We start from the raw sequence: 72,089 nt of genomic DNA, 5'->3' as shown, positions 1-72,089 counted from the left end.
GTACTGTGATCCTCTTGATTAACTTTGCTGTGTTCCTCTTGGTTATCTTTGCTGTGTTCCTCTTGGTTATCTGTGCTGTGTTCCTCTTGGTTATCTGTGTTACATTCCTCTTGGTTATCTGTGCTGTGTTCCTCTTGGTTATCTGTGCTGTGTTCCACTTGCTTATCTGCCCTGTGTTCCTTTTGGTTATTTGTGCTGTTTGTCTTCATTATCTGTGCTGTGTTCCTCTTGGTTATCTGTGCTGTGTTCCTCTTGGTTATCTGTGCTGTGTTTTTCGTGGTTATCTGTGCTGTGTTTCTCGTGGCTATCTGTGCTGTGTTTCTCGTGGTTATCTGTGCTGTGTTTCTCGTGGTTATCTGTGTTGTTTCTCGTTGTTATCTGTGCTGTGTTTCTTATGGTTATCTGTGCTGTGTTTCTCGTGGTTATCTGTGCTGTGTTTCTCGTGGTTATCTGTGCTGTGTTTTTCGTGGTTATCTGTGCTGTGTTTCTCGTGGTTATCTGTGCTGTGTTTCTCGTGGTTATCTGTGCTGTGTTTCTCGTGGTTATCTGTGCTATGTTTCTCGTGGTTATCTGTGCTGTGATTCTCGTGGTTATCTGTGCTATGTTTCTCGTGGTTATCTGTGCGGTGTTTCTCGTGGTTATCTGTGCTGTGTTTCTCGTGGTTATCTGTGCTGTGTTTCTCGTGGTTATCTGTGCTGTGTTTCTCGTGGTTATCTGTTCGGTGTTTCTCGTGGTTATCTGTGCTGTGTTTCTCGTGGTTATCTGTGCTGTGTTTCTCGTGGTTATCTGTGCTGTGCACCCCCTAAATATGCGATGCTGAAACCCCTCTCCAAGATCAAGAGGTGAAAAGGGTGATTCTTGAGTGAATTTCAAGAACTCCGGTGTACACTGCAGGTCGACCGACAGTAGTGGGAGTGTGGCTGCTAAGGTTGGTTGTTTGTTCCAGCAGAGAGTGGTTGGGGGACGTTGTCCGCCTGGACGCAAGTAACAGTCTGGTGCAACAACCAGAGATCTCTTTGGAGGTTTAAGTTCCATATGTCCTACCCCCTCCGGCCAGAACAGATATTGATGGCCTGTCCAGGATCTATTAGGGTAACACTGCTATGAGCACTGTTAGGGGAACACTGCTATAAGATTGTTAGGGGAACACTGCTATAAGCACTGTTAGGGGAACACTGCTATAAGCACTGTTAGGGGTGTCACTGCTATAGGCACTGTTGGGGTAACATTGCTATAAGCAATGTTAGGGTAACACTGCTATGAGCAATGTTAAGGTAACACTGCTATAAGCACTGGTGGGTAACACTGCTATAGACACTGTTGGGGTAACATTGCTATAAGCACTGTTAGGGTAACACTGCTATAAGCACTGTTAGGGTAAGACTGCTATATAAACAAAGTTGGGTAAGCAGTGTGAGGTAATCAATGTTGGGAAAGAGGAACACGTTCAGGAGAGACTCAGCGGTGTTCCAGGAACCCAGAGGTTGCCAGGTCGACCAATGTGTTAAGAAAACGAGTCATATTATGCGTCGTCGTGGACTGGTTAGCTGAGGCTCCGGCTGGACAACACAGTTCCAGTTTTTACACAGCGAGGACCCAGGGAACGGTGAGAGGTGCCAGCGCTCTCCTTGGGGAACATCTCTTAGTACATCCTTAAGCGCCCGGGGAACCCCACACCAGCCACACGTGTCCCGCCAGCAACACCTACTGAACCATTCACCTGCCACAGGTCTTGGTCAGTATCACCTCCTCTCAAGCAGTCGTCAACACCTTCACCTCTCCAGCAGAAGCCACGATGAAGCTGTTGCTGCTCTCAGCTCTGTTGCTGACGGTGAGTGGAGCTTTTTAATACCTTGGTTCCAGTGAGACAAGGTCAGTATTCAATCACAATATAATTTAATAATAATGGTATAATAAGTATTATAATAACTGTAAATATAATGGAATGTGAAAAAATCGCAAAATTCAGAGATAACCCCATCAATGTAGTCCAAGAAATGTGTAAGTACTTCATTCATAATTATGAACTGTCGGGAAGTACAGCGAATTACCCAAAATTTGCTTACTGTAGGTAATGCATGCCTGACTGTAAAGCTGTGGAGCAAGACTAGTGACAAGCTGTGGAGCAAGACTAGTGACAAGCTGTGGGTGGGTGTGGAGCAAGACTAGTGACAAGCTGTGGGTGGGTGTGGAGCAAGACTAGTAACTGTGACTCACCATAGATGAAAAGTGCCTTGTATAGTGACTTTTTTTAGCCTCTTGTTGAATCCCTTGTGATATAAAAACGATAATCGACGTGTACATGTTTTTGGGTAAATGATACTAGCTAAATAAACTAGCTTCAAAAGATTGTCACTTGCTTAGCTAAACGAACTATGGTGTTCAGTTCCTGAACCCATTATGTGCCTCTGTAATCCTTTTCAACTTTCCACATACTTATCCTGAGAGCGGTAGTGAACCCCAAACCCATCCTGCGAGCGATAGTGAACCCCATACCTATCCTGCGAACGGTAGTGAACCTCATACCCATCCTGCGAACGGTAGTGAACCCCAAACCCATCCTCGACTCAAGTCCATTACATCCAGCGGTCAACCCCACAGACGCATTCATAAATTTTAACATGCTGTTCATTCAAAACGGGAATTTTCTCAAGTATAAATTATTATTATTATTAAATTATTATAATATATTAGCATATTGTGTATAAATAGGCATGGGTTAGGTTAGGTCAGGTGTTTAGGTTCTGTTGACGATTATTTGTGTTTGTAGTACGTGGGTGAAGCATTTACAGCGTTGTGGTTCGAACAAAATTCGTCAGTGAAGCACTTGTTCCGGATATGTTCGAACGTCAGCAGTTGTGAGTCGTGTATAAACCGGTTTTCATTCATAAACAGGGGGTTTGGCGGGTGCATGGAATCACTTTTGGATCTTTGGAGGATGGGCTGTCCTGCGAGAGGTAGTGAACTCCATACCCATCCTGCGAGCTGTAGTTAACTCAAATACCATCCTGTGAGCGGCAATGGACCCTGTAACCATCCTTTAGATGGTTCCATACCCATTTCCTTTAAGTGCTTATAGCTCCCCTATTCTTTCCCTATTAATGAATGGGTTACAGAGGAATATAATGGGTTCAGGAACTAAACACCTTAGTTCATTTATCTAAGCTTGTGGCAATCTTTTGACGCTAGTTACACAACTGTTAATGTTATCTATACATGTACATATTAGTATATTTTTGTAGCAGTCTTTCTTGTAAACATATGTTGTTGAATTTGTCTGAAAGGGTAAGATAAATGATTCTATCACGAATCTTTCTTACGTTTTTCTTCACTGTCAAGGGTAATTGAAAAATTAACTCTCCAAAGTTTAATTTCATATATATATATATATATATATATATATATATATATATATATATATATATATATATATATATATATATATATATATATATATATATATAAACTGCCTTAACACCTACATTTCTCATCACGTTAAATATATAAATATATATATATATATATATATATATATATATATATATATATATATATATATATATATATATATATATATATATATTTGATGATGAATCATCAAACGAGGTGGTGCGGCGCACCACCTCGTTTGATGATCGACGAGGTGGTGCGCCGACAGTGAGGGAGGGGGGGTGAGGACAGTGAGAGTAGTGTTCCCGCTGTAGAGACGTCTGTTATTCCATTTATATACTATTCTTGAATGTGGTATCATGATGTTGCAGAAGTATAGAAGTAATGTGATGTAGGATGGAGCAGGCTAAATCTTTCTTGAAAGAGATTACTGTCACAGCTCTCCCCCGAATCCTGCTCTTACGGGTTAAGTTACTTCATTAGACGGTAGCGTGGTAGGAGTAGCTGCCTCTACCTCGTAGACTCTGGAGAGGGCGTCTGCTATGATGTTATCCGAGCCCTTAATGAAGAGTATCTCCAGGTTAAAGTTCTGCAGGTACATAGCCCAGCGTAGAAGACGTTGATTGCTGAATTGGGCTTGTTGCAGAAATTGTAAGGGATTGAGGTCTGAATAGATGGTAATGGACTGATTACCTTGTAGGTAAGGTTCGAAATGTTAAAGGTTCAGGACGATGGAGAGGAGTTCTTTTTCTATGGTGCTATAGTTCCTCTGATGAGGCTTCAATTTGTAGCTGTAGTAGCTGACAGGAAAAACCTCTTCGCCACGCTGTTGCATTAGAACGCCCCCGATGCCGTTGGCACTTGCGTCGACATTGATGATGAAGGGCTTCGTAATATCTGGAGAGGTGAGAATGGAATTAGAACATAGCAGAGACTTTAGTTGTTCAAAGGCAACGGTCTGTTGAATGGTCCAATGATATCATTGCTTGGGGCTGGTCAGATTAATCCGTGGTGTCGCTACCGTACTGAAATTTTTTACAACCTACGATAGTAAGATGCAAGGCCAAGGAAGCGCAGGAGCTGCTTCCTGGTTGTAGGTTGTGGGTAATGCTGAATGGCTTGAGTATGAATGACTAAAGGAGCGAAGCTGCCATTTCCTATCACATGACCAAGATAACGCACTTTGCCTTTAGCAAAGGTGGACTTGCCCAAGTTGATGGTAAGGCCAGCTGTCAGGACTGAACACTTTAAACTTTTCTTCTCTTACCACCCTTATTATTTTTTTGTATGTTTTGTTTTATTTTATTTTATTTTATTGCAATGCTACAGTTTACAGACAATACACACTACAGAATACAGAATAGTACAGAATAAAACTACTTTACTTTACAGTAAATAATACTTTACAGAATAAAATACACAATATATATATATATATATATATATATATATATATATATATATATATATATATATATATATATATATATATATATATATAGAAGGGAAGCTGCCCTTTCCAGATGTAACAGTCATGGAAAAGAGCGGAGGTTTCCACACTGCAGTCTACACTAAGGAAACGAGCATAGGAATGTGCCTAAATGCCAACAGCGACTGCCCAGACAGGTACAAGAGGAGTGTTGTTAACGCATATGTTGACCGTGCTCTAAGCCACAGCTCAGAATGGAAGCAAGTCGACGAAGAACTCTGTAGGGTAAGGCAGGTCCTAGTCAACAACGGCTTCTCCAATGGTTTCGTCGAAGACATCATAAGAAGGAAAGTGAAACGCCATGCAACCTCTGAAGAGACAACTAACACAACACCTATACCCCCTATTAGACTATTTTACAGGAACTTCTTTTCCACAGCTCATAAAACAGAGGAAAGGGTCCAGAGAGATATTGTTAATAGAAACGTTATCCCTACAGACAAAAATCAGAGGATACAACTGACGATTTACTATAAAACCAGAAAAACGGCCAGCCTACTCATGAGAAACTCTCCAGACACAAAGCAGAACGCTTTAAAAGAGACCAACGTCGTCTATGCCTTCAAATGCCCACTTGGGGACTGTAAGCTCCAAAAAAAACAGTATAGAGGCAAGACAACAACATCTCTTTCTAGGCGTTTAACGATGCATAAACAACAGGGCTCCATTAAGGAACATATAATCTCTTCCCACAACCAAACCATCGCCAGAGAAATCCTAGTAAACAACACAGAAATCATCGATAGATACAGCGATAGCAGGCGGCTTGACGTTTGCGAGGCACTACACATTAAGAAGTCAACACCAGCAATCAACAGCCAATTAATGCACAACTATATTCTACCAACCTCAAGACTCCGCTCCAATATAGAAGCATCAAGAAATATGGACCAATAGGCTTTCTACAATCACTTCCATTTCAATACCCATTGTTTCGTGTTCTGTCTTGTGTTGATGAAATTAATACCCTATTAATGCCACCTCTTGTTCTGTCTTGTGTTGATGAAATTAATACCCTATTAATGCCACCTCACCCCATCCACCTCACTCAAATGTAGATATAAACAAAATCGGAGATGCGTAATTTCTATTCAGTTGTGTATTTGTAAACTAAAGTCTTTGAAAATGTAATAAGTTTTACGAAACGCGCTCGTGTCGCGTCAGACTAGAAATAAAAATGAATTTTTGAGAATTGATTTTTGAATTACATCCAACAGTGAAAAGAAATGTACGAAAGATTGAGAAAATTCGTGTTAGAATTATTAATCTTACTTTTTCGGTCATATATATAATATATATATATATATATATATATATATATATATATATATATATATATATATATATATATATATATATATATATATATATATATATATATATATATATATCTAACTGAAAACTCACACCCCAGAAGTGACTCGAACCCATACTGCCAGGAGCACTCTGGAACTGGCGTAAAGGACATCTTAACCACTCGACCAACACGACTGGACAAAAGCTGATATATTATTAAATATGACCGAAAAAGTAAGATTAATAATTCTAACACTTATTTTCTCTATTTTTCTTACATTTCTTTTCACTGTTGATGGTAATTCAAAGATCAATTCTCCAAAATTCATTTTTATTTCTAGTCTGACGCGACACTTGAGCGCGTTTCGTAAAACTTATTACATTTTCAAAGACTTTAGTTTACAAACACACAACTGAAACTGAATAGAGTTTACACATTTTCGAGTTTATATCTACATTTGGGTGAGGTGGATGAGGTGAAAACAAACTTTCAACAATGGGTATTAAATTCAAACACAAGACAGAACACGAAACAATGGGTATTGAATGGAAGTAATTGTAGAAAGCCTATTGGTCAATATTTCTTGATGCTTCTATATTGGAGCGGAGTCTTGAAGTGGGTAGAATATAGTTGTGCATTAATTGACTGTTGATTGCTGGTGTTGACTTCTTGATGTGTAGTGCCTCGCAGACGTCAAGCCGTCTGCTATCGCTGTATCTATCGATGATTTCTGTGTTGTTTGCTAAGATTTCTCTGGTGATGGTTTGTTTGTGGGAAGAGAATATATGTTCCTTAATGGAGCTATGTTGCTTATGCATCGTTAAACGCCTGAAAAGAGATGTTGTTGTCTTGCCTATATACTGGGTTTTTTGAGGCTTACAGTCCCCAAGAGGGCATTTGAAGGAATAGACGACGTTTGTCTCTTTTAAAGCGTTCTCCTTTGTGTCTGAAGAGTTTCTCATGAGTAGGCTGGCCGTTTTTCTGGTTTTATAGTAAATCTTCAGTTGTATCTTCTGATTTTTGTCTATAGGAATAACGTTTCTACTGACAATATCTTTCAGGACCGTTTCCTCCGTTTGATGGGCTGTGGAAAAGAAGTTCCTGTAAAATAGTCTAATAGGGGGTATAGGTGTTGTGTTAGTTGTCTCTTCAGAGGTTGCATTGCGTTTCACTTTCTTTCTTATGATGTCTTCCACGAAACCATTGGAGAAGCCGTTGTTGAATAGGACCTGCCTTACCCTACAGAGTTCTTCGTCGACTTGCTTCCATTCTGAGCTGTGGCTGAGGGCACGGTCGACATAAGCGTTAACAACACTCCTCTTGTACCTGTCCGGGCAGTCACTGTTGGCATTCAGGCACATTCCTATGTTTGTTTCCTTAGTGTAGACTGCAGTGTGGAAAACTCCGCTCCTTTCCATGACTGTTACATCTAGAAAGGGCAGTTTCCCATCCTTCTCCATCTCTTAAGTGAAACGCAACACAGAATTCTGCTCAAATGCCTCCTTCAGCTCCTGCAGATATCTGACATCAGGTACCTGTGTAAAAATGTCGTCAACATACCTGCAATATATGGCCGGTTTCAAGTTCATGTCGACTAAGACTTTTTGCTCGATGGTACCCATGTAGAAATTTGCAAACAGGACACCTAGGGGAGAACCCATGGCGACCCCATCTACTTGCTTATACATGTGTCCATCCGGGCTCAAGAAGGGTGCCTCTTTAGTACAAGCTTGGAGTAGTATCCTTAGACTGTTTTCTGGAATGTCAAGAGGAGTACAGGCCGGATCACGGTACACTCTGTCGGCTATCATCCCGATTGTTTCATCCACAGGTATATTGGTAAACAGAGATTCTACGTCCAACGAGGCTCTTATCCCTGTGGCCTGTGTTCCCCGCAGCAAGTCAACAAATTCCTTTGGAGACTTCAGTCTGAAGGCGCAAGGGACATAAGGAGTCAGCAAGCTGTTGAGTCGTTTCCCCAGTCTGTACGTGGGTGTGGGTATCTGGCTGATGATTCGCCGAAGTGGGTTTCCAGGCTTGTGTCTTGACATTTCCATACGCATATCCAGGTTTATATTCCCCAATAATCTTTGGCAGGTGGAGTCCAGATTGCTTGGCGTTCACAGTTTCGATCAATTTGTTGACCTTTGCTTTCAGTTCGGCTGTAGTGTCCTTCGTTACCCTTTGGAATTTAGTTTGGTCAGAGAGTATGAGGTTCATTTTCGCCAGATATTCGTCTTTTTTAAGAATGACGTATATTGGTAACTTGTCACCTCTCCTGACAACTATCTCCTTGTTCTCACGAAGGCTCTTAGCTGCTGCTTTGAGCTCGGGGGAGAGTATGGTGCTTCTGTAGTTGCCTCGATTCTTTCCTCCTTCCGCAATAAGTTCTGCTTGTAAGGTATCTTTGGTGGTGACCTTCTTCTGTGCTTCGAGGTCGAATATGTCGTCCAACATATGGAGGACCTATGGCAATTCCACGACCAAGAGATGGCTTCCCGAACCTTGCAGGAATCAACCTCACTGAGGACCAAGTCACTCTCCTAAATCTGGGTATAAACTGTCACTTTATGTCCAGACCGAGTGAGATGGCCCGGAAAGTGGAGTTGGAGATTCTGTTGGACGACATATTCGACCTCGAGTACAGTAGTACAGTACAGTAGCGTTTTAGGTATGCGTTTGCATCGGTTTACACAGGAGACTGCAAGACTTCTCACGGGCCAGAGAATGGTGGCAATGAAGATAATAAGGGGGGATCCCTTCATCACTGAAGGTGGCTTGCTGTATGGTACATGCTCATTACCAGGGTCAGGAACGGGCATGCTTTAAGTGTAGAATGCCCGAAGACATGGCTGCTTTGGGCAGAGTTGCTCCAGAAGATCAGGCGAATGTGTTTTCAGAAGATGACTTTACGCTGGTGAAGGAACTGAGACAAAAGATAATAATGGGTAGGCTGGCGAAGCTGTGAAGGAATCAGGTGATGGTCCTGTGGAAGAAGGCAGTGCTGGAAGAGTTATTAGGCCTGCCCAGTCGCCAGTCACTGATATCGTGAAGAATGAAGTTCGTCACTCTGGTGTTGTGTCGGAGTAGATAATTGCTGGTTGTGATGAATATAGATGAAGATGAAGATGTTACCACGATGGTGACTTTGTTTTCTGGAGGTGAATTACAACATCGAAAAAGTGGAAAAATTGCGATAAGAGATGCTCGTAAATATGCCATACAGGAGAAAGTGTGTGGCTGGTGATTCAAGTGCTGAGGGAGATCTTGTTCAGAAGTTCAGAAGTGAGAGTCAATCTCTCTTGGTTCAGGAGAGAGAGACTCGTCCCTTCTGGCTCCTCCGGAAGTAAGGGAGGGTGAGAAGTTAGGTGTGTCCACTAATGTTGTTAATGTTGAGGTACTTGAGGATGATATGGGTCGGGAGGATAGGCAGAAAGAGCGTTCGGGTGGGGATTTGGAGTGTCTATTGGGATTATTCCCGGAAGTCGGTAAGGGTAGAGCTACTTTGTTATTCCGGGTTTTGTGGTGATGGAGTGGTTGTTATGGATGGAACGCAGATTTAAGGTCTGGTTTGGAGTTGTGCGAAGACGTAGGTAAAGGGTGGAGATGGTGATGTTTCTGAAGGTGGCGGTTTAAGCGTCAGCTGCTTGGTTGTTTGAATTATGGTGGCGTAGTTTTCGTGTTCCACAGGGAATGTATACTGTCAGTGTGACGTCCGGAATCAATCTCTCTTGAGTGTGTTCCTCCGGCCCCTCCTTCTTGATGCTCTATTGGTTTAGGAACACGTTAGTGATTTGGAACGTTTACGATAGTTGGAACATTCCTTTCAACCTGTCTTTCAGATGTAGCGCCGTCTGAAGGGAGTGTTGTTTGAGAGTCGAACTTTTTTTTTTTTTAATTTTATTTTTACATGCAGGCATGCAATTAAATACAATAAAATATAGAAACATAACAACAAAGCAAAACAGAAAACCACCAGCCAGAAGGACCGACAGCACAGTACAACAATAAGCATAACTGGTGAAACACAAGAGAAACACAACATACATCAAATAAAGAACATAACACAAAATATAAGACAATGTAAACAAGCAATCATGCAAGCAAATAATGAAAAGAAAACCAAACATAGGAACACATGAAACAAATCAAACATAGGCACTGGCCGGAAGGACCTACAACAAAGCACATCATGAAGTACAACATGAAAGATAACACAAGAAAATCATAACATACATCAAGCCATAAACAAAAAAACAATATAACATGTAAGTCAGAAACATAACACACAGGGCAAATTAACACAAAACATGCACATGAACAAAAACAAGCACAACAAACTACCGGCCTCGCAACAAACAAAGGGAGAGGCACGAGCACATAATACAATAGGGCAAGCAAACAGCCAGAGGAGCATACAGCACTACCTAAAGCACACAAAGAGGAAATCAGCAAACATACTTGCTCGGAAACCTTGCCCACGGGAACCGCACATTGAACTCTTCCTGAGCAACCACCACTGAGGGTCTCGCACATCCACGGGGGAAGTCATAACATCTGGAAACCCGGAAACAAACACCCGCAAACAGGGGACCCAGACGGTATCACTGATGAGGCGAATTTCCCCCACGCGCCTCCACAGGAAGGGAACCTGCCCACCAAGAAAGTTCTCCAGTTCGTCAGACAGCACTAACTCGGCAATCGTTTTCCAGTGACCTGGCGGCATCACAGACGCCGGCAACACGTCCCCCAGGGCCTCAACGTGCATCCTCTCAAGAACGAGCTCGACAGAGGGCACCACCATAGGGGGACCCGCGGCCACGGGCACACCAGACAACAGCAGGGAACCCAGACGGCGCGCATCCCTCCGTAATGTCACCACCAGGCCGCACCCAGCATCTGTATCCACACCATCTCTGTCACCGGAAGCCACTACCCTACACTGCAGAGAGCCCTCTGGTGGAGAAAGAGCAGTAGGCACGTCTTAGACACGGGCACCAGTACCAGCAGGCACATGAACCTCCGCCACCACCAACTGTGTAGACATCGCCGTATCCGGAGCCACACCGTCGACACCCGAAGACCCACAGTCACTGGTCACCAACATCGGCCCAGGCAAAAGACGAACGCCGGGAACGTTTGGGCACCAGCCGGGTATCGTCAGAGTCGGATGCGGGCCCAGAAACACGGGTACCACTAGCCGGACGAACCGATGCCCGACGCAGAACGGCAGCAGCCTCTACCACAGGAGGAACCGGGCCACACACAGCAGGAGGCTCCGCAGCCACCCCAGCACCCAGCACAGCCGGGACCCGAGGCAAGGACACAGGGCCAGGCGCAGCAGCTGAAGACGAGGGAGAAGAAGCCGGCGACGCCACACAGGGAGCACCAGGAAGGCCCACTGGAGCAGCAGGGACAGTGACAGGAGCAGGAAGATCATCCGACGGCACCGCAACACCCGGATGAGGGTCTGCAGCAACAGAAGGAATGTCGAGCGACGCAGGGGGAGCCTCATCAGCTAACGGGACGTTCAACTCCTCACCCCCGGAGTCCTCCACCAGAGGGAGCGGTGGGAAATCCTCTTCCCGGAACAAGTTGATGAGAGCAACTGTTGCCGCAGTGCAACCAGCAGCCTGATGCCCCAACAGACCACACCGGAAACAGGTACGGGGTTGCCAGGCATAGTACACCCGGGCGTAGTACCCCATAAGCCGGACAGAAGATGGAATATCCGACCGCAGGCGCATCCCCAAGGTGTGAATGTTCGTCCGCCTACCTGCATACCTCCCTGAGGAAAGTGTGTTCACCTGCACACTGACGACCGCTCCAAACCTCTGGAAGTAACGTCGGAAGAGGTCCTTGGGAACTCCAGGGGCACCCCATACACACTGACATAAGTCAGGGCACCACTACGGTCCGAGATGGAACAGAGCCGGCACCACCCGGCCAACGGCCAACGAACACCCCCTTGTAACGTTGGAGGAAGTCACAGTAATCCTCCTCTCTCACGAACTTTAGAACAATTTGATGAGCAGTTACAAGCTCAACACTGTAGATGGCCATCACTGGGATATATGAGCGTATCATACATAACCATCTCGATTTCCGTTTATCCAGCACGACCAGTGAACTCCCAGGCCTACGGAGTTCACTCGCACAAAAGGGGGAAGATGGCCTCCCATGTCAAGCTCGCCACATCAACAAGCAGTCAGGGAGCAACAGCAGGGGGGGCAGAGACGCCCACACCCCCTGGCGACGAAAGCGGCAACACCCCAACTACCAGAGGCCAGGCGACATGTCTGCACCTCACGACAGCTAGCGTGCAACTCCTGAGAATCGAACTAGCTCTGGAATTGTTTTTGTTTCCCGGTGCTGAACCTTTCTCTAAAGAGATACGACCTACTGAAATGAGGTCTCTGTGTTAGGATACAATAGTTGAAATGAGCACCAGAGATTAAAACAGTTATGTAACTACCTACGTTTTCTTTATGTCAAAGGTTCTCTTGATTATTCCAAGGGTTTGGTTGGCTTTTTTTCCCTGCTGCTCCCACTTGTTGTGCAACCTTTAGTGGTTAGTTGATTCTGACTCCAAGGTTCATATCTTAATAAATCTGCTGTAAGGTACTGTTGTTGATCTAGTAGATTTTGGAAGGGGTGCATTTTTATGTCCCAAATGCAGGCCCTTGTGCTATTCCATATTAAAAAGCATTTTCCTGTCTTCCGATCATTTGTGGAGTTCACTTAGATCTCTTTGTAAGACCTCAATATCATTTTAAGTTCCTACTTTGCCATAAATCCCACCCATAATCCCTCTTTAAATAGTATTTTTTTTAATTATGTGGGCCATCGTATATATACTGTATTGACATATTGGACAATTACATAAAAGAATTTGGTACAATTCACTTTATTGAGTCCAGAAAAATAAAACCATAATCCAAACTGAAATATTCCTGGGCCTAGTATATCACACTTATACTTTATCAGGTCTCATACAGCGTGTATTAGGCCTAGGATGGTTAGGTTAGGCAAAGTTTTGTTTGCAGCATAAATAGAAAACTTTTTCCGGTGTGTCCCAATTCAATAGTTCCAAATTTTACTTGCTAATTGTCCAGTACGTCAAAATATGTACAATAATCCTCGTCGTTACTCTAAGTACTATCCTAAACAGGAAGATGGGTTACATACATTTTAAGAGTCATATGCAATTATCATAAAGTAGCTTGTAATATTCTCGTCTATATGACTCATGTATATGACAAAAAGGGTCCGCCCCAATAGCATTGTGGCGCCCCACTCACTACATTCCTCCAGTCATTTCCATTTAACTCGAAGGGATGGATAGATACATGAAAATATCGATTGATAGAGAGAGAGGTGGATGGATAGATAGGTGAATAGATTGATGGATAGATGATGTATATAGATTGAAGGATAGAGGGATAGGTATATAGATGGAAAGAAAGAGGGATAGGTATATAGATGGAAGGATAGGTATATAGATGGAGTGGATAGATAGATGTATGGACACCTGGGTTGATAGGTGGTTAGTCAGATGGACTGGTAGATGGATAGGTAGATAGATGAGAGACATCGGCGGGTACCCGTAATATATTGAAAATATTAAAAATATATAAATATGTTCAGACGATGAGTCACAATAACGTGGCTGAAGATATGATGTCCAAACAACACATCAGAAAACAAAGAAACAACGACGTGTCGGTTCGTTTGGACGTTTATCAAGTCTTGTGATCAGCTTGATAATGGTCCTGAACGGACAGAAACGTTGTTGTTTCGTCGTTTTTTTGTTGTGTGCGTATGGTCATAATAGGCTTAGTATCCCTTACTTAGGCCTAGCAGATCTTCGAAATCAAACTGGCTTGGGAATTATTAGGCATACACACAAGTGCTTAAATCTGACATGTTTTTTCACTAAATTCTATAAATTAATTTTTTTTGCCAGAATATCAATGAATAAAAAGCTAGAAGAAAACAAAGAGAATCTTAAATTTAACTTGTTAATTCAGCCACTGTCATTGAGCAATTGGCTTTATTTAATAAAATGGTCTTGGAAAGATACAATCAGAAAAGGACGCGGGTCATGATAACTATATATGCAGAACTTCAACATATTGGTTAACAGGATTGACAATATAGCATCTTATAAATCTATTTATAGTTACTAATCTTTGAGTTTAAATTAAATAGAAATCTATAAATATTACAAGCTAAGATGTTATGATCGAAGCTGAGGTATAACCTAAATTGACAATATATCGTTATGAGAATGTCAAGCCTAACATTGATAAAAGTATAATGCAAGTGATAATACCACTAGGAATATGCCAAGCTCTCTCTTAATACGTATATAATGTAAGTGATAGTACTACTAGGAAAATGTCAAGCTTAATCTTTATACAAAATTAAAGGTTTGGATACACAAACTAAAAACTCCACTAATTACTAAAAGATTTTCTTATAGTGGTGTGCTGTTCTGCCTTTATTGTGTGCTCTTTTTCATTTATTGTGGGCTGTTCTCTATTTATTGTGCGTTGTTTTGCATATCTTGATACGTTCATGTCAGTTGTGCTATCTTGAGGTTGATAGTTGCTGGGAGACAACTGTGGAGTCAAGGTGTCAACTCGTCCAAGTGAGCTGGTGCATTTTATGGTGTTTTTTCCCGGACAGGTTCCAAGTACTCGTGATAGATGAAAATATTCTGAACGTGTACTGCTTGTTTTGTTAAGGAATGTTACACAGCGCCTCCACTGGCTGATCCAACCACATGGGCTGGACGATATTTGCGACGGTCTGGCTTCATGCAGGTCGGCGTTCGATCTCCGACCGTCCGTGTGGTTGGGCACCACTCCTTTCCCTCCCTCCCATCCCAAATCCTTATCTTTACTCCTTCCAAGTGCTATATAGTCGTAATGGCTTGGCGTTTTTACCTGATAACTCCCTAATTCCACTGGCTGAAATCATTTCATAGATAATATGAAAACGCTCCTACAACATGCTCCTATTGCCCCTCCTGCAGCCTACCCTTCTGCCCCTCTTCCGACGTACCCTTTGTTCCTCCTGACCTTAGTTCATGCACGACCTGCCACAACCAGCAACAAGACAACACTTGTTGCCTTTGCCAGTCATCCGACACTCCTGGTCAGAATTACACTGGTCAATGTACGCCTTGCAGACCCTTCCGTACGAATTGGGATCCGGACAGCCTCTCCTGTGGGAAGTTTGTAATTAGAAGATGGAAATGGAAGAAAATGGGTTATGGAAACACTGATAATTTGGTTACATTAAATTGATACTTAAATCGAGCGAGGATGTGACACGAGTATAATTTTGTTTTTCAAACGTTGCCATCTCCTATATAGAACATTCACTGCTGGATGATTTGGCAAGGAAATCAAGTTATTACAAAGACCTGTGAGTGTTGAATTCTTTTAAGTTTATGTTATATATATATATAATATAATATTATATATATATATATATATATATATATATATATATATATATATATATATATATATATGAATGTATTTGGGTGGATATAAATAGGAGATGCCTGGAAATAGTCCTCACTTGGACTTTTACTGTGGTAGACTTTATACCCCTCCTGAGGATGATAAGCTATAAGACCATAACTAAACTCGCTGGTTCATCAGGAAGCTATTGTGGTGGCCTTGCGGGATTATGTGAGGTTAAGTTAATAATTCGATAATTTATCTTACCTTCGGTGGACTGTATAATGGGCTTGTTATGTGTTCCACTCACCTCCACAGGGTTTTAATATATTAGTGTCATATATAATTAATTTAGAATTAGTCCATTCAGTACAGAATTGTTTAATTGAACCTAAACTTAAGTATTTTGTCAGCTATGTTCACCGAAGATAACTCTTAAGTTATTAAACTTTCGAAGGACCAGCATTTTGCCATTGACTCTACATACTGTATATATGATTGTCACTGAAGGGGTTAAATAAAATATTATGTGTTAATTAATAATTACTTAATTATGGTTTAGTTTATCTAAATTCCTAAATATTTAAAACGAGACTATCTGACCTACAGGTGTGTGACGACCCCATGGTGGTGAAGCGAGTCACCCACAATATCTACTGTCAGCTGGTGGGCACTCTGGGACGTGCCAATAACCTCGGACACCACCTGCCGCTGTTTTTTTATTTATAAAATTAACACAATATAGTACAAAAAAGACAGGAAAACAAAGTATAGCAAACATTGAAACAGACAGGAATTCGAAAACCACATAATACAAATGGAAATAAAACAATAAGAACAGAAAGAAGCAATGAATATGGAAACCTCACATTATTTATATATTAAACACAATATGTACAAATGAGGACATGAAGTAGAAAAACACATAGCACTAGGAACCCAGAACCTTGTACAGCATACAGAACAGAAACACAAATGGGAATAACACAATAAGTACAGAACGAACACACAAAACACGTACCAGGACAAGCCATACAGGGCTCAGTGAAAGTACATAATTCCCTTAAACACACACACACACACAGACTGGGTAATACAAACCAGACCTACACACACATATGTAAACACAGTGGGAACGAAACCTGGCACATGCAGGAACCGGGGATGAGAAAACTCAGTCACATACAGAAACACATAAAAACAAACCCGGCACGCACAAACACACACACAACCGGAACGCGCAAGAACCGGAAAGATACAAACATGAACAAGGAGGAACATGAATAAACATAAAACAAGAAAGAAAACGAAAACAATGAAAGCCACACACCATTAAAACAATAGGCTTATAAATACAAAAATAAAAAGAAATACAAAGTAATAACAGAACATAAACAGTAACAGAGCAAGTCATAACATACACGGCAAGTGAGGGCGCCATTGGGAGAAACAATTAAGACCCCTCTAACCCCTCAGGCCCCACCGGAGGTACACACGAACCCACCTCAGGAGCAGTAGCAGCAATACACTGGCCATCGTGCCGGCGCCCTATAGAGGACAGCCCCTCAGGGACGGAAGTTCCATGTGTCTTCCGGAGCAGCACCTGGGCAATTACACCCTCACCATCCAACAATATCCCAGCTGGCATTTGACTGCACGTCCAGGGAGGGAAACCACGTCCTGACTGCTCACCACGCCACCATCAGGTCCCACGACGACAGCAGGGGAAAGGGGGATAGGAGGGCTACCAATCAAACCCACCCCTTGTAGAGCCTCCACCCTATTCCCTGGGAGGACCTCTGCTCCTAGAACGCACCCGCGGCGCCCTCTTCCGGCGGGGAGGTGGGGAAGCCGGCGCCGCCAAGGGGGGGGGGGGGAAGGCCTCCCAGGTCCCTCAGAAGTACGCAACACATCGTGGACAGCAAGAGCCCCACCTGTCGCATCGACATCAGATACGGGACCACCAACACACGTAGTAGGCGAAACCAAACCACTCCCAACCACAGGTCCTTGCACCACTGCAACTGGAGCACCCACCACATCGGCGGAATCACTTGGAGCCGGATGCACTTCTGCAACAATTGTCTCCCCAACACTTGCACCGGGCACCACCGTGTCCGCGGGCGCAACCGGCAGGACAGGCCGATCAGGAACAGGCAAAACAGCGGGCTCAGCCGACTAAGAGACGGCACAGTGCACATCAGCAGGCCGCAGGATCCCAGGCTCGACCCCACTCTCTCACCAATGGGGGAAATCACTCTCCTGAAAGATAGAAGGCCCCTCAGCCGCAGCAGCACGGCACGCAGCCATGATGTGGCTTTCCTCACTGTGAAATTTTTTCTTTGACAGGTTATCAAAAGAATTGAGTCCTATTGATGTTACGTTAATCGCAACTACCTCGCAAGAGAGGCAGACCTTAAACAGCAAGAGCTGCCAGTGGCAGATATTTAATCTTAAAGCCTAAGATCATAGGACCGCGGGAGCAAACCGCCAGGCGAAACCACTCGGGTAACACCTGTCACTTAGGTCGCTGGCTCCTCCTAGTTGACAACTAATAAAGGGTAGCCGACGGATTCTCACCTCTTATTTATAGAAGTGTGGTGCTGTGCAATGGACTCGAGCTTTAGATACAGACTTAATATGAACATAAGCAGGCAAAGCGTTGCAGAACATAAAATGTGGGGCAGTAAAATTGGAAGGTTTGACGTAAACGACCGTTTCTATAACACAACAATTTATTCACAAAATAAGAACTAAAACTACTACACAGTGAATTTACGTTACTTTACTGTCACTCCAGTGGCACATTAAAGAGCAGCTAATCAACAGCCTGATGGACCCACGGTATCCTTATCCCGTCGTCGCTGACTGAACAATGACACTAACTGAACAAAGTGGTGCCCACTGGTGACGCAAGCTTGCAATCAATATTGTCACGGCTTCACGGTGACCAATACTATAATCACAAAAACTTGACTGGCGCTCGCTGCCCACAACGAGGTACCAAGTAACAAGGCAGTTAATCCAAGAATGATAACCCCTTATAAAAAATCTTACGTTAACACTTGTCTCTCAGGACAATCAAAACAAAAGTTACTCTAATTGAATTTAAACACTTACATTAACACACACACGTGTCTCAACGGCACTTAAATGGCATCAATAACTCGTAAATCAATTAATTACATCAACTTGAAAGTCAAGCACTTGGTGAGTAATTCCCAATTAATTACTGAATACAACAGCCTATTAATACAGACGAGTATTGACAAAGCCTACTGTCTCTCAACTGACAGTTCACTTCCGGTCTTACGACAAGATTACCTTAACGAGGGTAGACTACTGTACCACACACAATGTTCCAATACTCCGTGTAAACAACAACATCAACACCTGGTGAATTCACTAAGTGGCGATTACTAATTATCTTTAATTAGCTACGAGTGCTTAATCACTCTGTCCGCAGACAGAGCTGATCAGTCCAACGAATTACAACAGCTTAATTACAGCGCAATTGACTCCGATCATAACAGACCGTCAACCCCTTACGTTAATCACTCAATTAACGACAGCTCGTTAAATCGTTAGCACTACGTTAGTCTTCACTTGACAATTCCTCCACTGCGTGAACTTCACTGTGACTGTTGCCTTTACACGTCCCTACGTTAATCACAACAATGTTCAACGAACAAGTGACCTCGTTAAGTAAATCGTGACCCCCGGTGACGTTAACCGACTTTAATTCTCACGGAATCCTTCAGAGTACACAACGCCTTCCACCAAGGTCAAACTTGTCTACGGTTTACACACGGTACAACACAGTACATCACAGTACAACACAGTACATCCTTGCCACTCACGGCAAAACTTGTAAATGACTTCCCCCAGTAAATTATCCACCAATAATTCAGACTTTACCACAACACAACAGTAAAATATATAACCAAGGGAAATCTCCCTGTTACCACTTTTCACTGCTGAAAAAAGGGAATCAAATTACAGCGAATACATACACGGCACATAGAGAAAAAATAGAAGTAAATAACTCACTTTACTCTACCTCTGAATGTGTCACTAGGTGTCTTCACACACGTCAAAAATTACAGTTGGGCCCAATCCTCAACTTGATGACAAACAGGGTAGACTCACACGTCTCCAATTCCCATTCACCTCCCCAGGTGGTCCCAGGGATAAAGGACAGACGGAATACTGGGGGCGAACCCAGCTTCAGAGTTTTATTACTCAAACAGAAACAGTGTACTTACATCAATGGCCCGCAACCTTCTTTCACTCACACATACACGTCAATCACACTCCCACTGCTGCTGCTGGATGATGACGTAGGCGTCCTCACTTCCTACACGTGGTCAGGTGGAGCACAGGGTCCTAGACCACGGGGTTAGTTCCACACACACTGAGACCAGGATGGCACAGACACACCGGCACAGGCAGCCAAGGTTGCGCACAACAGCAGGAATGCGGTACCACGCCCCTTCCACTTGACACGGTACCCCAGGATACGACGGTACATGGTGTTACACGGTACACGAGACCCGAGACAGAGTCCTTCACTGTTCCTCAGAATTAGAACCTTTAAGGTTTCTCTCATAACACTGAAACCTTTTCTGGCACGTCTCACAGCAGTATCTTCAAGTACAGATACGATTGGACGGCGGATGTCGTTTTTGTAGCCCGATAATTAACGCCTCACTCAGTCCAGTTCCTCTAAGATGGCGTCCCACAATTACGCGGCTAGATGACAAGTTGACACGGCACGATACAAGCCCCTTTTCGATTACCGGATTCTTACGCATGGCACACGGAAAGATAGCAAGATGTAGGCGTGACTTTAGTAACGTTGCAGGCGGTATTTCCCGATGCTTGGCCTAGCACGGGAAACACGTCGTCAGGGCGCAACGTCCTAGGTAAGAATGTCTTTCCCGCCAACATGATGCCTGGGGTACCATGCAGTACCCCTCAGCGTCTTGGCCAATCACGGTTCAGCATTTCTGAGGCCCCAGGCCCTTAGCCAATCCCGCACCTGCCCCATCACGCTACCCCCTCTCACACGAGGTGGACACGTGATAGGGGGGGTGGTCTACGGCCGTTAACCCCCCATACCTCCCTGTCTACACTTGACTTGTACAAAAAATTCCCTGAAATCAACTCCCTCCTGTAATTTCCTTCACAGACCTGATACAGTGATCAGAATGACATCAATGGCTAGCAAATGTCACTGGCTGTCCAACGACACCCAACACGACTGTGGAAAAGTTATATTCAGAAAGTTGAATCACGGTGCACATCACTGTTGTACTATGCAATTTCGTACTTAATTCAGTGCACCAGAGAGCAGGGAAAATATGTCCCCTGACACTGTTACGAATCCGGATCCAGCGTCCGAGCACGGAGCAGTAACGACCACGCCATCTGTGGGTCAGCTCCCGAAACCCCCGCCAAACGGACGACGACACCAGGTGAGGACGGCGAATACCGGCCACAAGGGCCAGTTTCCAGTCCTGTTCAGCACTCTACACCGCCGCTGCTGACCTCTGGTGAGGTGGTGCTCAGACTACAACGCCATCTATGAAGTGGATGTGTCGGGCGTTTGTGTCTGAGCCTGTAAGTGAGGTGTTTTAGTGTCCCCGTTATTGATGACGTGTCTGCTTACAGAGTCGACCTGGGACTGCTGTGATGGGAGTTGAGTCAGTCTACCCGAGGCAGCCAGTCTCCATACCCTGAACTTTGCTGCAGCTGTTGTGACGTCGTCCCCCCGGAAGAACACTGTGGTGTGTTAGCCTGCCTGGGGAGTGGCAGTAAAAGGATTTACCCGGGACTGACTGTTGGAGACGATCATCCACTGGGGTACTGAAGACAGGAGAGTGATTTGTGGTGTCACACGAGGCTCCCGTCTAGGGCGTACCCCTTATATCGTTCGTGGAGTGGCCGGACCAGCCTTGTTGGCTCAGAACCTGCCAGCAGACCAGCTGGACGTGTGGTTGACGGCCTCCATGGCGGTGCCCCCAGTGGACCTGTGTTTTGGCTGACCTGTGGCCAGGGTAGGCTCAACTTCTTTGGAGAATTCGTTGTGTGGCCACGAAGAAAGCACCGAGGACTCAGCACCTAGCTTCTGGATCCAGAGTCTTCAGCAGAAGACTATATTGTGAATAACCCCCTTGTCTAGTGTTAATACCCCTCCCCCTTGTGCACTCTTTTATTTTATATATTTAATCGGTGATGGTGATAATTATAATATTAAGTTCTTAGCTTTCTTTCCCTACTCCCTTTAAGTTACTTGCGTCACGGATCTCATCCCTTGATAGCCACTACTGGCTTGGGAACGGATATATATATCTTCCTCTAACAACATCAGAGCAAGAACCCCGTTGCGTCCCGAGAGGGCCGTAACAGACACTCACCACACCTGAAGCATGTACGTGGTCGGGCTGAATAAGAGACCCTCGTGGTGATGCCGAGGAAGCGAACTCTTGAAGGAGTATCATGGGTTAAATGCATGACAAGAGTCCGAACGCTAAGATGTAAACCTGCCAAACGCCCAGAGCATAAGCAATTAACCCGATGAGAAAAAACAGTACCAAAACGTGCAAAACAGGCACTCAGCACAGATTCAGGAAACTCAAAGGGAACCCAGTGGACATTCACAAACGTTGACAGCACACACCAATCCGAAACTGTAACAGTACCTTCAGAATCAGGCAACTAGAGAAAACGACCATCTAAGCTATGCACGAAATTCTGGTACGAAGCGTTGAAGCAAACTTCATCACCACTTGGCGATCTGACATCTTCTCCAGACCATTAGGATCCCAAACTTCCACTTGAAGGACGTCCAGTAGCACCACCTCCACAACTGTCAAATCCGCAAGTGCAGAAAACTCCAGCTCTGCAGAGTGAATCTGCCGGATTGAGGACCCAAACGACGTCATTACCGCCAGCCGGCGTACCACACCTGCGCAGGGTCCCGGCAAACGTCACCACCAACGACTGCTCACAACACATGGTTGGTAAAGACTCCAGAGCACAGCAGACACGTCCTCCCCCTGTGACGGTCGAAAGACGAATCCACCTGCCACTAGTTGTAACATTATGCTCATAATATCAATGTATGATTGCTCGAGTGTTGTAACACGAATTACATAGTGTTTAATAGTGTGTTGACAAACATTGGTGTGTTGTTTTAATGTACTATAACCAGCCGAACCTTTCCCTTGCACCCATGATGTACTAACTGCCCAGATAATATACAACCAAATGAGCTAGGGGACTTAACGTTTGAGTGAGGGTCGGAGATGAACTGTTTCCGCCCTGGACGTGTAGAATGACTAAACCAACAAACTGAGGTATAGGTATGGTGTAAAATCATCCACAGTTTAAACTTCAGTTAACCCCTTGAACTACGATGAACAATAAACAATGACATCGAGCCATCCACATTTACCCACCTCCAGCGGAGGAGAAAAAATTGCATGTTATTTAGTAATTCGAAGCACAAAACACATTCATCCTTTGGCGAATGTGGATCAACAATGCTGATTCGGTAGGGTTCTTAATAACTGGTTAATTTATACTAACCCTATACTCTTTAAATTATAATTAGAGGTCAATTTAGCCTCTGAATTGTCTACTGTGGCGTGAGCCAGGTTGGCGAAGCCTTGCTTATGGCAGCATTCGTTGATTACGAACGCAGTTATTACTTACGCATTAATATGCTAATTTTTCTTAAACTTTGAGTAACTCCTACAAAGATTTAATGTATAATTTTATAACTAAAGTTAATGTGGAAATTATTTTCCACAGGCCATAAGTACCCCCCAGAAATTGATAAGTAATTATCAAAAGAAGGCACCAAACCGGGAAGGCTATGTAGCACCATCAAATGTGCGGAATAATCAGAGGGCGCTAAATATCACCAAGGATGCCAATACGAGAACAAAAACGCATAAGGCGAACGATATCAAAAGTATCTGAGTCACCAAGAACTCTATTGAGGGACAGGTGACCGCGAGGGGCGGTCGGAAAGCAAGACACACGCTCGTCCTGGAAGACAGGACATTCAAGAAGGACATGCACGACTGTAAGAGGGACAATGCAATTAGGACAATAAGGAGCAGGGCGGCGCTCCATCAAGTGACCATGGGTTAAGCGAGTATGGCCAATACGCAACCTCGCCAGAGCTGTTTCCCATCGCCGTTTCCGATGGTAGGAGGACAGCCACGAGGAAACACAACATTTAAAAGTACATAGTTTGTTACCAGTAACAGACAACTAAGAAGCCTGCCAACGGGTAAGGACGGAGGAATGGATAACCAGGTAAAAGTCGGAATATGAATACCTTTACGAAAGATGGGACAAGAGCGGACAGCTTCCTTGGCGGCAGCATCCGCACGCTCATTTAAAGACACACCAATATGGCTGGGAACCCAACAAAACTCAACCGACTTAAATTTACTGTGAACAAGAAACAGCCAATGCTGGATCTCGACAACTACTGGATGAACCGGATTAAAGGACCCGAGAGCCATGAGGGCCCTACGAGAGTCAACAACAACTACAAAGGAAGACTGACAACGAGAAAGCAGGAGACGAAGAGCATAGAGAATAGCATAAAGCTCCGCTGTAAAGATGGTACTCTCCAGAGGTAAGCGACACATATAAGTGCGATCAGGAAAAACAACAGAGTAGAAAACATCGTCCGCAGACTTAGACCCATCGGTGAAGACAGAAACGAAGCGGGAGTGAGAAGAAAACTGCTCAAGGAAAAATCGTTTTAGAACCGTAGGAGGGGTAAAAAGCTTTAGTGATGCGTGTCAAGGACGTACAAAACTGCGGACGGGGGACTCTCCATGGGGGCAAAGAAGGAACCACACGAGGAGAAACATTAGAAAAACGAGCGGAAAGAGAATCCTGTAAGCGAGATAACCGGACAGAAAGAGGGAGGTGGTGAAGAGGAACAGGAACCGCAGGAGGGGTAAAAGTTAAAGGGCACGACAGAGGCGAGAGGAAGGATGTTGTAAGGACCGTGCAAGATAGCGACGACAGTAGCGATCACGGCGGTCCTGGAGAGACAGGAAGCTAGTGTCAACATACAAGCTAAGGACGGGAGTCGAACGAAAGGCACCAGAACAGACGCGCAACCCAGTATGGTGCAAAGCATCAAGACGGTGAAGAGTAGAAGGAGAAGCAGACGAGTAAGCAGGGCAACCATAATCGAGCTTAGACAGGACGAAAGAGGAATGTAAAGCAAGGAGAGTGCGCCTATCCGCTCCCCAAGAAGTATGGGACAATACTCGAAGGAGTGGAAGGGCCTTAGAGCACTCAACACGGAGGTAAGACATATGGGGAGACCAAGACAAACGAGTGTCAAGGAATAACCCCAAAAGCTTCGCAGAAACTTTGCACTCAAGGGGATGACGATAAAGTGACAAAGAGGGACGAAGAACGACCCGTTTCCGAGTAAAAGACATGGCACAAGTCTTAGAAGTAGAGAACTTGAAGCCATGATCGTAGGCCCAAGACGACACGGCATCAATCGCAAGTTGAAGCCGGCGCTGAAAGAGAGGCGAATCATCAGCCTGACAGCAAAGGGTAAGATCACCGAAATAGAGAGTGGAACATACACCTGTAGGAAGAGAGGAAAGAAGACCATTGAGGGAAACCAGAAAAAGAGTAGTGCTCAGAACACTACCCTGGGGCACACCTTCGTATTGCTGAAAAGAGGCAGAGAGAGCGGTACCAAGGCGCACCCGAAAGGAACGACGAGAGTGGAAGCTACGGAGAAAGAGAGGGAGATGACCACGAAGGCCAAAAGAATGAAGCTGGGATAGAATATGATATCGCCAAGTGGTGTCGTAAGCCTTTTCCAGGTCAAAAAGGACGGCAACAACGGAGGTCCTCGCAGCAAAAGCAGTACGAATATAGACCGCCAAGTTCACCAGGACATCTGCGGTGCTGTGGCACTTGCGGAAACCAAATTGAGAAGGGGAGAGGAGGTATTGGTGTTCCAGGAACCACATCAGACGAACGTTAACCATACGTTCAAAGAGTTTGCAGACACAACTTGTGAGGGCAGTAGGGCTAAAGTCCTTAGGGAAAGTTCCCAGAGACCCCGGTTTGCGAACAGGGAGGACAACGGCATCGAGCCAGTCCTCAGGGACTGACGATGACTCCCAGATCCGATTATACAGACTCAGTAAATACTGAGACGTGCACGGAGGGAGATGGCGAAGCATCTCAAAATGAATACCATCGGAGCCCGCCGCCGTAGAACCGCAGAAGGCCAGGGCAGAACGAAGTTCAGAGAGAGAGAAGGGATCGTTATAGGGAAGTCAAAGACGAGTGCAGAAATCTAAAGGACGAGACGCAAGGACAGGTTTACGAAGAAGGAAACATTGGAGAAGATGAAGACCAGAGCTAACAGAAGAAAAGTGGGAACCCAGTTCGGTAGCGACTTGCAACGGGTCCGCCACAAGAGTACCACGGAGGTGAAGGACCGGTGAAACATCGGGAACGAACTTAACCGCTATCTTGCAGATACGCTTCCAGATCTGTGGCAGGGGAGTTTCGGACGTAATTGTGGAGACATAAGATGCCCAACATTCACGTTTAGCCGTTCGGATGGCCCTATGGGCCACCGCACTCGCTTTCCGAAAGAAAGGAAAAGAATCGGCCGTCTGCCGACGGCGGTGCCTCTTCCAGGCTGCACGCTTAAAGCGGACAGCCCGAGCACAGTCTGCATTCCACCAGGGAACGCACTTCCGTGGACCATGAGAGGAAGAGCAAGGAATAGAGCGGAGGGCAGCGTCGAAGACAGTGTCATGAAAAACGAGGAAAGTGCGATGGAGAGGTTGAAGGGAGAGGTCAGAGAGAGCAGCACTGAGGGTAAATAGGCTCCAGTCCGCATTAGCAAACTGACACCTAGGGAAGGAGAGGGAAGGGCAAAAAGAGAAAAAGAATGCAAGGATGGGGAAATGGTCACTGCCATGGAGGTCATCAAGAACCAGCAACGTGAAATCTAAGTAAAGAGAAGAGGAGCAAAGAGAAAGATTAAGACAGGAAAAGGTGAAAGTCCGAGAGTCCAAATGAATGGGCACACCAGAATTCAGAAGAGACAGGGAAGAAGAGAGGATAAATGGCTCAAGAAGGCGACCTCGGGTATTCGTCAGAACATCACCCCAAAGAGAATGACGACAATTGAAATCACCCAGCAGGAGCACAGGCTCTGGCAAGGAGTCCAGGAGGTGTTTCAGATCAGGAAGAGAAAGCAGGACACTCAGGGGGAGATAAATAGAACAAACTGTGTACCATTTCCCCACAAAGATACGAGCAGCAGAACAATGGAGAGGCGAAGGAAAAAGTAAGGGGACAAAGGGAAAATCAGAGCGAATCAAGAGAGCAGAACAATTAGGAGCCCCAGCAACAGCTGGGGGTGGGGGGGGGGGGAGAAAGGAATAGCCACGAAAACGACCAGGACGAGCACCAAGCATCGGCTCCTGGAGACAGACACAAAGGGGCGAAAACTGCGAAATCAGAAGTTGGAGTTCGAGGAAATTGGCATAATAACCTCGAACGTTCCATTGAAGAATAGACATCGACGAGAAGTGAAAGGACAACAACAGAGAACAAGGAAGAAACAAAGGCGAAAGAGCAACATAGCACGTTAAAGAATATCAGGGTCGGGATCAGGGTCAGCAAAGTCAGGGTTAGGGGGCATGGGTAAACTGAGCAACGACGGAGGGAAGGAAACGGGAGAACAGAGCAGAGGTGGGCGGGCAGGGTCTGGAGGAGGAGGAGGAAGAGGAGGAGACAACGGAGAGGAGCCGTCAAGGACAGCAGCAGGAGGAGGGGGAGTAGAAAGAGGGGAGCGCACCCCAGCAAGAGCAGCAACCGAAAGGGAAGCAGGGGCCAAAGAAACCTCCATATCAGGAACAGGGGGCGCAACCACTGAAATGGGAGGGGAAGGAGCAATAGAGCCAGTAGTAGGGGCCGAGGAAGAAAGCGAAGCCTTCTTACCCGCCGGGAAAGAGGAAGGAGAGGAGCCAGGCTTACTATTCTGACTCAAAGAAACCGGTGTCCTAGCAACAACGTACCGTGCAACGGATTCCAGCATCTCAACAGGAGAAGCTGAACGAGAGCACACACGACGGCCGTTAGGAGAGCGATGGACATCAGCCTGCACCGACAGGCGGCGGGGAGAGTCAACAGACAGAGGAGAAGGATGGGAAGGAGGATCGGAGGGAGACGAGGAAGAAGACAACGGTGACATGACAGACTTGGTAGAAAGAAGGGGAACCCCAGACAGAGGACCAGGAGGGGGACCCTTCGGGACAGAACTCAAAGGAACAGAGGAGGGGGCAGTGGGCGTATCAGTATCAAGGTAACGGTACCTTGCACCGTTTCCGGTGCAAGGCCCGGAAACTGTTGCGAGTCTGAGGAAGGTGGGAAAGACGAGGAGAGGAAGAGCGCAACACTCGAGCATAAGAGACGTTAGCATAAGGCGGGAGCCGGACAACCTGGCGCCTCGCCTCAGGAAAAGATAAAACTCCTGGTGCTTTACTTGAGGACAGCTGCCTCAAGCTTGTAATGGATATAGGCATGGGGAGAAGGTAGGATGGGCCTCACCACAGTTGAGGCAGCGAGCCTGGGGAGAAGTGTACTCCGACTTAGAGTGACCTTCACCCCCACACAAAGGACAAAGAGAGACAGTCCCAGAGCAGCGGAGGGCACCATGCCCAAACCTCCAGTACTTGTTACAGAGCCTAGGAGAAGGAATATACTCCTAGACAGAGCACCTTGCACCAGCAAGAATGATAGAGGGTGGAAGGGTCCTACCATCAAAGGTGATCGACATAACCCGAAGGGGTTGACGGCGACGACCACAAGGGGGACGAGTAAACGAGTCTACCTGGAGGACAGAATGGCCTTTAGCATCAAGGATATGCCGAATGTCATGGCGGCAGTCCTGCAGATTCCGAACACCGGTCTCAACATGGGGCGGGAGAAGAATAGTGCCAACACTGGCATTACACCGAGCGTTCTTTGAGACCCAAACAGGGGTCTTGCAAAGGCAGGATAAGGCAGCCAAGCGGGAGGCCGCATCTTGAGAAGGAGCAGCAACGACACGTGTACTGAGACGAGTGGGGATGATGGTAACAGACGCATCCACGGAATTAACAAAATGCCGATGGAGGGAGAAATCGTCAGGAGGCGCAGAATCAAGAGGAAGGAGATCAAAGTATTTGACCCATGAAGCAAGACCAAACAAGGCCTGATACACTTCAGTACGGGAAGGAATCGAGCGAGTGCGGCCGTGGCATGGACGGCGTTGAGAACCCCCAGAGAATGAGGGGACAAAAGGCGCAGTAGTCACAATGAGAGACTTAGCCGCACCAGGGGACGAAGTGGTCACCACTGGGGGCATGAGGCTTGACCCAACCACAGAGGAGTGAGGGGAGCAGGGGGAAGAAGTCTGGATAGGCAAATGAGGAGCTAGGTTGGGGCCCAACACAGCGGAGGCTACAGAGTCCGGTCTTCCAAGACAGGCCGACTATGGGGCTTGGTCGCCCACCTCACGAGCCCTAGAGGGTACAACAAAAACATTCAATGACATACAAACGAAGAGTGATAAATTCATCCACGAATGTGCCCCCATACCCACCATGGAGCCACAATTAGAGGCAGGACACCCAACAAGAAGCTATCGCCGATCATGCCGGGGCCCCCTAGGGCCCGTATACGCACGACGATATACGCATATATGGTCCTAGGGACCATATATGCGTCGTGCGTATACGCTCCACAAACGCCACCTTAAGAACTGTCTGTCCGTCGAGATCGGGTTCAGCGACGAAAGGGGGATTGACAATAAAAGGTTCCCCTCGCTCGAGACGTTGGGTACTACAGTTCTACGGGTGCAAGAGTATGCCTCCTCATGCACCCAGGCGTCAAAATAGAAGAAGTCCAAAGGAATAATCAAAACAAGCAAAAGGTCGGCAGGAAACGACAAGCAGATAGTAGAAGCAAGTAATTATCAAAAGAAGGCACCAAACCGGGAAGGCTATGTAACACCATCAAATGCGCAAAATAATCAGAGGGCGCTAAATATCACCAAGGATGCCAATACGAGAACAAAAACGCATAAGGCGAACGATATCAAAAGTATCCGAGTCACCAAGAATTCTATTGAGGGACAGGTGACCGCGAGGGGCGGTCGGAAAGCAAGACACGCTCGTCCTGGAAGTCAGGACATTCAAGAAGGACATGCACGACCGTAAGAGGGACAATGCAACTAGGACAATAAGGAGCAGGGCAGTGCTCCATCAAGTGACCATGGGATAAGCGAGTATGGCCAATACGCAACCTCGCCAGAGCTGTTTCCCATCGCCGGTTACGGTGGAAGGAGGACGGCCACGAGGAAACACAACATTTCAGAGTACGTAGTTTGTTACCAGTAACAGACGACCAAGAAGCCTGCCAACGGGTAAGGACGGAGGAATGGATAACCGGGTAAAAGTCTGAATATGGAATACCTTTACGAGAGATGGGACAAGAGCGGACAGCTTCCTTGACGGCAGCATCCGCACGCTCATTTAAAGACACACCAATATGGCTGGGAACCCAACAAAACTCAACCGACTTAAATTTACTGTGAACAAGAAACAGCCAATGCTGGATCTCGACAACTACTGGATGAACCGGATTAAAGGACCCGAGAGCCATGAGGGCCCTACGAGAGTCAACAACAACTACAAAGGAAGACTGACAACGAGAAAGCAAGAGACGAAGAGCATAGAGAATAGCATAAAGCTCTGCTGTAAAGATGCTAGTCTCCGGAGGTAATCGACACATATAAGTGCGATCAGGAAAAACAACAGAGTAGCCAACACCATCCGCAGACTTAGACCCATCAGTGAAGACAGAAACTGAGCGGGAGTGAGAAGAAAAGTGCTCGAGGAAAAGGCGTTTTAGAACCGTAGGAGGGGTAAAAGCTTTAGTGATACGGGTCAAGGATGTACAAAACCGCGGAAGAAGGACTCTCCACGGGGGTAAAGAAGGAACAACACGAGGAGAAACATCATATATACGAACGGAAAGAGAATCCTGTAGGCGAGATAACCGGACAGAAAGAGGGAGGTGGTGAAGAGGAACAGGAACCGCAGGAGGGGTAAAAGTTAAAGCACGACAGAGGCGAGAGGAAGGATGTTGCAAGGACCGCGCAAGATAGCGAAGACAGTAGCGATCACGGCGGACCTGGAGAGACAGGAAGCCAGTGTCAACATACAAGCTAAGGATGGGAGCCGAACGAAAGGCACCAGAACTGAGGCGCAACCCAGTATGGTGCAAAGCATCAAGACGGCCAAGAGTAGGAGGAGAAGGAGACGAGTAAGCAGGGCAACCATAATCGAGCTTAGACAGGACGAGAGAGGAATGTAAAGCAAGGAGAGTGCGCCTATCTGCCCCCCAAGAAGTATGGGACAAGACCCGAAGGAGGGTAAGGGCCTTAGAGCACTCAACACGGAGGTAAGAGATATGGGGAGACCAAGACAAACGAGTGTCAAGGAATAACCCCAAAAGCTTCGCGGAATCTTTGTATTTAAGGGGATGACCATAAAGTGACAAAGAGGGACGAAGAACAACCCGTTTCCGCGTAAAAGTCATGGCACAAGTCTTAGAAGTAGAAAACTTGAAGCCATGACCTGTGGCCCAAGACGACACGGCATCAATTGCAAGTTGAAGCCGGCGTTGAAGGAGAGGCGAATCATCACCCTGACAACAAAGGGTAAGATCATCGACATAGAGAGCGGAGAAGACACCAGAAGGAAGAGAGGAAAGAAGACCATTGAGGGCAACCAGAAAAAGAGTAGTGCTCAGAACACTACCCTGGGGCACACCTTCGTATTGCTGAAAAGAGGGAGAGAGAGCGGTACCAAGGCGCACCCGAAAGGAACGACGAGAGAGGAAGCTGCGGAGAAAGAGAGGGAGATGACCACGAAGGGCAAATGAATGAAGTTGAGATAGGATATGATAACGCCAAGTGGTGTCGTAAGCCTTTTCTAGGTCAAAAAGGACGGCAACAACGGAGGTCTTCGCAGCAAAAGCAGTACGAATATAGACCTCCAAGTTCACCAGGACATCTGTCGTGCTGCGGCACTTGCGGAAACCAAATTGAGAAGGGGAGAGGAGGTGATGGTGATCCAGGAACCACATCAGACGAACGTTAACCATACGTTCAAAGAGTTTGCAGACACAACTTGTGAGAGCAATAGGGCGAAAGTCCTTAGGGGAAGTACCCAGAGACCCCGGTTTGCGAACAGGGAGGACAACGGCATCGAGCCAGTCCTCAGGGACTGACGACGACTCCCAGATCCGATTATACAGACTCATTAAATACTGAGACGTGCTCGGAGGAAGATGGCGAAGCATCTCATAATGAATACCATCGGAGCCCGCCGCCGTAGAACCGCAGAGGGCCAGGGCAGAACGAAGTTCAGAGAGAGAGAAGGGATCATTATAGGGAAGCTGAAGATTGCAGAAATCTAAAGGACGAGACTCAAGGACAGGTTTACGAAGAAGGAAAGATTGGGGAAGAGGAAGACCAGAGCTAACAGAAGAAAAGTGGGAACCCAGTTCGGAAGCGACCTGCAACGGGTCCGCCACAAGAGTATCATGGAGGTGAAGGACTGGTGAAACATCGGGAACGAACTTACCCGCTATCTTGCGGATACGCTTCCAGATCTGGGCCAGAGGGGTTTCGGACGTAATTGTTGAGACATAAGATGCCCAACATTCACGTTTAGCCGTATGGATGGCCCTACGGGCCACCGCACTCGCTTTCCGAAAGAAAAAAAAAGAATCGGTCGTCTGCCTACGGCGGTGCCTCTTCCAGGCTGCACGCTTACAGCGGACAGCCCGAGCACAGTCCGCATTCCACCAGGGAACGCACTTCCGTGGACCCCGAGAGGAAGAGCGAGGAATAGAGCGGAGGGCAGCGTTGAAGACAGTGTCATGAAAAAGGAGGAGAGCGCGAGAGAGAGGCAGAAGGGAGAGGTCAGAGAGAGCAGCACTGAGGGTAAATAGGGTCCAGTCTGCCTTAGCAAACTGCCACCTATTGAAAGAGAGGGAAGGGCGAAAAGAGAAAAAGGAAACAAGGATGGGGAAATGATCACTTCCATGGAGGTCATCAAGAACCTGCCACGTGAAATCTAAGTAAAGAGAAGAAGAGCAGAGAGAAAGATCAAGACAAGAGAGGGTGCGAGTCCGAGAGTCCAAATGAGTGGGCTCACCAGAATTCAGAAGAGACAGGGAAGAAGAGAGGAGAAACGGTTCAAGAAGGCGACCCCGGGTATTCGTCAGAACGTCACCCCAAAGAGAATGACGACAATTGAAATCACCCAGCAGGAGCACAGGCTCCGGCAAGGAGTCTAGGAGGTGTTTCAAATCAGGAAGAGAGAGCGGGACACTCGGGGGGAGATAAATGGAACAAACTGTGTACCATTTCCCCACAAAGATACGAGCAGCAGAACAATGGAGAGGCGAAGGAAAAAGTAAAGGAACAAAGGGAACATCAGCCCGAATCAAGAGAGCAGAAGAATTAGAAGCCCCAGCAAAGGCTGGGGGGGGGGGAGAGAAAGGAATAGCCACGAAAACGACCAGGACGAGCACCAAGCATTGGCTCCTGGAGACAGACACAAAGGGGCGAAAACCGCGAAATCAGAAGTTGGAGTTCGAGGAAATTGGCGTAATAACCTCGAACGTTCCATTGAAGAATGGACAACGACGAGAAGAGAAAGGACAAAAACAGAGAACAAGGAAGAAACAAAGGCGAAAGAGCAACAGAGCACGTTAAAGAATATCAGGGTCGGGATCAGGGTCAGCAAAGTCAGGGTTAGGGGGCATGGGTAAACTGAGCAAAGGCGGAGGGAAGGAAACGGGAGAACAGATCAGAGGTGGGCGGGCAGGGTCCGGAGGAGGAGGAGGAGGAAGAGGAGGAGACAACGGAGAGGAGCAGTCAAGGACAGCAGCAGGAAGAGGGGGAGTAGAAAGAGGGGAGCGCACCCCAGCAAGAGCAGCAACCGAAAGGGAAGCAGGGGCCAAAGAAACCTCCATAGCAGGAACAGGGGGCGCAAGCACTGAAACGGGAGGGGAAGGAGCAACAGAGCCAGAAGGAGGAGCTGAGGAAGAAAGCGAAGCCTTCTTACCCGCCGTGAAAGAGGAAGGAGAGGAGCCAGGCTTACGCTTCTGACTTAAAGAGACCGGTGTCCCAGCAACTACGTACCGGGCAACGGATTCCAGTGTCTCAACAGGAGAAGCCGAACGAGAGCACACACGACGGCCGTTAGGAGAGCGATGGACATCCGCCCGCACCGACAGGCGGTGGGGAGAGCCGATAGATGGAGGAAGAGGATGGGAAGGAGGATCGGAGGGGGACGAGGAAGAAGACACAGAAGACACGACAGACCGGGTAGAAGGAAGGGGAACCCCAGACAGAGGACCAGGAGGAGGATCCTTCGGGAGAGAACCCAAAGGAACAGAGGAGGGGGCAGTGGGCGCATCAGGGTCCAAGGCCCGGAAACGGTTGTGAGTCTGAGGAAGGTGGGAAGGTCGAGGAGAGGAAGAGCGCAACACGCGAGCATAAGAGATATTAGCATAAGGCGGGAGCCGGCGAACCTGGCGCCTCGCCTCAGGAAATGATAAACGCTCCCGGTGCATCAAGTTGAGGACGGCTGTCTCAAGCTTGTAATGGACACACGCACGGGAGAAGGTAGGATGGGCCTCACCGCAGTTAAGGCAACGAGCCTGGGGAGAAGTGCACTCCGACTTAGAGTGACCTTCGCCACCACACAAAGGACAGAGAGAGACAGTCCCGGAGCAGCGGAGGGCACCATGCCCAAACCTCCAGCACTTGTTACAGAGCCTAGGAGAAGGAATATACTCCTGGACAGAGCACCTGGCACCAGCAAGAATGACAGAGGGTGGAAGGGTCCGACCATCAAATTTAATCTTCACAACCCGGAGGGGTTGACGGCGACTACCACGAGGGGGACGAGTAAACGTGTCCACCTGGAGAATAGAATGGCCCTGGGCAGCGAGGATATGTCGAATATCGTCGTGGCAGTCGCGCAGGTCCCGAACACCGGTCGCAACATGGGGCGGGAGCAGAATAGTGCCAACACTGGCATTAAACTGAGCGTTCTTCGAGACCCGAACGGGGGTCTCGCCAAGGCAGGATAAGGCAGCCAAGCGGGAAGCAGCATCCTGAGAAGGAGCAGCAACGACACGTGTGCCGAGACGAGTGGGGTTGAAAGTAATGGAGGCATCCACGGAATCAATGAGATGTCGATGGAGGGAGAAATCGTCAGGAGGCGCAGAATCAAGAGGGAGGAGATCAAAATATTTGGCCCACGAAGCGGGACCAAACAAGGCTTGATAGGTAGCAGAACTGGAAGGAATCGAGCGAGGGCGGCCGTGACGAGGACGGCGGTGAGAACCCCCAGAGAGAGAGGGGTTAAAAGGCGCAGTAGTTACAACTAGAGAAGGAGCCGCGCCAGGGGACGAGGTAGTCACCACTGGGGGCTTGGGGCTCGACCCAACCACAGAAGAGGGAGAGGAGCCAGGGGAAGGAGTCAGAGGCCAAAGGAGGAGCAAGATCGGGGCCCAATGCAGCGGAGGCTACAGAGCCCGGTCTTCCAATACGGACCAACTCGGGGGCTTGGTCGCCCACCCCACAAGCCTGAGAAGGTAAACCAGAAGCCGAAACAGGGGTTATCATCTTGACGAAAAGAAGAATTCATTCACGAATGTGCCCCCACACCCACCATGGAGCCACAATTAGAGGCAGGACACCCAACAAGAAGCTATCGCCGATCTTGTCGGGGCCTCCTAGGGGTGCGTCGTGAGTATACGCCCCACAAACGCCACCTTAAGAAACTGACAGTCCGTCGAGATCGGGTTCTGTGACGAAAGGGAGATTGACAATAAAAGGTTCCCCTCGCTCTCGACGTCGGGTACTACAGTTCTACGGGTGCAAGAGTATGCCTCCTCAAGCACCCGGGCGTCAAAATAGAAGAAGTCCAAGGGAAGAACCAGAACGAGCAAAAGGTCGGCAGGAAACGGCAAGCAGATAGGAGAAGAGAGGGGAGAAAAACGAAACAGAAGGAAAAGGAAAAGATGCCCAGCAGAATTGGAGAGGACGGCAGCAGGAGCACAAGGCTAGAAAAGGACAGAGGACTGTCCCAAGGAGCATCACACTCCGGTAGCCGCCCACTAAGCCCCCACACGGCGACAACGAGCTGAGCGGGGAGGGGGTATTGAAGTGGTAGGCGATTCAGCAGCACGCTGTAGGGGATAGTGCTGTTCATACCCGGGTCCACAGCGTTGCATCTTGGTTTCCATTGACGACGCAACCGCAGGTTTTGAGAGAGCTGATAAGTCGTTGCAATTAGCGTACTTCTTTGTAGACCAGTCGTCTTCCACTTCCTGTTTTCCTGCAGTCTTGACCACGCGGCTGGTGGACTTGGTTGGTGACATTGAGACAGCTTGCCCACGGTGATGTGAGGTTGAATCTGGACTCTGCTCCGTGAAAACAGCGTGCTGGACCAGGACAACCTCGTTAGTGACATGAGGTGTCGGCCGGGTGAATGTACTCCAGTCACCCCTTCCGGATAACCGATTGGCGAGTTACCGGGTACAAGGGGGAGGACTTTATGTAACGTGCCTCAGACCCTGATTTTATCGGACTGGAGGGTCATCCCCAAACCTGAAGATCTCGATTCTTTGTTCACGTGTGACTGGGAGGCTGGAACTGGCGTATAGGAAGTTGGAAACCCCAGAGCAAGGTTGTACGTTGTCCTTGTTAGTGATCCTTGAGTGTCTCGTTGGTACGTTGTCCTTGTAATTGATCCTTGCATATTTGGTTGGCAAGTTATCCTTGTTAGCGTTCCTTGAATGTTTGATTGGTATGTTCTTGTTAGTGTTCCTCGAGTGTCTGGTTGGTACTTTGTCCCCGTGAGTGCGTGGCTAGTACAGATTTATATTGGACTTATTTAGAGACAAGAAATTCTTACTATTTTTTCAAACTGTGGTACCAGTCAACATCGAATGTTATAGAAATATAGTAATATAATTACATTTTATCAAGTTGAATCTAGTAATTTCGAGCATCTAATAATTTAACATATGCTTTTATTTTTATATTTGTGCGCATATTTGTATTCAAATGGTGTTTACAGTGTTTGTTTCACAGTGATAAATGGTAGTCAATTTCGGTTACGTATTTCCATCTGTCCGCGTATTAATTTACGAATTAGAGAAGATAATAAGACGGGAGAATTTCATTCATTGGTGGAGCATAGTCGGCGAGATTCTGCTGCCGACATCTGTCACCGCCTTGTCAACAGGCGAGGTGATTTATGGTTCTCACTGGGGCTCGAGAAATCTATTAAGAAAGGTGGCAATAAATGGGACTTCCGGTCTGGACACATGGAGGACTGAGCTCGGAAAACGTTTTGAGGTTTCACTGTAGTTCATATATGTTACGGTCACGAAATGGCCAATAACCGGGTTCTTGATGGATAAACCTTGTTTCTAGTATCCGACCCCGAGTCGGTAGTGGCTTTCAAATAATTGCCTACATAATGCAATGGATAAATACGGGAGGGATGAACAAAACACTGTTCCCTTCACCAATATATTTACCAACACCATAAATAGATAAAAATGAAAAATGGAATATTACTATACTAATTTACAAGTGTCACTTTCACACAGGACACCCAAAAGCACACAATGCAGTATTCGTCAGTCCCAGAGTTTCCAACACTCGGTACCTCGTCCACATGTACCGAGAAACCCTGGCGAGTTCACCTTGTAAGTGGGCCAATCTACAGACAGTGTCATGAGGTGCCTACCCCACTACCGCTCTCCAGCTACTTGCTGGCAGAGGACTTCAGCCACACGCTGATTGGGGTCATCAATTACCAGATATAGGGGTAGCTAACCCCTTGCAGAAGTCTCTTAACTACAGGGTAGCAGCACTTCCTTACAGGCACCTCACTGTCGTCCGGTATTCTCTCAAGCCAATTCCTGGGTATGCCGACCTCTATCAATACTGCGTAAATCCAGCAGCCAATGCATTGCTTAGATCAGTAGCGACTTACGTGGTCGTCTTCCAGGACCAAGCAGAGAGTTCGTGGCTTGCCCTAGGTAAACTGTCGTCTTCAGTATCACTGCTGCCCCACGTCACCTGTGTGGACACAAACACGTAATCCATTAAATGGACGGTACTGGCGAAACCAGGAAGTAACACTTACTCATTGGGGAGTTAACATTATGCACGTAGCACAACCTAGGTGGTGTTGATCTTGATCCGCCACCTCACCAGAGGTCATCTACTTCGACCTCTCTCGTTAAGCAAGGCAGGAAACTTGAGCCATTTGTCACTATCACACCACCACCAATAGATGGCGTAGTCTACGTAGCATTTCCAGGGGTGGAGGGGGGGGGGGGGTTGGCGTGCAGACTCAAAGATGGCGCTTTTAATTACCAGGCCACACTCAAACGGTGGTGACGAGTCCGTAACAATATATGAATACGAATAGGGCATTAAAATTTCACCCTGGTCCGACGACGGGTCTTGAAGTTAAGTTTTGGAGTGAAAATGTTTCTCCTTCATGTATGGACAAAGCACACACCCAAGCACCCCTCCCTCCCTCCCTACCTCCTCAAAACCCCCGCCTCATCCAAGCACCCCTCCATGCTTATAACCACCAACCTTACAACCCCCCACCCTACAACCCCCCCCCATGTCTACAACCCCCTTCCCTAAAATCCTCAACCTTACAACCCCCCTCCCTACAACCCACAACCTTACAACCCCCCCTCTCTATTACCCGCAACTTTGCAACCCCCTCCCTACAATCTCCAACCTCACAACCCTCCTGGTTACAACCCTCCCCCGGCTTTCCCCTCATCTTCCCCTCTACCCCCCCCAACCCATCCAACCAACCGCTCCGACTTCTATCCACCCCACTTCCACCATTAACCCTACACCTTGCTCCTCACCTCCCCTCTGTCCCCCCTACCCGTAGCCAGCGGGCTTCTGGGGAGACTTAAAATTTTTGATGAAATTTGTTGGAGTTGTCATGGCCGAGGCCATTACAGGTAAATGTGTGCACAAGTGCACGGATCAACGGTGACCCAGGACAGGTCAGTACTCTGGCTGGTAGACCTACATTTGAGATGAAGGTGGAAGGTGTCAGATTGACAGTTTTTGTGGACACCGGAAGTCAAGCAACTCTCATTAAAAAGTCAGCCTTCAGCACATTAAAAGATACACGCCTTAAGCGTTGTGGGAAGCATTTAACAGCAGTTAATGGTCAACATATTAATATCTTGGGCTAGATTACACTCAATTTTGAAGTGAGTAAGGGAGAATCTTACCTGCACTATTGCACGATTGTCGAGAATCTTGCATTCCCTGGCCATTTTTGGGGGAGAATGGACTTTTTGGGAAGGGTTAACTTTTCTCTGCTCACGAGGGAGCAAGGAAGTACACATTGAGGTTGGGTCAGGTAGTTTATCCCATTAGAATGGTAGACCATCCGCCAGTGGTTGCTTCCATTAGTAAGAAACAAAAGTACAACATCCACTACACTCGGTTGTTGTTTAAGTCTCTTCCAGACACAGATAAGAAGTCATGTGGGTTACATGCCTTGATGAAACAGTGTTACTCACCCCGTTCGGCTAAGATTATTAAAATATCAGTGGGACGTCATATTGCGCCAGGTACCACCCTCCTGGTGGCTGGGAGATGTGACAAGTTATTAATCCCTCATCGTTTAATCACAGTGCTTGATAAAGGTGCCCTTATTCCAGTTGTCAATCTCTCGCATAAAACCTATCGTTTCAGGACAGGTGATAGGTTGTCTCAGGCTATGATTGTTGAAAATACGGGAATTTTTAAGTATCAAAGCCAGGAGGAGATGCCAGCCACCACAGCACAATGTAGTGCACTGAATGTTACAGATGGCATTAAACAGAGGAAGTACAAGACCGAGACAGAGAAAAATAGTAATACTCAAGAAGTAGTTAAGTTAATCTCAGCACTGGACTTACAACATGTGCAACAGTCAGATAGAAAACTTTTGAGAGGGATATTACGTAAATTCCCTAGACTGTTTGCAACGGAAGATGACCAGATCGGTCTTCTGGATAGAATTGAACATGTTATACCAACAGGTGATCATCCTCCTATTTACACTCGGCAATGGAGGCTTCCGGAAAGGGCAAAGGAAGTAATTAGGGATGAGTGGCAAAATATGCTGAGACAGAATTTGATAGAGCCTATAACATCACCATAGTTGTCGCCAGTAGTGTTGGTACGTAAACCAGATGGTAGTTCCAGGTTTTGTGTGGACTACCAGAAGGTCAGTGAAATTACTACAGGTGATGTGTACCCTTTACCACGGATTCAGGAAATAATAGATCAGTTTAGGACAGCAAAGTATTTCTCCACTCTGGATGCTAAATTAACGTATTGGGCCATTCCCGTATCTGAGAAGGATAGAGAGAAGACTACTTTCTCTGATGGTGTTCATATTTATCAATTCATGCATATGCCTTTTGGGTTAAAGACACCCCCCTTCGTCATTTCAGAGGGGTAATTAATTATATTCTCAGTCCAGTCCAGGGAAGGCACTCATTAGTGTCCCTGGATGATGTGGTCATCTACTCCAGGACGTTTGATGACCACTTACGAGATTTGACAGACGTTGATATTATTAGATAAGGCGGGGTTCAAACTTAATGTGGGGGAAATGCACTTTGGCATGTCAGAAATTCAAGTTTCTGGGATTCCAGGTGAGCACTGGCGGTTTTCGATTTGAACCCGACTCCTGTCGCGGCATTGCTGACATGCCAACTACAAAGACAGCAAGGGATGTTCACAGGTTTCTGGGAGCATCCGGATATTTCCGTCGCCACATTGAGGGTTTTGCAAGTACATCAGCGCCCTTAACTGAGCTGACTAAGAAAAACATTAAATTAATTTGGAAACCAAAGCATGATAACGCTGATGCAAAATTAAAAAGTCAACTCATTACCACCCCAGTATTGGTAGTACTTGATTTTATTAAGGAGTAGGAAGTGCACACTGATGTCAGTTGCATAGCAATTGGTGGATGTTTAATGCAACGCGATAATGACAATCTTCCTCAACCAATAGCGTATTTTAGCAGGGAAGTTAAGGGGCCGGAGGCCCGCTATTCTGCAACAGATAAGGAGGCTTTGGCTGTATTAGAAAGTGTCAGATACTTTGAACCGTATCTTTTTCAACGTCACTTTGTCATTTATACAGATTACAGGGCTTTAACTCATATTTTTTAGAAAAGAACTAAGTGCCCTCGCATGTCACGTTGGTCTCAAGAACTGGAAGAGAACACAGGGGGAGAGTAAACTTTTGAGTACAGCACATAAGAACCACATATGAAAATGACTTAACAATAATCAAAGGGGAACAGATAACTAAACACAAATACATTAATACACATTATTATTTTAAGACACATATATTGAAAACAAATTGAGATATATCCTAGCTGTAAATGCCCTAGGAGGGAATAATCTGATTCAGTGATGTACATGAACACTCAAGCACACTTTAACTTAATCCTGCAATCTGTCAAAGATGTTGAATGGCTTGCCCTTTAGGTCAGTAGACCTGTACCCCAGTGGAGCCCCAAGACACACTAAACCTAATATTTTCTAAATTTCTCTCAGTGCGAACAAGCTCCTCCCCCTCTAAGTTTTTTAGGTCCAAATAAGGTACTTTGTCCTTGTTAATGATCCTTGACTGTCTGGTTGGTACATTGTCCTTGTAAGTGATCCTTGAGTGTCTGGTTGGTACTTTGTCCTTGTTAGTGATCCTTGAGTGTCTGGTTGGCTTGTTTTTGTTAGTGATCCTTGAGTGTCTGGTTGGTAACCAACAGACTCTTGAGAAACACTAACAAGGACTACATTCCAACCAGACACTCAAGGATCACTAACAAGGACAACGTACCAACAAGACACTCATCGATCACTAACAAGGACAACGTACCAACCAGACACTCAATGATCACTAACAAGGACAACGTACCAACAAGACACTCATCGATCACTAACAAGGACAACGTACCAACCAGACACTCAATGATCACTAACAAGGACAACGTACCAACCAGACACTCAAGGAACACTAACAAGGACAACGTACCAACCAGACACTCAATGATCACTACCAAGGACAACGTACCAACTAGACACTCATCGATCACTAACAAGGACAACGTACAAACAGTGTACTTACCCAGGATAGAGTGTGCGCTTAGAAATTGTTCCCACCACAACAATCTGATGAAACAACAAAACAATTTAATAATAATTAATATGTCTAAGCTAACTGAAAGAAATTTCAGATGATTTGATAATTTTAATATTTGTAAAGGTTTGCAAAGTTCATCTGGTCATACTTACCCAGTCTGTTGCTCAATGTCTTGCCCAACCTCTAGCCCAGTCTCTCACCCAATGTCTTGCCCAACCTCTAGCCCAGTCTCTCACCCAATATCTTGCCCAACCTCTAGCCCAGTCTCTCGCCCAATGTCTTGCCCAACGTCTAGTCCAGTCTCTCGCCCAATGTCTTGCCCAACGTCTAGTCCAGTCTCTCGCCCAATGTCTTGCCCAACGTCTAGTCCAGTCTCTCGCCCAATGTCTTGCCCAACGTCCAGTCCAGTCTCTCGCCCAATGTCTTGCCCAATCTCTAGCCCAATCTCTTACCCATTTCTTGCCCAACCTCTAGTCCAGTCTGTTGCCCAACCTCTAGTCCAGTCTGTTGCCCAATGTCTTGCCCAACCTCTAGTCCAGTCTCTTGCCCAATGTCTTGCCCAACTTCTAGCTCAGTCTCTTGACCAATGTCTTGCCCAACCTCTAGTTCAGTCTCTCCTCCAATGTCTTGCCCAACCTCTAGTCCAGTCTCTCATCCAATGTCTTGTCCAATCACTGGCCTAGTCTCTTGCTGAATCTCTTTACCAATCACTTGCCCAATCTTTTGCACAATCTTTTGTATAACTTTTTGCTTGGTCTTTTACACAATCTTTTCCTTCACTCCCTTGTCCGTTCTCAAACCAAATCTCTTGAATAATCTCTTGACTAGTCTCAGGCTCAACTTATTGCTAATTCTGTTCCAATCTTTTACTCATTCTATTGCTCAGTCTGTTTGCTCAGTCTCTTGCAAATTTTTATACTCAATGTCTTGCTCAATCTCTTGCTAATCAATTTCTTTATCGCTCAACCAATTTCTTGCTCTTTTGTGTAATCTCCTGTCCATTTTCTTGTTCAATCGGGTAATCAATCTCTTGAACTATAATTTCTTGCTCGTCTCTCCTCTTCTCTTGCTCTTTTGAATAATCACTTGACCAATCTCTTGCAAAATCTCTGGCTCAATGTCTTGCAAATTCTTTTGCTTTCTCAGTTTTATAGTGCTGTACCACTGAACTCCCTCACCACAAAGTTATGTTCTGTACAACTGAATCATCACACCACAATGGTTAACTGCTGAACAACTGAACCACCAGTTCATAATGTTGGCTGTTGTACTATTGAACCACCACACCACACAGTTGACTGTTGTACCATTCAACTCTTTCTTTCTGTACTTACAGAAAGAATATGGGCTGTACTACCATCCAGGATGGGTATGCGGTTCATAACCACTCACACGAGGTATATAGGGGTCCATTACCACTGACAGGAGGTATATTGGAGTCCATTACCACTGACAGGAGACATATGGGGGTCCATTACCACTGACAGGAGACATATGGGGGTCCATTACCACTGACAGGAGACATATGGGGGTCCATTACCACTGACAGGAGACATATGGGGGTCCATTACCACTGACAGGAGACATATGGGGGTCCATTACCACTGAGAGGATGTATATGGGGGTCCATTACCTCTCACAGGAGGTATATGGGGGTCCATTACCCCTCACAGGCAGTATATGGGGGTCCATTACCACTCACAGAAAGGTATATGAAGGTCCATTACCACTCACAGGAGGTATATGGGGTCCATTGCCACTCACAGGAGGTATATGGGGTATATAACCACTTAAAGGATAGGGGGAACTATAACCACTTTAAAAAAATGGGTATGGAACGCTCTAAAGGATGTGGTATGGAGTCCACTGCCACTCACAGAATGGGTATGGGGTTCACTACCGCTTGCAGGATCACTAACAGGATGATGATGAAATGCAATGCCACCACAGGATGCCTATTCTGTCCACTACTATTGACAAGTAGGATATAGATCAACTATTACTGAAAAATGGGTTTTGGGTCTCTTATAACTAAAAGGATGAGTATAAAGTTCAAAACCACTCACAGGATGGATATGGGAAGCATAATAAATGATTTATTGGACGCATGAGTATACAAACAATATTAAATAAGATTGTGATTGAATACTCATCTTATTCCTCTGGAACGAAGGTATTAAAAAGCTCGACTCACCGTCAACAACAGAGCTGAGAACAGCAAGAACTTCATCGTGGCTTCTGCAGGAGAGGTGAAGGTGTTGACGACTGCTTGAGAGGAGGTGATACTGACCAAGACCTGTGGCAGGTGAGTGGTTCAGTAGGTGTTGCTGGCGGGACACTTGTGGCTGGTGTGGGGTTCCCCGGGCGCTAAAGGATGTATTGAGAGATGTTCCCCAAGGAGAGCGCTGGCACCTCTCACAGTTCACTGGGTCGGCGCTGTGTAAAAACTGGAGCTGTGTTGTCAAGCCGGAGCCGCAGCTAACCAGTCCAGGACGACGCATAATATGACTCGTTTTCTTAACACATTGGTCGACCTGGCAACCTCTGGGTTCCTGGAACACTGCTGAGTCTCTTCTAAACGTGTTCCTCTTCCACAACACTGATTACCTCACACTGCTTACCTAACTTTGTTTATATAGCAGTGTTATCCTAACAGTCTTATATCAGTGCTTGTATGACAGTGGTTATATAGCAGTGTTTGTATTACAGTGCTTATAGCAGTGCGTATATAGCATTGCTATATAGTGTTAGCCTAACAGTGCTTATATAGCAGTGTTACCCTAATAGTGCTTAGATAGCAATGTTTGTATAACAGTGCTTATAGCAGTGTTAGCTGAACAGTGCTAATATATCAGTGTTAGCCGAACAGTGCTAATATAGCTGTGTTAGCTGAACAGTGCTAATATTTCAGTGTTAGCCGAACAGTGCTAATATAGCTGTGTTAGCCGAACAGTGCTAATATAGTAGTGTTATCCGAACAGTGCTAATATAGCAGTGTTAGCCGAACGGTGCTAATATAGCAGTGTTAGCCGAACAGTGCTAATATAGCAGTGTTAGCCGAACAGTGCTAATATAGCAGTGTTATCCGAACAGTGCTAATATAGCAGTGTTAGCCGAACAGTGCTAATATAGCAGTGTTAGCCGAACAGTGCTAATATAGCAGTGTTATCCGAACAGTGCTAATATAACAGTGTTAGCCGAACAGTGATTATATAGCAGTGCTTACCTAACAGTGTTTATGTAACAATGCTTACCTAACAGTGCTTACCTAACATTTGTTATATAGCAGTGCTTACCTAACAGTGTTTATATAACAATGCTTACCTAACAGTGCTTATATAGCAGTGATTACCTAACAATGTTCATACAGTAGGGCTTACCTATTAGTGCATATAGCAGTGCTTACCTAACATTGTTTATACAGTAGCGCACACCTAACAGTGCTTATATTACGATGCTTAACCAGCATTGTTTAAATAACAATGATTATGTAAGCATGCTTATATAGCAGTGCTTACTTAATAGGGCTTATATAACAGTGCTCACCCAACATTATTTCTATAGCAGTGGTTACCTAGCAGTCCTTAGATAGCAGTGCTTACCTAACTGTGCCTATATAACAGTGCTTGCCGAACAGGGTTTATATAACAGTGCTTACCTAATAGCGCTTATATAGTAGTGCTTACCTAACAATGCTTATATAGCAGCACTTAACAGGGCTTTTATAGCAGTGTTTGTCTAACAATGCTCATAAAAAGTGCTTACCTAATAGTGCTCACATAACATTGCTTACCTAACACCCAGCAAACACAAAACGTTTGTGAGCGTTTTTAAATGGTGGCAGAGAGGTAGCACTATAACTATTGATTTATATACGTCTCTGTGATGTTATTAAAACCATTAGAGATAACTAAAAACATACCTTCTTGAGACGCAATTTTTTAAGATTTATGTAAAAAGTTAAAAATTATAGGGAATATGCAATTATAATGTTTTCATGCTTTATATTTAACAAAAAAATCAAACATTTTGTTTTTTATGATTAATTTATGTGAACTATCCAATTTACGTTATTATAACATAAATATGTCATTTGTATGACGTGAATATAATGTTATATACACGCTATCGTTATGTTATTATGACGTTATATTAACGTTTAATTCATATATTAAAATCAGAAATATTCAACTATATACTTTCTTCAGACATATAGATAGATCTTTAAGCTTAAGTGGCATATATGCAAGTTAATTACTCAATTGATTGCTAGTGTGTAGAGCTTCACACTCCCAGAGCGAGCCATCGAGTAACCATAAAAATGCACAAATCTTCGCTTTCACTTCAGTTATATATATGACAAGGGATTTAAGATGTAGTATATATTTCTGCCTTTCTGATGACATAGATTACTTGCGTTTATTACAATATCTAGATAAAATTAACGTTGATCTTCAAAAAGTCGTAGTTCTCATCGATATGGAGAGCGTTGGCAAAGAAACCTTCTTTAAAATATGAATATCATTCTTCTCTCATAAGATATTATCCCTTTGATAGATTCGCAAAAAAAGGTTTTATCCCTGTATTTCTGCTAACATATAAAAATATAAGTCTAATATGTGAATCTCTTTTAATTAAGCAATATATCAGAAAACGTACATGACGTTTTCAAGTACATAGTAGTTTAAGGAGCAAACGCATACAATTCTTTTATGGAGTTAATTTAACTTCCAGAAATATTTTCTTCATAAATTCAAAATGTTTTGTGGTAATTTATGCTAAATATTATTGTAAATATGCATTCATGCATTCTATAAATTAATATTACAAATTAAATTTGCGATTATATTAGAGAAGTGTGACAACTGGATAACTGTGTACAGGAGGCTGATATGCCAGCAATTAGTCTCCAGGTAACACTATATCTTGTATAAGTCGTTCCACAATATTTTGGTTTGGACAGTCGACTTCCTACGGCGTCACCTGCCACATATTTTCGCTTTAATTAGTAATGAAATGAGATTATTTCAGAGTTAAAATATATTTTTTTCATGTCCTACATGCCACACAATCAATAATTAAAGTTGGTAAAATAGTGAAGAAATAATAATGTACATTGAAGATATATATCATATTTCTTCATTACTTACGTAATGATAGGAGGCTTTGGGTAATTCTGTGGACCGGTTTAGATAAGCCTTGACACAGTTATTATACGCAATTTACAGGAGCCCCTGACACAAGTAATGTCCAGAATATACAGGAGCCCTGACTCAAGTAATAGCCAGAAATATACAGGAACCCTGACGCCAGTAATATCGAGGTTACAGGAGCCCAGACACAAGTACCGGTCATTGTTTACACGAACCCTGCAACAAGCATCATTTACAGTTCACAGGAGCCTTGATTCACGCACCCAAGATTATTTGCAGGAGCCCTGTTACTAAAAGTCATATTCAGTTTACAGGAACCATGATTCAATAGCTATAAACAGTTTAAAGGACCCCCCGACACAATCACTATACACAGTTTACAGCTCTGATACAAGCATTATACACTGAGCTTACAGGACTCCTGACACAAGCACCATACTGAGTTTACAGGAGTCCTGACACAGTAACTACAAACAGTTCACAGAAGCTCAAACAAAATTCCTATACCCAGTTTACAGGAGACCTGACGCAAGCATCACACAGAGTTTTCAGGAGCCCCTGACACAAGCACTATAAACAGTTTACAGGACCCATGACAAAATCACTATACACTGTACAACCCGCTCTCGCTATACATAGTACCTATTTGGCTTAGTTAGTTTTTTAGTTTAGTTAATTTATTATACACCCCATACCCATCATGTGGGCCGTAGTGGAAAGGGTTACAGAGGCACATGATAGGCTCAGGGACTGAACCCCACAATTCATTTAGCTAAGCAAGTTACAATCTTGATGAACTAGTTACAAAATTCAATACACATCGTCATATCATCATTGGAGTCGAGATCGACCACAAGTACAGTTTCTAAATTAAGCAACTGACATATGTGGAGAGCTAGTGTCACAATTGATATGTTTGTCCTGCACACCGCCCCCCATCCAGTGGGCAGCGGCGGATAGGTTACAATCACTTATTTACTACCTACAGTTAGCAAACTGGGGATATTTGGAGGGATATATAAAATTTCTGGTAGCATATCATTTTGAATTAAATATTTACACATGTCTGGAACATTTGTCATAGAATTGTCTCTGAATTCACGTATCTTTTCGCACTCCATCACATAGTGACGGAGGGTGTGAGAATAATTTCAATGACAGTTTACATTTGGTCAGGTCTACATCAGCAGATAATGAGAATTCCCAGAGATACTTGTAACCGAGTCTAAGCCGAGCAGTAGTAACATCTAGAAGTCTGCTGATTTTATTGGATGATCCATAGATGTGTGGCTCCTCTTGCATGATAGTATGATGATAGAAGGAATTACTGGTGCCGATTTCACTTTGCATCAGAGCTACAAGATTTTGTTGAAGTTCTTGGTATACTATTGCTCTCAGACTGCTTATTGACAATCCAAGGTTGTACTAAAATTCTCCTTTAAAGGCAGATTCTTTGGCTAACTCATTAGCTCTATCATGCATTCGGACACCATCATGAAATGGAGTCCACGGGGTCTGGTAGCTGAATGGACACCGCGTGGGACTCGTAATCGTGTGGCCCGGGTGCGATTCCCGGCGCCAGCAGAGACAAATGGCCTTTCTTTCTTTCACCCTGATGCCCCTGTTACCTAGCAGTAAATAGGTACCTGGGAGTTACTGGCAGCTGTTACGGGCTGTTTCCTGAGTGTATGTACTCACCTAGTTGTGCTTGCGGGGGTTGAGCTCTGGCTCTTTGGTCCCGCCTCTCAACTGTCAATCAACAGGTGTACAGGTTCCTGAGCCTATTGGGCTCTATCATATCTACACTTGAAACTGTGAATGGAGTCAGCCTCCACCACATCACTTCCTAATGCATTCCATTTGTCAACCACTCTGACACTAAAAAAGTTCTTTCTAATATCTCTGTGGCTCATTTGGGCACTCAGTTTCCACCTGTGTCCCCTAGTGCGTGTGCCCCTTGTGTTAAACAGCCTGTCTTTATCAACCCTGTCGATTCCCTTGAGGATCTTGAATGTGGTGATCATGTCCCCCCTAACTCTTCTGTCTTCCAACGAAGTGAGGTTTAATTCCCGTAGTCTCTCCTCGTAGCTCATACCTCTCAGCTCGGGTACTAGTCTGGTGGCAAACCTTTGAACCTTTTCCATTTTAGTCTTATGCTTGACTAGATATGGACTCCATGCTGGTGCCGCATACTCCAGGATTGGTCTGACATATGTGGTATATAATGTTCTGAAAGATTCCTTACACAAGTTTCTAAAGGCCGTTCTTATGTTAGCCAACCTGGCATATGCTGCTGCTGTTATCCTCTTGATATGAGCTTCAGGGGACAGGTCTGGCGTGATATCAACCCCCCAGGTCTTTCTCTCTCTCGGACTCTTGAAGTATTTCATCTCCCAAGTGATACCTTGTATCTGGTCTCCTGCTTCCTACCCCTATCTTCATTACATTACATTTGCTTGGATTAAACTCTAACAGCCATTTGTTTGACCATTCCTGCAGCTTGTCCAGGTCTTCTTGAAGCCTCAAGCTGTCCTCCTCTGTCTTAATCCTTCTCATAATTTTGGCGTCGTCAGCAAACATTGAGAGGAATGAGTCTATACCCTCTGGGAGATCATTTACGTATATCAGAAACAGGATAGGTCCAAGTACAGAGCCCTGTGGGACTCCACTCGTGACTTCACGCCAATCTGAGGTCTCACCCCTTACTGTAACTCTCTGCTTCCTATTGTTTAGGTACTCCCTTATCCACTGGAGCGCTCTACCAGTTACTCCTGCCTGTTTCTCCAGCTTATGCATCAACCTTTTATGGGGTACTGTGTCAAAGGCTTTCCGACAGTCAAAATGAATGCAGTCCGCCCACCCTTCTCTTTCTTGTTTAATCTTTGTCACCTGATCGTAGAATTCTATCAATCCTGTAAGGCAAGATTTACCCTCCCTGAACCCATGTTGATGGGTTGTCACGAAGTCTCTTCTCTCCAGATGTGTTACTAGGTTTTTTCTCACAATCTTTTCCATCACCTTGCATGGTATACAAGTTAAGGACACTGGCCTGTAGTTCAGTGCCTCTTGTCTGTCACCCTTTTTGTATATTGGTACTACATTAGCAGTCTTCCATATTTCTGCTAGGTCCCCCGTTTCCAGTGACCTACTATACACTATGGAGAGTGGTACGCAAAGTGCTCCTGCACACTCTTTCAATACCCATGGTGAGATTCCATCCGGCCCAACAGCTTTTCTCACATCCAGCTCCAATAGGTGCTTCTTGACCTCATCTCTAGTAATTTGGAACCTATCCAAGGTCACTTGGTTTGCTGCCATCTCTCCTAGCGCCACCTCTTCTTCTTGTGTGTGTGTGTGTGTGGGTGTGGGTGTGTGTGTGTGTGTGTGTGTGTGTGTGTGTGTGTGTGTGTGTGTGTGTGTGTGTGTGTGTGTGTGTGTGTGTGTGTGTGTGTGTGTGTGTGTGTGTGTGTGTGTGTGTGTGTGTGTGTGTGTGTGTGTGTGTGTGTGTGTGTGTGTGTGTGTGTGTGTGTGTGTGTGTGTGTATGTGTGTGTGTGTGTGTGTATGTGTGTGTGTGTGTGTGTGTGTGTACTCACCTAATTGTACTCACCTAATTGTGCTTGCGGGGGTTGAGCTTTGGCTCTTTGGTCCCGCCTCTCAACTGTCAATCAACTGGTGTACAGATTCCTGAGCCTACTGGGCTCTATCATACCTACATTTGAAACTGTGTATGGAGTCAGCCTCCACCACATCACTTCCTAGTGCATTCCATTTATTAACTACTCTGACACTGAAAAAATTCTTTCTAACGTCTCTGTGGCTCATCTGGGTACTAAGTTTCCACCTGTGTCCCCTTGTTCGTGTCCCACCCGTGCTGAAGAGTTTGTCTTTGTCCACCCTGTCAATTCCCCTGAGAATTTTGTAGGTGGTTATCATGTCTCCCCTTACTCTTCTGTTTTCCAGGGATGTGAGGTTCAGCTCCTTTAGCCTTTCCTCGTAGCTCAATCCTCTCAGTTCCGGGACGAGCCTGGTGGCATACCGCTGAATCTTCTCTAACTTTGTCTTGTGTTTAACTAGGTATGGACTCCAGGCTGGAGCTGCATACTCCAGGATTGGTCTTACATAAGTGGTATACAGGGTTCTGAAAGATTCCTTACACAAGTTTCTGAAGGCAGTTCTTATGTTGGCCAGTCTAGCATATGCCGCTGATGATATTCTTTTGATGTGGGCCTCTGGGGACAGGTTCGGTGTGATATTAACCCCCAGATCCTTCTCTCTATTTGATTCTTGCAGGATTTCCCCTCCCAGATGATACCTTGTGTTCAGCCTCCTGCTCCCTTCGCCTAATTTCATCACCTTACACTTTCCAGAGTTGAACTTCAGCAGCCATTTTCTAGACCATTCCTCCAGTTTATCCAGGTCATCCTGTAGTCTCTGCCTATCTTCATCCGTCTTGATTCTTCTCATAATTTTTGCATCATCAGCAAACATCGAGAGGAATGAGTCTATACCCTCTGGAAGATCGTTCACATATATTAGAAACAGGATGGGTCCAAGTACTGAGCCCTGTGGGACTCCGCTGGTGACATCTCGCCACTCTGATGTCTTCCCCCTCACCGTTACTCGCTGTTTCCTGTTGCTTAAGTACTCCCTTATCCACTGGAGCACCTTCCCTTTTACTCCTGCCTGTTGCTCCAACTTTTTTAACAGCCTTTTATGGGGTACTGTGTCGAAGGCTTTTTGGCAATCCAGGAAAATGCAGTCGGCCCACCCTTCTCTTTCCTGCCTAATTTTCGTTGCCTGGTCATAAAATTCTATTAACCCTGTGAGGCACGATTTACCATCTCTGAACCCATGTTGGTGGTGCGTTACAAAGTTATTTCCCTCCAGATGCTCTACGAGCCTTTTCCTCACGATCTTCTCCAGCACCTTGCATGGTATACAAGTTAAGGAAACTGGCCTGTAATTCAGTGCCTCTTGCCTGTCACCCTTTTTGTATATTGGGACCACGTTAGCTGTCTTCCAACTTTCTGGTAAGTCTCCTGTTTCCAGTGACCTGTTATACACCATAGAGAGTGGCACACTTAGTGCTTCTGCACCTTCCTTTAGTATCCATGGTGAGATTCTATCAGGCCCAACAGCCTTTGTCACATCTAGCTCCAGCAGACACCTTTTGACCTCATCACTGGTGAGGTCAAATTCCTCCAAGGTTTCCAAGGTTGCCGCCTCCTCATTTAGTGCAGGGGCTTCTCCTTGTTCTATTGTGAAGACCTCCTGGAATCTCTTGTTGAGTTCTTCACACACCTCCTTGTCATTCTCTGTGTATCTGTTCTCCCCTTTCCGCAGCTTCATCACTTGTTCCTTCACTGCTGTTTTCCTCCTGATATGGCTGTGGAGCAGCTTTGGTTGGGTCTTGGCTTTACTCGCGATGTCATTTTCAAACTGTCTCTCTGCTTCCCTCCTCACTCTGATGTACTCATTTCTGGCCCTCTGGTACCTCTCCCTGCTCTCTGGTGTTCTGTTATTTCTGTAGTTTCTCCATGTTCTTTTACTCAGTTGTTTCGCTACCTTACATTCCTGGTTGAACCATGGGTTTTTCTGTTGTTTTTCGTTTTTCTCCTTTTGGACGGGGATAAACCTGTCTGCAGCTTCCTGGCACTTTTGGGTGACAATATCCATCATGACCTGCACATTCTTGTCTCTAAGTTCTGTTTCCCATGGTATTCCCATTAGGAAGTTCCTCATCTCGTCATATTTTCCTCTTCGGTAATTCAGTCTTTTCCCCTCCACTCCCATCCTTGGATAGGTTATCCCTACCTCCACCAAGTACTCAAAGGTCAGTACACTGTGGTCACTCATTCCTATGGGGGCTTCAACTTTGACTTCCCTTATTTCTGACTCATTTAGGGTGAATATTAAGTCGAGTCTAGCTGGTTCATCATTGCCTCTCATTCTTGTGGGTTCCTTGACATGCTGGCTCAGAAAATTCCTTGTTGCCACTTCCAAGAGTTTAGCTCGCCACGTATCTGCACCACCATGTGGGTCCCCATTCTCCCAGTCTATCTTTCCATGGTTGAAATCACCCATGATTAAGAGTCTTGAGCCATTCCTGCAGGCAACTGAAGCTGCTCTCTCTATTATATTAATAGTTGCCATGTTGTTCCTATCAAACTCCTGTCTAGGTCTTCTGTCATTTAGGGGAGGGTTGTAAATGACTGTCACTATTATCTTAGGTCCACCCATTGTTATAGTTCCTGTTATGTAATCTCTGAATCCGTCACAGCCCGGAATTTCCATCTCATCAAAACTCCAGTCCTTCCTTATCAGCAGGGCCACTTCTCCACCTCCTCTCCCTTCCCTCTCTTTCCTTACTATATAGTAGTCCTTTGGAAACACAGCATCTGTTATGACTCCTGACAATTTTGTTTCTGTTAGTCCTATTACATCAGGGTTTTCTTCTTGCACCCTTTCTGCCAGTTCACTTGCTTTATTGGTAATCCCATCAATGTTTGAGTACATTACCTTGAAGCTCACTTTCTTATATCCAATTTCATATTGGATATATGACCAACAGTGTGTGTGTGTGTGTGTGTGTGTGTGTGTGTGTGTGTGTGTGTGTGTGTGTGTGTGTGTGTGTGTGTGTGTGTGTGTGTGTGTGTGTGTGTGTGTGTGTGTACTTACCTAATTGTACTTCCCTATATAGGTCCTTCTTAAGTTAGCCAACCTGGTATATGCCGCTGATGTTATCCTCTTGATATGAGCTTCAGGGGACAGGTCTGGCGTGATATCAACCCCCAGGTCTTTCTCTCTCTCTGACTCTTGAAGTATTTCATCTTCTAAATGATACCTTGTATCTGGCCTCCTGCTCCCTACACTTATCTTCATTACATTGCCTTTGCTTGGGTTAAACTCCAACAACCACTTGTTCGACCATTCCTGCAGCTTGTCCAGGTCTTCTTGAAGCCTCAGGCTGTCCTTCCCTGTCTTAATCCTTCTCATAATTTTGGCGTCGTTAGCCAACATTGAGAGGAATGAGTCTATAACCTCTGGGAGATCATTTACGTATATCAGAAACAAGATATGTCCGAGTACAGAGCCCTGTGGGACTCCACTCGTGACTTCACGCCAATCTGAGGTCTCACCCCTTACTGTAACTCTCTGCTTCCTATTGCTTAAGTACTCCCTTATCCACAAGAGCGCCCTACCAGTTACTCTTGCTCGTTTCTCCAGCTTATGCATCAGCCTTTTATAGGGTACTGTGTCAAAGGCTCTCTGTCAGTTAAAAAAAATGCAGTACGCCCATGCTTCTCTTTCTTGCCTAATCTTTGTCACCTGATCGTAGAATTCTATTAAGTCTGTAAGGCAAGATTTATCCTACCTGAACCCATGTTGATGGGATGTCACCAAGTCCCTTCTCTCTAGATGTGTTATTAGGTTTTTTCTCACGATCTTCTCCATCACCTTGCATGGTATACAAGTTAAAGACACTGGCTTGTAGTTCAGTGACTCTTGTCTGTCACCCTTTTTGTATATTGGGACCACATTAGCTGTCTTCCATATTTATGGTAAGTCTCCCGTTTCCAGTGACCTACTATACACTATGGAGAGTGGCAAGCAAAGCACTCCTGCACACTCTTTCAATACTCATGGTGAGATTCCGTCTGGGCCAACAGCCTTTCTCACGTCCAGATCCAACAGGTGCCTCTTGACCTCATCTCTTGTAATTTCGAACCCTTCAAAGGCCGCCTGGTTTACTGCCACCTCTCCTAGCACAGTGACCAGTCTTGTTCTATTGTGAAGACCTCCTGGAACGTCTTGTTGAGTTCTTCACATGCCTCTTTGTCATTCTCTATGTACCTGTCCTCACCAGTTCTAAGTTTCATCACCTGTTCCTTCACTGTTGTTTTCCCTCTTGATGTGACTGTGTAGTAGCTTTGGTTCGGTCTTGGCTCTATTAGCTATATAATTTTCATACTTTTTCTTAGCTTCTCTTCCCACACTAACATACTCGGTCCTAGTTCTCGAGTATCTCTACTTTCTGGTGTTCTGTTATTACGGAAGTTCCTCCATTCCCTTTTGTTCAGCTCCTTTGCTTTCATACATTCCTTATTAAACCATGGATTCTTCTTTTGCTTCTCGTTTTTTTCCTGTCGGGCTGGGATAAATCTGTTAACCACCTCTTGACACTTTTGGGTGACATAGTCCATCATGTCTTGTACGGACTTAGTTCTGAGTTCTGTGTCCCATGGTATATCCCTTATGAATTTACTCATCTCCTCATAGTTTCCCTTTTGATAAGCTAGCCCTTTGTTTCCCTGTTCTTTTTTGGGGGAGATAATTCCTAACTCAACCAGATAATTCCTAACTCACTCAACTCATTCCCAAGGGGGCTTTCAACTTAACTTCTCTTATATCCGACTCTTTTAGGGTAAATATCAGATCAAGCAAAGCTGGCTCATCCTCTCCTCTCATTCTTGTCGGTCCCTTGATGTGTTGACTTATTAAGTTTATCGTTGCCATGTCCAGCAGCTTAGCTCTCCATGTGTCTGGTCCTCCAAGTGGGTCTCTGTTCTCCCAATCTATTTACCCATGGTTGCAGTCTCTCATGATTAGTAGTCTGGATCCGTTCCTGCTAGCCACAGAAGCTGCTCTCTCTATTATGTTGATGGTGGCCATGTTGTTTCTATCATATTCCTGTCTGTGTCTTCTGTCGTTTGGTGGGGGGGTTAGATGTGACTTCTACTATAGAGTGTGTGTATGTGTGTGTGTGTGTGTGTGTGTGTGTGTGTGTGTGTGTGTGTGTGTGTGTGTGTGTGTGTGTGTGTGTGTGTGTGTGTGTGTGTGTGTGTGGGTGTGTGTGTGTGTACTGTTATGATCCCAGGCAGCCAAGAAACGAGTCTCCCCTTGAGAATTATTCTATCAAGCCTGACCTGACCTGACTAGAAGGTCTAGGAAATATAGAGGTGATAACACAGATGTAAAATAGTCGGTTGGACTTGATAAACAATTTGAGATTATGGGCAGTGAAAAAGAAAATAGATAAATGACTGGTTAGGAGATGTGCATAATTTGCTGGAGGCGTGAGGCTTGCTTCTGGAGGGCTTTGACCTCACTTGAGGCCAGACATCGCAGGTGGAAGCTGTGCTCCATTTGCGCTCCCGTCAGAAAGGAACCCCCTAGTGATATATCTCCAAGAGAAGAGAAGTGTTCAGACGTGCCAGCTGTGGAATCGAGCTGGGAACGTTGTGGTCTCAAGTCCTGGACGGCGAGGAGTGTTTATTAAGCCATCCAGAGACATTATCGTGGGCCGTGGGAGTGCCCTGACCAGACTCCATCAGAGGGAGGAGTGCCGTCGACCAGACAATCTGTGGTAAGCACGATTTAAGCCAGTCTATAGCGATTACTTGTAGTTGGTCGTGTGCCCAGCAACAGTAGCAATGTTTATTGATAAGTTAGACATGTTTTGATAAGGCAGAAGGCCTAAAATAAGAGAGTGGAGAGTGAGGAACATCCTGGAGGACAGAGCGACGTCTGCCTCCTCTGAGCGCTGGCATGTGACTGAGGGAGCCCAGCTCCCAGCGGTGGAGGACCCTCCCAGAGTGAGTGAGGACCGCCGGGCAAGGCGGAGCATGGACCAGCCTAAAACGGGGGAGTCCACTCTCATAGTATGTAGAGAGCAGATAGATGTAGGAGGCAAACATATTGTGTGGTTATTATTGTTTATGTGTTTAAGGGGAAACATTTTTATTGGAGTGTCAATGGGTTGCAGGTTTGTCTTTGAGGAAGAAGTTGCTGAGAACTTCGAAGCCAGCACAGAGGGAGTAGTTGATGAGACTCCAAGGTAGTGGAGGAGAGGACCTCGAGCTGTGAGGAGAAGCAGTGAAGAGGAATGTCACATGCTTCTGTAGAGGTGGTGAAGCACCATAGTTGCTCGAGGAAACTTCATGGTGTAGCAGCCAGGAGAGCTGTGGAGGACCCTAGCAGAAGAGTGAAGCACCGTAGTTGCTCAAGGAAAAGTTCATGGTGTAACAGCCTGGAGGAGCTGCAGAGGATCCTGGTAGTTAAACCCAGAAGAACCTGAAGAGATCAGGGCAGTGAACTTCCAGATGTGGAAGGGAAGTTCTAAATGATTACTTGTAGGGAGGTCATGGAGTGTTTGGTTGTAATTAGCGTGCAAGATGCAGTGAACGGTGAGCGATTGTTTGCATTCTTGTGCCGAGGAGTGTTTATACTGAAGTATAGAGTTACAGTCGTAGGCTGGATTACGTACAGATGTATGTGTTCTAGGACTGATAGGGTGATCGATTGATCATTGTTATATATCAATGAACATTTATACTGATATATATATGTTATTGCATTCATACGCTGATTTTCCTTGCACATGTTTATATCTATCTATATATATATATATATATATTGTGACGATAATCTCTTCAAGAGATTGAGCCTGCTCTTCCCTCCAAAAATACGTCGATACATCTATATAAAACTACTATGGAAGAAATGTCCAACAACGACAACAACACCAGCAAGGTTTGCCAGAGCGCAAAACGTATGCAGCCAGGAACACTTGCTACACCTCAAACCGCCAAACTACCTGTCTTGTTGCCGGCTCCTCGCTGATTGGCCGCCGGTCTGGCTGCAACTGCACTCCACCCACCATACTACTTGATGTCTGGGGCCGCCACGACCTCAGTCTTCAGAATATTCAGTGCTTTCATACGGTTAACACTTCTTCCTGGTAGACTGAGCTTTGGCTTACGTGTACTAAGAGAGGTGATAGCTTAAAGCCAATATTCCTGCACCTCTCATTTTATTGTATATTGCACAGCTTGTTATTGCTCACTTGTCTTAACGTAACTTTTCATTTTGTCATTTAATTATTCTTATTATTTTGATTGATTGATTTTATTATACGAATTTGTATGTCCATTTTATTCATGTTTTGATTTATTTAACGTAATTAAAATTCCATTGTTAAAATTTACTTGTGTTTTGTGTGTCTTCTCCTTACCTTACCACAGACGAAGTTCCAGATTTTCTATTTTTTTTTATTCTATGTGACGAGGCCATACCCCTAGCTTTGAACAGCCGAACACCAACGCGTTACCGTCACATATTATATGGGGGCCTGTCCTAGGAGCTTCACTCAGGTACTGGTGCCAAGTGGTAATTTATGGTAAGCGTATTTAACTTTGTTAACGTAGCTTTTACTATTTTTCATATTCAATTTCATTTTTTTATAAGGTGCGGTGTATTGTGCATTACGAGAGTAACATATAGTGAAGGTGAGACAACTTTGGATTACGTGGTGACTGTAGGCCGCAGTCATACTCTTAATTGGTCATCTCTCCCTCCGTGTTATTACTCGTGTTTACCATCTTTGTCCCTTGGATATTTCTCATTTTTGACAGATCATCATATTGGTACCCTGGTACTGTGGTCTGCCCCGGGTCAAGAGCACCCAATCTTCTGCAATCTGACTGTAGGAGGACAAAGAGGGCCATAGTTCCTCTAGCTCGAACTTTAGTTGCTGAATTGGGACCTCAGCAGCAGTTCTCGTCACCAGTTGACACCTCGCACCCCTACACGTCAGTCAGAGATGATGATACATACAACGGTAGGGAATTAGCTTACTTTTTCAGAGCACAAAAGTTCGCTAATTCTGTAAGTATCATATTAAATTCAGTAGGAAAAACTTGCTTTATGTCCTATAGAGACTTGGCAAGGTATGCCTACATCCTTGGACTACCAATTTTACTTTTGAGGCAATTAACTGTTTCATTTGTTTTCGAAACTCTGTTTCATTTGTTAGTAGGATTTTCTTGCCCTTATCCTCTTACATGAGTACCGGGTACAAGATTTCCTGCGCCCTTGATTTAAATTAATCATTTAACACCTTGTACTTAACTTTAATTGTTAAAGATCCCACAGGATAGGTACCAGTTGCCACGTTGTCCTGTTTCTGACATTCACTATAACTGAATATTCGTTGTACCTTTATTTGCTAATTTCACCATGTTTCGTCTCCAAGCTTTCCGTACAGATCCAGCAGGTGCAATAGGGACTTTAAGTCATGCCAAGAAGACTGAATTACAAACTCTTGCCCATGAGTATAAACTAACAGTTCCCTACCAAGCCAACGAGAGTGAAATACACAACCTGTTGCTGGATCATTTCTTAGAGCAAGGTAAGATAGACTCTGAAACTCATAAAACTTACTATATTGCAGATAAAACTGATTTGGCGACGATGAAACTCAAACTAGAACTGGCCAAGATTGAACGCGAGCAGCAAAGGGAAGCCCTCGAACAACAAGAACGAGCAGCTGCCATACGAAGGGAAGAACACGATCGTGAGGCTGCTTTGAGGAGAGAAGAACAAGAACGAGAAATCGCCCTCAAGGAACGTGAAACTGCCTTGAGGAGGGAAGAACACGAACGTGAGGCTGCCTTGAGGAAGGAAGAACACGAACGAGAAATCGCCCTCAAGGAACGTGAACTCGCCCTCCAGGAACGTGAGGTTGCCATGCTCCAGGAGCGGGAACGCGTACAGCTTGAAACACTCCAGGAGCGGGAACGCGTACAGCTTGAAACAAAACGACGAGAGTTGGAGATGCAATGTGAACATGACAAGCAACAAGCGACTCTGGCTCTAGAGTGTCGTCAACGAGAATACACGTTGGAAACTTCACACCTCGCTCAACGCCAGCAAGCTACTGCCAATCTTCCCGTCAGTTTTAATATATCACATGTAAGTAAGTTAATGCCATCCTTTGTAGAAGCAGAAGTTGATGTGTTCTTCACCACCTTTGAAACCCTTGCTAATCAACTCAGTTGGCCTGTCGACCAATGGGCCACACTTCTCAGAGTCCATCTTACAGGTAGAGCTGCAGTCACACTCAGTACTCTGGCGTCTGAGAATGACTACCAGACTCTGAAACAAGCAGTGTTGGACGCCTACCTCCTTTCCACGGAAAGTTATAGAAGGAAATTCCGTGACCACCTGAAGGCAAGTACCATTACCTTCCTCGAGTTTGCTAACACAAAACGGAGATATTTCATGAAATGGCTGGAAGCAGCACATGTCTCTACTTTTACAGAACTCGTCAACCTGATGCTTGTTGAAGAATTCTTGAGACGTGTGCCGCCCCCTGTCCGTCTCTACTTAGCAGATAAAGAAGAAACCGACTACCTAAAGTGTGCTAAGTCGGCTGACACTTACAGCCTCATCCACCGGCTGACACCCGAACCATCCTCCAGTAAGAAGTCGTGGTCCAGTTACGAAAAAGTGAACACCGATCAAGCTGGTTCGCAACTGTACTGCAAGTATTGTAGACTCTATGGACATACCATAGATAAGTGTGGTAAGTCTCAATACAAGGGAACCACTGACCCACAGAAACCCAAACCAACTCCTCCTAAGTCCGGTAAGCCTGTGATGAATGTTGGTGTTAATGTTAATGATCTTTCTCTTTTCAGTAACCACCTGTATACTGGAACTGTCTCTGCCAACGGTTCAAATCCGGAGGGACGTTTCAAATTGAAGATCTTGAGGGACACAGCGGCTCTTCAATCGATCATCTTGAAATCGGCAGTGCCCAACATCGCCTACACCGGAGAAACTGTCTTCATCACTGACCTCACTGCTACCACTCCATACCCTCTCGCCAGAGTCCACCTGGATTATCCCTACGTGAACGGAGAAGTCCAAGTCGCCGTCAGGGAAAAGCCTTTTCCCATGCCTGGAGTGCAACTTCTCCTAGGCAACGACTTGGCAGAAGACCTGCAACCGACCAACCTGATCGTCATGGACAAACCCCAGGTGTGTAACTCTGTGCCAAGTAACCCTATTCTAGCGTATGTTCCAGCAGAGGTTCAAGAGTGAAGAAGTTTCTCCTCCGGTTCTCGTGACCACCCGTGCACAAGCTGCACGTCCACAGCCAGCTGACTCTACTGCTACCGCTGTCCCTCAAGACCCTCAGAAACTACCCCCGCATCTGACCAAGTTGGAGTTCCGTAAGTTGCAGAGGGAAGATCTTACTTTAACACCATTGTTTTTCCAGGCTGAGACTCAACCCGACAGTATTCCTGGGTTCTTCCTAGAGAACGACTTGCTCTACCGCAGATATAGACCCAGTAAACTGAAGGAGGAGGACGATTGGGCCAACATCGAACAACTTGTGATTCCTACCAGCCTGCGGCCCACTATTCTACACCTGGCCCACGGAGCACTCTCCCACTACGGCTTCAACAAGACTTACCATGGAATTCGTCAAGACTACTACTGGCCAGGTATGGTAAATAGCGTCAAACAGTACGTAAAACAGTGTCATACATGTCAGATGGCAGGCAAACCGAACATCTCCATTCCCAGAGCTCCACTGATTCCCATACAGGTGCCTGCGGAACCTTTCCACAGACTCATAATAGACTGTGTTGGTCCTTTACCTCGGACCAGTTCGGGTAACGCCTATATCTTAACCATCCTGTGTCCTACCACCAGATTTCCCATAGCAGTTCCAGTGAAGAACATCACGGCTGCTACGGTTGTAAAACATCTATTGAAGATCTTCACTCAATACGGATTTCCCAGGGAGATTCAGAGCGACTGTGGTACCAACTTCACCAGTGATCTCTTCAAAAGGACACTGGAGGAGTTCAACATCAAACAGGTATTGTCCAGCCCCTATCATCCTGCTTCACAGGGTTCTCTTGAACGTAGTCATCAGACTATCAAAGCACTCTTGAAAAAGTTTTGTAGTGAAACCTCTAAGGATTGGGATAAGCAAATCGACCTTATAATGTGTATTTACAGAAGTCTCCCCAATGAGTCCCTAGGAGTATCTCCTTATGAGATGCTCTACGGCCGTAAGTGCCGTACTCCCCTTAAGGCTTTCAAAGACTCTCTCAGAGATGCCACCTTCAGTGAGCATCAGAATGTGCCCCAGTTTCTTCAAAACCTTCAACACATTCTAGAGAGAGTCCACCGTTTTGCCCATGATAATCTATTGAAAGCCCAGGAGAGAATGAAGACTCATTACGACCAGACCAGCAAAGTAAGAAAATTCAAGCCAGGAGACTTCATTCTAGCATACTTCCCTATCCCAGGTTCACCTTTACAAAACAGGTTTTCAGGACCCTACCGCGTCCAAGAGTGCAGAAATAACAACAACTACGTCATAGAGACTCCAGATAGGCGGCGGAAGACCCAGCTGTGCCACGTCAACCTCCTGAGGCAATATAATGGTACTCCTCCCACTGTCCTGATTAACTGTTCAACCTTCACAGAACCCTACATCCACAGTGAGACCTTCCCAGCTTCTCCTCCCGAAAGCACTGACAAGGAGTCAGCGCTTTCTAATTCCGAAATCCTTAATGATCTTCCCAAATACTTTCAGGATAATCCTAGTGCACCTCTTGTCAAGATCTTCAGAGAACATCAGGAGTTGTTCCGAGATGACCCCCAAGAGTGTAATGTTACCCAGCACGACATCCAACTGCTCCCCGACACCCGGCCGATTCGTCAACCCTTCTACCGAATCAGCCCGAGCAAGAAGGAAGTCATGCGTGCTGAGGTGCAGTACCTCTTGGATCATGGACTGGCTACACCTTGTGAGTCCCCCTGGGCCTCACCTTGTATCTTGGTGCCCAAACCCCAAGGTAAGGTAAGGTTATGTACTGACTATCGTAAACTGAACAATGTAACTGTCAAGGATGCTTACCCCTTGCCAAGGATAGATGACATCCTTGATGCCATTGGTAGTGCCCAGTACTTGTCCCAAGTGGACTTGCTTAAGGGGTACTATCAAGTGTGTCTAACGGAGCGCGCTAAAGAGATATCTGCCTTCATCACTCCTTTTGGACTTTTCAGATATGAACGCCTTCCTTTCGGACTATGTAATGCCCCGGCCACCTTTCAGAGAGCTGTCAACCGTGTCATCCAGGGCTTGGATAACACATACGCCTACCTGGACGATATCGTCGTAGCCTCCAACACCTGGAGTGAACATCTGCTCCAGCTGCGACGTCTGTTCTCCAAGCTCCTGACAGCCGGCCTCACCATCAACCTGGGGCAAGTCCACCTTCGCGAAAGGTAAAGTGCGTTATCTGGGTCATGTTATTGGGAGTGGCAGCCTAGCTCCGTTAGACTCGCACACTCAAGCCATCCAACAGTATCCACAGCCTACCACCATGAAGCAGCTCCTGCGCTTCCTTGGTCTTGCCTCCTACTACCGTAGGTTTGTGAGGAATTTCAGTACAGTCGCCACACCTCTAATTCTATTAACCAGTCCCAAGCAACGGTATAATTGGACCATGCAGCAAACCGTTGCTTTCGAACAACTCAAATTCCTCCTCTGTTCTAATCCCATTCTCGCCTCACCAGATATCACCAAGCCTTTCGTCCTTCATGTCGACGCCAGTGGTACCGGCGTTGGTGGTGTCCTGATGCAACAACGAGGCGTGGAGGTTCTACCTGTCAGCTACTACAGCTACAAATTGAAACCACACCAGAGGAACTACAGCACTATTGAAAAGGAGCTACTATCCATCGTCCTGAACCTCCAACACTTCGCTCCGTACCTACAAGGCGCCAGGTCTACAACCATCTTCTCAGACCACAACCCTCTCCGCTTCCTACATCAAGCCCAATTCACCAACCAGCGTCTTCTACGATGGGCTTTGTATTTACAAGATTTCAACCTGGAGATCCGCTATATCAAGGGTTCTGACAACACCATAGCCGATGCCCTCTCCAGAGTTTATGAAGTAGAAGCGACTCCATCTATTACTCCACCACATAACGACGTACTTCTTCCAGAACCGCAGGCTTCGGGGGAGAGTTGTGACGATAATCTCCTTCAAGAGATTGAACCTGCTCTTCCCTCCAAAAATACGTCGATACATCTATATAAAACTACTATGGAAGAAATGTCCAACAACGACAACAACACCAGCAAGGCTTGCCAGAGCGCAAAACGTATGCAGCCAGGAACACCTGCTACACCTCAAACCGCCAAACTACCTGTCTTGTTGCCGGCTCCTCGCTGATTGGCCGCCGGTCTGGCTGCAACTGCACTCCACCCACCATACTACTTGATGTCTGGGGCTGCCACGACCTCAGTCTTCAGAATATTCAGTGCTTTCATACGGTTAACACTTCTTCCTGGTAGACTGAGCTTTGGCTTACGTGTACTAAAAGAGGTGATAGCTTAAAGCCAATATTCCTGCACCTCTCATTTTATTGTATATTGCACAGCTTGTTATTGCTCACTTGTCTTAACGTAACTTTTCATTTTGTCATTTAATTATTCTTATTATTTTGATTGATTGATTTTATTATACGAATTTGTATGTCCTGCACCTCTCATTTTATTGTATATTGCACAGCTTGTTATTGCTCACTTGTCTTAACGTAACTTTTCATTTTGTCATTTAATTATTCTTATTATTTTGATTGATTGATTTTATTATACGAATTTGTATGTCCATTTTATTCATGTTTTGATTTATTTAACGTAATTAAAATTCCATTGTTAAAATTTACTTGTGTTTTGTGTGTCTTCTCCTTACCTTACCACAGACGAAGTTCCAGATTTTCTATTTTTTTTTATTCTATGTGACGAGGCCATACCCCTAGCTTTGAACAGCCGAACACCAACGCGTTACCGTCACAACATATATATATATATATATATATATATATATATATATATATATATATATATATATATATGTCGTACCTAGTAGCCAGAACTCACTTCTCAGCCTACTATTCAAGGCCCGATTTGCCTAATAAGCCAAGTTTTCCTGAATTAATATATTTACTATAATTTTTTTCTTATGAAATGATAAAGCTACCCTTTTCTCTATGTATGAGGTAAATTTTTTTTTATTGGAGTTAAAATTAATGTAGATATATGACCGAACCTAACCAACCCTACCTAACCTAACCTAACCTATATTTATAGGTAAGGTTAGGTTAGGTAGCCAAAAAAAGTTTGGTTAGGCTAGGTAGGTTAGGTAGACGAAAAAACATTAATACATGAAAACTTGGCTTATTAGGCAAATCGGGTCTTGAATAGTAGGCTGAGAAGTGCGTTCTGGCTATTAGGTACGACATATATATATATTATATATATATATATATATGTCGTACCTAGTAGCCAGAACGCACTTCTCAGTCTACTATGCAAGGCTCGATTTGCCTAATAAGCCAAGTTTTACTGAATTAATATTTTTTCTCTAATTTTTTTCTTATGAAATGATAAAGCTACCCATTTCATTATGTATGAGGTCATTTTTTTTATTGGAGTTAAAGTTAACGTAGATATATGACCGAACCTAACCAACCCTACCTAACCTAACCTAACCTATCTTTATAGGTTAGGTTAGGTAGCCGAAAAAGTTAGGTTAGGTTAGATTAGGTAGGTTAGGTAGTCGAAAAAACATTAATTCATGAAAACTTGGCTTATTAGGCAAATCGGGCATTGCATAGTAGGCTGAGAAGTGCGTTCTGGCTACTAGGTACGACATATATATATATATATATATATATATATATATGTCGTACCTAATAGCCAGAACGCACTTCTCAGCCAACTATGCAAGGCCCGATTTGCTTAATAAGCCAAGTTTTCCTGAATTAATATATTTTCTCTAATTTTTTTCTTATGAAATGATAAAGCTACCCATTTCATAATGTATGAGGTCAATTTTTTTGTATTGGAGTTAAAATTAACGTAGATATATGACTGAACCTAACCAACCCTACCTAACCTAACCTAACCTATCTTTATAGGTTATGTTAGGTTAAGTAGCCGAAAAAGTTAGGTTTGGTTAGGTTAGGTAGGTTAGGTAGTCAAAAAACAATTAATTCATGAAAACTTGGCTTATTAGGCAAATTGAGCCTTGCATATTAGGCTGAGAAGTGCGTTCTGGCTACTAGGTACGACATATATATATATATATATATATATATATATATATATATATATATATATGTCGTACCTAGTAGCCAGAACTCACTTCTCAGTCTACTATTCAAGGCCCGATTTGCCTAATAAGCCAAGTTTTCCTGAATTAATATATTTACTATAATTTTTTTCTTATGAAATGATAAAGCTACCCTTTTCACTATGTATGAGGTCAATTTTTTTTATTGGAGTTAAAATTAACGTAGATATATGACCGAACCTAACCAACCCTACCTAACCTAACCTAACCTATATATATAGGTAAGGTTAGGTTAGGTAGCCAAAAAAAGCTAGGTTAGGTTAGGTTAGGTAGGTTAGGTAGACGAAAAAACATTAATTCATGAAAACTTGGCTTATTAGCCAAATTGGGCCTTGCATAGTAGGCTGAGAAGTGAGTTCTGGCTACTAGGTACGACATATATATATATATATATATATATATATATATATATATATATATATATATGTCGTACCTAATAGCCAGAACGCACTTTTCAGCCTACTATTCAAGGCCCGATTTGCCTAATAAGCCAAGTTTTCATGAATTAATGTTTTTTCGTCTACCTAACCTACCTAACCTAACCTAACCTAGCTTTTTTTGGCTACCTAACCTAACCTTACCTATAAATATAGGTTAGGTTAGGTTAGGTAGGGTTGGTTAGGTTCGGTCATATATCTACGTTAATTTTAACTCCAATAAAAAAAAATTGACCTCATACATAGAGAAAAGGGTTGCTTTATCATTTCATAAGAAAAAAACTATAGTAAATATATTAATTCAGGAAAACTTGGCTTATTAGGCAAATCGGGCCTTGAATAGTAGGCTGAGAAGTGAGTTCTGGCTACTAGGTACGACATATATATATATATATATATATATATATATATATATATATGTCGTACCTAGTAGCCAGAACGCACTTCTATGCCTACTATTCAAGGCCCGATTTGCCTAATAAGCCAAGTTTTCATGAATTAATGTTTTTTAGACTACCTAACCTACCTAACCTAACCTAACCTACCTTTTTCGGCAACCTAACCCAACCTAACCTATGAAGATAGGTTAGGTTAGGTTAGGTAGGGTTGGTTAGGTTCGGTCATATATCTACGTTAATTTTAACTACAATAAAAAAAAATTGACCTCATACATAATGAAATGGGTAGCTTTATCATTTCATAAGAAAAAAATTAGAAAAAATATATTAATTCAGGAAAACTTGGCTTATTAGGCAAATCGGGCCTTGAATAGTAGGCCAAAAAGTGAGTTCTGGCTACTAGGTACGACATATATATATATATATATATATATATATATGTCGTACCTAGTAGCCAGAACGCACTTCTCAGCCTACTATGCAAGGCCCGATTTGCCTAATAAGCCAAGTTTTCCTGAATTAATATATTTTCTCTAATTTTTTTCTTATGAAATGATAAAGCTACCCATTTCATTATGTATGAGGTCAATTTTTTTTTATTGAAGTTAAAATTAACGTAGATATATGACCGAACCTAACCAACCCTACCTAACCTAACCTAACCTATCTTTATAGGTTAGGTTAGGTTAGGTAGCCGAAAAAGCTAGGTTAGGTTAGGTTAGGTAGGTTAGGTAATCGAAAAACAAATAATTCATGAAAACTTGGCTTATTAGGCAAATTGGGCCTTGCATAGTTGGTTGAGTAGTGCGTTCTGGCTACTAGGTACGACATATATATATATATATATATATATATATATATGTCGTACCTAGTAGCCAGAACGCACTTCTGAGCCTACTATGCAAGGCCTGATTTGCCTAATAAGCCAAGTTTTCATGAATTAATTGTTTTTCGGCAACCTAACCTACCTAACCTAACCTAACCTAACTTTTTCCGCTACCTAACCTAACCTAACCTATAAAGATAGGTTAGGTTAGGTTAGGTAGGGTTGGTTAGGTTCGGTCATATATCTACATTAATTTTAACTCCAATAAAAAAAAATTGACCTCATACATAATGAAATGGGTAGTTTTATCATTTCATAAGAAAATTATTAGAGAAAATATATTAATTCAGGAAAACTTGGCTTATTAGGCAAATTGGGCCTTGCATACTAGGCTGAGAAGTGCGTTCTGGCTACTAGGTACGACATATATATATATATATATATATATATATATATATATATATATATATATATATATATATATATATATATATATATATATATATATATATATATATATATATATATATATATATATATATATATATATATATATATATATATATATATATATATATATGTCGTACCTAGTAGCCAGAACGCACGTTTATGCCTACTATGCAAGGCCCGATTTGCCTAATAAGCCAAGTTTTCCTGAATTAATTGTTTTTCGACAACCTAACCTACCTAACCTAACCTAACCTAACTTTTTCGGCTACCTCACCTAACTTAACCTCTAAAGATAGGTTAGGTTAGGTTAGGTAGGGTTGGTTAGGTTTGGTCATATATCTACGTTAATTTTAACTCCAATAAAAAAAAATTTACCTCATACATAATGAAATGGGTAGCTTTATCATTTCATAAGAAAAAAAATAGAGAAAATATATTAATTCAGGAAAACTTGGCTTATTAGGCAAATCTGGCGTTGCATAGTAGGCATAAAAGTGCGTTCTGGCTACTAGGTACGACATATATATATATATATATATATATATATATATATATATATACATATATATATATATATATATATATATATATATATATATATATATATATATGTCGTACCTAATAGCCAGAACGCACTTCTCAGCCTACTATTCAAGGCCCGATTTGCTTGATAAGCCAAGTTTTCATGAATTAATGTTTTTTCGTCTACCTAACCTACCTAACCTAACCTAACCTAGCTTTTTTTGGCTACCTAACCTAACCTTACCTATAAATATAGGTTAGGTTAGGTTAGGTAGGGTTGGTTAGGTTCGGTCATATATCTACGTTAATTTTAACTCCAATAAAAAAAAATTGACCTCATACATAGAGAAAAGGGTTGCTTTATCATTTCATAAGAAAAAAATTATAGTAAATATATTAATTCAGGAAAACTTGGCTTATTAGGCAAATCGGGCCTTGAATAGTAGGCTGAGAAGTGAGTTCTGGCTACTAGGTACGACATATGTATATATATATATATATATATATATATATATATATATATATATATATATATATATATATATATATATATATATATATATATATATATATATATATATTCTTTTGCTGATAGTGCAACATGGTGTTATAAGACTTGATCTACTTGAGGAGGTTAATAGTATCATGTGGTGAATCAGGAGATAGGATACCACTTGATAGGCTGATGATAGAGTTCTGATGGTGTTGGAGTGCAACCTGACTGAAATAGTATAGGGTGTAGGATTAATTATTATTATATGTGTGTGTGCATTGTGTATGTGCTTTGTCCAGTAAATGTACTCAAATTTACTGGTGTTTGCCCTGGTCTTAGTGAGGCTTCCTAGGAAATAGTAAAGAAGGGGAGAGAGAGAGAGAAAGAACCAAGAATCACCGCTGTGGACACTGTAGGACAGAAAACTAATAAGTCAAAGGGGATTGAGGAGATCACATCACCTAAGGAGAGAGTGGGGAGTCACAGCGGCTCGAGTGGGTGTGTGCACGTGACAACGAGGCTAAGTTTTGGAGCCGCATCCCCTAAACGTGTGATGTTGAGCCCCTCTCCGAGAGCCAGAAGCGCCCAGGGTGATCTCCTGGTTAAGTGTAAGCACTCTACCAAGTTGTGGGTTGGGTTGTCCAGAAAGAAGGATCAACATGACAACATCACCAACCCACAATACAAGAAATTGGGGGGCCTGTCCAGGAGAGTGAACTGACACACCCACACCCTGTCCAAGAGTGGATTCGTACACCCCTTGTTGAAATAGATAAACTGTGTGACAGCAGGTGTATATTCTCTCTCTTGGGAAGACTCACAGGACAAAGATGGATAAGGTGAAAGCATTTGTGGAGTCAGGCAAGCTTGAGGACTTGGAAGGTTGCTTGAGGGATCAATTAAACCAAATAGCAGAAAAATGTGGCATTAGGTTGAAAGCATCTAAAGTAGCTGGGATGAAGGATGAGATCCTGAGGCAGTTAAGAGCCAAAAGTGAAGCGGCAGAGCAAGGAGCCCAGAAAGGAGCCGAAAGTGGAAAGGAGGATGATGGGCAGGATGAAGTGAGATCCCAATGATCGAGTAGGAGCAGCAAGAGTAGCCGCAGTAGCTGGAGTAACCTGAATAGGAGCTTGGAGAGATTCCAGTTAGAGCTCCAGATGCAGCGTGAGGACAAGGAGAGACAGTTCCAGCTGGAAAAGATGAAATTAGAACTCCAGATGAAAAATGAAGCCGAGAAGGAAAAAGAGAAGACCAGGCTGGAAGTAGAAAAAGAGAAAACCAGACTGGAGGTAGAAAAAGAGAAAGCCAGGCTAGAGGTGGAGAAAGAAAAAGAGAAAGCCAGTTTAGAGGTGGAGAAAGAAAAAGCGAGAACCAGGCTAGAAGCGGAGAAAGAAAAAGAGAAAACCAGAATAAGGGAACTGGAGTTGGAACAGGAGAAAGAAAAAGAAAAAAGCCCAGGTCGAAAAAGAAAAAGAGAGAACAAAACAAATGCAGATAGAAATGAACAGAACCTTGGCTGAACAAAGGATTGAACATGGGTTGCCAGAGAGCACCACCCAGGTATCACACTCACCAGATGTTAGGGTTAGGGAGAACGACATTCCCTTGTTTGTTCCCGAAGAGGCAGAGAGCTTCTTCGAGCATTTTGAAAAAGTAGCCAGCATCAAGGAGTGGCCACAGGAGGAATGGGCCCAGCTGGTCCAGTTAAGATTGACCGGTGCAGCCAGGGAGGCATACACCCAATTGTCACTGGAAGAGTGCCAGGATTATGCCACGGTAAAGAGCAGCATACTGCGCTCGTTTCAGCTAACCCCAGAAGCTTATATGAAGCGCTTCAGAGAGATGGTGAAGGTTGGAGTATGTACCTTTGCTGAGACAGCAAGGGATCTGGAAAGACGATTCCAGAAGTGGATTGAGGCTGCTGGAGATGGATCTTACGCTGACCTGAAGCAACTGATGGTCATGGAGAAGTTCTTGGAGATGATGCATCCTGAAACAAAGTTCAAGATACAAGAAGCAGGGATAAAGGAGGTGAAAGATGCCGCAGATGGGGCGGACATGATTACGGAAGCATACAAGAGCTTGAGGGAGAACAGAGTGAAGAATGAGGTGAGATGCAGCAATGGCAGATCCAGTGGAGCCTGGGGAGGAAGAAATTATGAAAGACCCAAAGGAGTCTGGGGTGAGAAGAATTTTGATAAATGGGCAGATAAACGTAAGTACCCTAAAACTCAGAAGAGTAGGTCGTGCACTTCGTCTGAAAGTGAGGATGGAGGAGCTAAACAAGAAACTAATCGTTATCCAGGAAATCAAGAGTCCAGTAAAGCCCCACAGAGTGCAGGTAGTGTGCCTGGCTCGAGGAATTCTCATGCGAGTGGACAAAGTCAGAGCCGCTCTGGTACATATAGAAGAGACTTTTCCCAGGTGAGGTGTTACAATTGTAACGGATTGGGTCACTTGATGCGAGATTGTAGGCAGGGCAAGAGAGTTGTGACCCTTGCCATGTGTGACCCCCGAAGAAATATACTAATGTGTTTCAAGACAAACCACAGAAGGTGAACTTAGTGAACGAGAGGTATAGGCCGTTCATGAGCAAAAAGGTTGGATCAGTATAGGAGGCCAACCTGAAGTAGAAATTGGTATTTTAAGAGATACCGGAGCTAATCAGAGCTTGATTATGAGAAGCCTGATTGAGAATGATCGACGGTTAGCTGGCAGGAGTAAGATGAGAGTATATGGGTTATTGTCTGAGAGTGACATGCCCGTA

The 72,089-nt window shown here is 44.6% G+C and overlaps 1 protein-coding gene and 1 long non-coding RNA gene across 2 annotated transcripts in view; both read right to left on the bottom strand.

The window, feature by feature from the left end:
- The window catches only part of LOC138359677 (protein starmaker-like), a 28,662-nt gene extending 25,625 nt beyond the window's left edge, over positions 1-3,037 (bottom strand). Inside the window, exons 1-3 of the mRNA XM_069319096.1 lie at positions 2,974-3,037; positions 481-786; positions 1-265 (exon numbers count right to left, since the gene is read on the bottom strand). The exon at positions 1-265 is cut by the window's left edge and continues 260 nt beyond it. Coding sequence (XP_069175197.1) covers positions 1-265; positions 481-786; positions 2,974-3,037 — 635 coding nt within the window. The remainder of the gene's footprint in view (positions 266-480; positions 787-2,973) is intronic.
- A 12,320-nt stretch (positions 3,038-15,357) lies between these two features.
- LOC123774994 (uncharacterized) lies at positions 15,358-44,573 on the bottom strand. The gene is made up of 4 exons (XR_011225980.1): positions 44,221-44,573; positions 42,012-42,055; positions 37,825-37,910; positions 15,358-15,408 (listed from the first exon to the last, which is right to left on the bottom strand). It is a non-coding gene; the product is annotated as an uncharacterized lncRNA (long non-coding RNA).
- Positions 44,574-72,089: the final 27,516 nt, after the last annotated feature.

The sequence above is a fragment of the Procambarus clarkii genome, chromosome 92, assembly GCF_040958095.1.
Source record: "Procambarus clarkii isolate CNS0578487 chromosome 92, FALCON_Pclarkii_2.0, whole genome shotgun sequence".
Lineage (NCBI taxonomy): Eukaryota > Metazoa > Arthropoda > Malacostraca > Decapoda > Cambaridae > Procambarus > Procambarus clarkii.
The sequence above is the reverse complement of the archived record's forward strand: the minus strand, read 5'-3'. Positions and strand labels throughout refer to the sequence as shown.